This window comes from Oreochromis niloticus, linkage group LG20, assembly GCF_001858045.2.
Source record: "Oreochromis niloticus isolate F11D_XX linkage group LG20, O_niloticus_UMD_NMBU, whole genome shotgun sequence".
NCBI lineage: Eukaryota > Metazoa > Chordata > Actinopteri > Cichliformes > Cichlidae > Oreochromis > Oreochromis niloticus.
Genome location: NC_031984.2, coordinates 34,774,613 through 34,846,418, shown reverse-complemented (window position 1 = coordinate 34,846,418; position 71,806 = coordinate 34,774,613). Strand labels below are relative to the sequence as shown.

Here is a 71,806-nt window from a genome sequence, read left to right as displayed (position 1 = left end):
ACAATGGATGAAGGCAGAGTCAGGTGTAACTTATGTAACACTGGTGGTGCAATACTAGTAGTGGGCATGTAAGACCTGTTAGTGTTACTTCTTGCCTTCTTTACATGTAGTACGGGCAGGGTAGTTACCTTTAACCACAGTACGAGGACAGAAGGGAAATATGGGCCAGATCAGACAGGTTCTAGATTCGTAGGAGCCAAGGGTGTATGACAACAGAGGACTTGTACACAGTAGGTGTAGGAAACACAATTGCATTTATTAGCAATTATTAAAATTTAGCAGGTTGTGCACATTTAACAAAAGTAGAGCGCGCTTTTGAAAACAAAACAAAATAAAATAAACCCCACAAATGGTCGACCCAAGGATATATTGTCTTTTGTGTCTTTTTTTAAAGTCAATTTCAGTCTGTCAATGTTCAATAGTCACTCAGTGTGTTTGTAACCAGTCGGGTTACAATCTACCAGTTCATCCGGCTCTTTGGGCTGGGCTCGCCATCCAGTACTGGAAAAGGGATCCTCGATTCTTCTCAGGTCCTCAAAACCAATCCAATCCAAATAAGCAAAGGAAAAAACCTGACCTGGGGACCAGGCCAGAACACAGTAGTTCAACATTTAGCTATCATGTCTATAACTTATTACTACTACTAGTTGCTTGTAGTGTTTCTAAATTTCTTTCAAAATATTCTATGTTGTACAACAAATTATTCTAATTTCAAGGGCAAAAAGTGCATAGGAAACACACGTTTAAAATAATACAAAATAGCTCAGCAGTGCATTAAAACACACATTGGCTTGAGACTTATCAAGTTTCAGCCAAGTAAAGTGCAGGTGAAGGCACTTAATTTCACGTTGCTAATACTCAGTGTGCAGAACTATAATTAGCACCATGAGAAAAGTGAACATGTGCCAACATAACTTCGCACAAAACCATACATTATACATCAATACCACAGTAATATGACATGAACCTTTAAAGAACATTTCGTATAAAGTGCAGCAGACTCAGTGCTAATGGCTTTAGCCTTGGAAAAAGGCACTTTCATTGCAAAATGGCTAGCGGAAGTTAGCATCGGAGCTAGCGGCAAGTAGCATGCTATGCTAGCGCACGTGCACTGCCTGGGACTTACCATGTGAAGCAACAAATGCTACACTGGGCTTCACAGTGATCACGCTGGCTCACGGCCTCTGGAATACAGTATCACTCTTATTATTTCCACCGAAAACAGGACTTTTACTATCCAGCTAGCTTCTTCACCGCACGGGTAACCGAATCTTTCACCGTCTGTGTCTCTGGCGTTTCTGACTGGCACACGCAGGCACACACAGGTAGGGATGGGTATCGAAAACCGGTTCTTGGGATCCTCTTGAGAACCGGTTCCCACTGTTTCAATTCCTTGGAATCGTTTGCCATTTTTGCAAACGATTCCCTTATCGATTCCAGTCGCCCCGAATGACGTCACCACATTGCGGAGCGTCGGAGCGTACCTGGCAGGAAACACGGCGCCTAAGCGGCTCAAACGCTTAAAAGTTTGTTTATACTTTACGAGAACGGATTGTCATCCGTTCAGAGCAACTTGCAATACTTGCAAAGTAGATATTTCATTAAGGGAGGAAACACTACGAATATGCAAAAGCATTTGCTCACAAAACACGCGATGAACTTAAATGAATGTCTTTAATTCCGCTCCGGACTCGTGAATCTCAACCCAGCAGCAGCAGCGGTAACGTTTGCACGTCATCTCCCGTTAATGCGGCAGGTAAATAATCAACTAACAGTGCATATTATGTTAGCGCAATCTGCTTTATTACAAAATCTGCCATTACTGTGCATTTAGGTGACCATGATGAGAGAGACAGACAGAGTCTGGCTGGCGCTCGCTGGCAGTTGTCGCTGCAGTCTACCGGTAGCGTCTCTTTTCAGGCCCGCATGTCACCGAGCAGTGACTAAGTTTGTGGTAAAAACCTTGCACCCGTTTGCCATAACAGATGGTAAGTGAATGTGTTTAATTGTAGGCAGGGACATTACTGGATATTCTTGTGTAATTGCTACAGAATAATTTATGTTATACTTTGTTATTGCTACAGAAGAATATTTATTTTATTATTTTACGTTTACAATTTTCCCCGGGGACCCTGTGACACCCCATTGAAGAGCCGTAGGCTGTGGATCTCTTAAGATCTCACTGTTGGGTTTGTAAGGCCATGTTACTCCTAAATTTCTATCTTGTTGAAAGAGAAGATACAAAACAGTTCTAAGCTAATCGACCTTAGTGTTCTCCTTTTTAAAAACAAGAATCGATAAGAGAATCGATAAAGAATCGAATCGTTAAACAGAATCGAAAATGGAATCGGAATCGTTAAAATCTTATCAATACCCATCCCTACACACAGGTGTCTGAGCAGCGCACACAGACTGGGGGAAGGGTCAGTCCGGCCAATGATTGGTCGCTCAGTGGATCTAACAAACACACTCCACAGGACTAAGTCCTGCCCCCACACCATTTATATATTACATATACATACGTACATATTAATTAAACTTATGTTTACATGCTTTTTATCAGTATTTATTATATTTAAGTTCTTTTTATCAATATTTATTACCATTATGAAATTAGTATTTTAATCAAATGAGTATTAATATTTATGCTTTTAATCCCGTTTTTAACACTGGGTTACACTGGGGAAGAGGAATTCGATGCAGAGGAGGGAGAAGAGCTGGCCCTGGAAGAAGAGAAGCAGGCCAACGAGGAAGAGGAGTTCAAATCAGTTGTGACTGTATTGTAACACATGTCAATTGACAACACATGTTTCTTTCTATAGAGTTGAAAGAATGCCACATAGAGGTGGGAGGGTTGCCATATTTACAGCGGCACAAGAAACCCTCATTGTGGATATGGTTCGTGGGAACAACATCATCAGACTCCGGGAGATCAGAGACAAAGTCATTGCCGATAATGTCAACTTTGAGAGCATTGACGATGTCAGCTTGGCCACAATAGACCGAGTTCTCCGGCGCCAAAAGACGCGGATGAAACAGCTCTATAGGGTTCCCTTTGAGCGCAACTCTGCGTGACACAAAGACCTACGTTACGAGTTTGTGCAAGTAAGTATACATCCATGTTCACAGTACAGTTAGTGGACATACTGTGTTGCTCACATTACTTCTGGACAATACTGTGCTACCTGATTGACTGTTGTTCTGAACACCTGTGCACTTTCACATTTTCACAGAGGATATTACAGTTGGACGCGATGGCCAGACCTCATGAGTACCTCTTCCTGGATGAGGCTTCAACCTGCAGAAACGAAGGCAAAGAGGCCGTAACATCATTGGCCAAAGAGCCATCACTGAGGTCCCTGGCCAACGGGGGGGTAATATTACCCTTTGTGCGGCCATGGGTTCGGAGGGGCTTGTCCACCGGCATGCTGTCCTTGGGTCTTACAACACCCAACGTCTCCTCACCTTCCTAGAGGAGCTAAAAGACATCCTCCTGGACCACCAACAACACCATCCTGGGCCCGCACATCAGCTTTATGTGATCATTTGGGACAATGTCCGCTTCCACAGAACAAACCAAATCAGAGAGTGGTTCACCACCAACAGTGACCACTTTTTAAACGTGTGTCTGCCACCCTACTCCCCTTTCCTGAACCCTATAGAGGAGTTCTTCTCATCGTGGAGATGGAAGGTTTATGACAGACAACCATACACAAGAGAGAACCTCCTAAGGGCAATGGAGCTGGCCTGTGTTGACATCCCAGCGGAGGCCTTCCAAGGATGGATTCGCCATTCCAGGGCGTTTTTCCCGTGGTGCCTGGCGAGAGACAATATAGCATGCAATGTGGATGAGGTGATGTGGCCCGATGCAGCTCAGCGACATGATGCCGCACAGTGATTGTGGTGTGTGTGTGGTGTGAATAAAGTAAATGAAAAAACTTCACACCCTGATCATGTTTTCAAGAGTACTGTTGTGTGCAATAGATTCTGTTTTTGCATTGAGTTGTGTTACAGTAGTGTAACACAACTCAACACGTACATGCAGGATTTTCTATAGATTTATACTCTTCATATGAAACTCACAAATCTAAATGCCTAATCCTCTGCAGAGATCTACGACGATCTGTTACTGTATAGTTTCGAAAAATATGCATTGGCAGTTATGAAACAAAGAACCTTCTCACAAATTGAGCACTGTGTTTTCAGTTGTTTTGCTGTAGTGTGTAATGATGTGTATAGTGTTTACATTTTTGAAAGCTCCGAGCTGCTCTTTTGGTGTGAAAGTTTGAGTTTTGCAGTGGGAAGGTGTGGTTGTGTTTATGTAGCTTTAGAAAAGGGTGTTGTGTTTAGACATTGGGGAACATGGTGGGAACGTTTGTGAAATGTGTTTTAGCATTTGAGAAAAACTGTAAAACAGAGGCAGATAGCACATAAGTAGATCAGGACAAGGGTGTGTATTTATAGCAGTTACATGGATATATAATCCCTTTTAACTTTTTTGTCTGGTATATATGTATATATACATATATACACACACACACACACACACACACATATATATACAGGTTTGACTGCAGGTTTCCCCAAACCTGTTTATAAGGCTTGGGGAAACCTGCAGTCAGCTGAGACTGAAGAAGTCACTTGGATGAGTGACGAAACGTTTCTCCCACAAAACGCTACGTCCAGATGAACAGATTCAACTTTTGGAGAAAAGCTAAAATAGTTTGGGGTCAAATGTTTGGTTTTGCAAGACACGTTGAAGGTTTTGTGTGTGTGTAGCTTGAATTTTAGAGTTTGTGTTTAGTGTTTTGAGACAAAGAGATGAGATTTTAGGAAATGTGTTTTAGCAATTCAGAAAAACTGTAAAACAAACGAGGGCATCTAGCAGTAAGAGTGGTAATGTGGGTGTCATGTTTCCTGGGTCTTGGACCCAGAGTTTTGAGTTTTGCATGTTTCTTAGTGATCCCTGGTCCGTTTCTTTTTTTCTATATTCCTGGGGTTTGGTTCCATAATTTTTTCTGTTCACAGTTTTGGTTTGATTTTTTATTTTATTCCCTAGGTCGCTGTATGTGTTCCTGCCTCCTTTATGTTTCTATGTCCTGGTTGAGCCTCAGATAACGTGGTTACAAGACCATTAGTTTCCTTTTTTGTTTCTTGGTGTCCCAGGCAGGTCTGTGTCTTTCCTTTGTCTTTCAATGTTCCCCTATGTAGTCCTCCAGTTCTGAGACTTGACTAAGAAAACTAGGAAGGCTATGACAAGGTGGCTGTGACAACTACGAATAGGGCTCTGTGCTGGAACATTAAGGAACTATGAAACATATTCATGAATTAGCAACATGAACACGACCAGCACAGAGTCTGGAAACCTGACATAACATGAGGGAAGATACACAGATGACACAACATAGACTGAATGAAACACAGAGGCTAAATACCCACAGGGATGATCGGGGAAGTGGAAACACGTGAGGGAGAACAGCTGACACACATGAACCTAATGACAGGACAGGGGAAGTGAAACTAAATACAATGAACAAAGAACACCAGACTCTTTCAAAATAAAACAGGAAACATGGAGATGTAGACATGACATGAACTTGACATCAAGAACCACACAGACATGACACATGACAGGTAGACACACGAACCAGGGAGACTTAGTACAGGGGGAGATGACAACAGGAACTAAGAAACAGAGGACTAAACAGCAACCTAGAAATTAACTAGATGAGCTAAACTGAAAGTAGAACACAAATGAATACAAAAAGATACATTAAAAACTCAAACACTGGGTAACACATCCCAGTGCCTTGACAAATACGGACATTGAAGCACATATTGTCATCAGAAATATTCCTCACAGTCTTTCTGGAGAACAAGGTAATGCTACTCAGACATAGTATCTAGTTAGACACCATGTTTCCAAAATTTATAGGACTGAGGACAATGACCTCAGTTTCATCTGAATTTAGAAGCAGGAAATTAGAGGTCACACGGTCTTTAAGATGTTTCTGTAGTTTATGTATGCGTGTCATGTGGGTTCATGAATAAATAAAACTCCCAGAGATGAGCACTTTATTTACGGTGCCCTACATTATATGTGGAACTCAACAAAACTCCCCCAAATTAACTTATAACAAAAGTCAAACCACAAATGGCCTTGGTAAGCTCACCTCTCCTCCCTCATCTAAATCAATCTGAGACTGACTATATGTACAGGGCTGTCAATTTACCTTCAATTAGTCTAGCCAGTACCACTAGCTGGAGCTGAGAAATCTCAAACTTAACACAAATGGCTGAGAATCACATAAAGCTCACTACTCTCCCGATTAACACATTTACACAACTAAATGGCTCTATATATTAAAGAAATCAGCAAATCACTTCGTAAACCTGAAAGAATCAAAAGGAAAAATTGGAATAAATATAGGAAGAAAAACATCCCTCCTCTTGGTTTAATCTGGTGATGTCATATCTGACATCACCAGATTAAACCGAGAGTATAGTAAGCGCAGCAACATTACTTTGACAATAGCAAATCATAGCAAATGTTTATTCATGCGCTGGGACCAGGATTTTGGCTGTGAATCCTCTGGAGCCTGTCGATTGCAGGTAAATTGAGATAACTCAAATGGAGATCTGCGGAGTTTGAAAACTATGATGAAATTACAGACGGACACGGGGGATTACACTGCAATGGTAATCTCTCATTTTAAAATGTTTTGCTGAATCTATCCAATGTAACTTCCGTTGATTCAAGGTCATAATGCTGTGTGTCCAGGAAAAAACTGTCTAATTTATATATATATACATATATATAAATATATATATATGAAGCTGAGGAGCATGAGCCAAAGAATTTCATTACGGGTAAATGTGGCTACACTGTTTATCTGTATACGACAATAAAACTTGAAAACTTGAAATATATATATGTATATATTAAAAACATACCAGACAAGTTAAAGTCTGCACCTCCTTGAAGACCTCACACCGATGGGCCTCTTTTCTTTTCTTCTACCCTCTATTCTTCATTATCTAATTCAAGTGTCAATTTTCAGCTGGCGCCTGCATTTACCCTTTCTTCTGCTATTGTCTCTGCTCAGCGGGGTGGGATGCCTCCCACTTAATCGTTGATCCAATTAATCTGAAAAACCTTTCTCTGCTTCTTTACAAGAATGATGGCCGATGAATAAAAATGTGCAACAAAAGAAGCAAGTTAAAACAGAGCAGTGTCAGTGATTGACACCGGAGCCAAAATGCCTGTTCATTGCCATTATGCCAGATCGAGTTATGGAACCTTAGTAGAGAAAGGTGGCCTTGATGAAAGAGATGAACATATCTAATTAACTTGGGTTAAATAAAAGTTTCCAGCTCCACACAAGTGAGTCAACCACCCCACAGCTTTTCATCATTTTGCCTCCTGGTAGGGCTTTGAAAATTGTGGGAGCTTATTAAACTGATGTCATTTTATCTTCTTTCTGCAAAACACACCTGGCATCTCTATTTGCCATTTTCTCTTGGGTACACAAAGGGAACACTGGCTGCACTGCAGTACATTTCAGCAATCCAAGCAGGCCAGATGGGTTTGGGGTGCAGAAGTCTGCCATTACATACTTGTCAACATGTACAACCCCAGTCCCCAAAACACTGGGAGTCTGTGTAATGTGTTTTTAAAAAAACAAACCCAAATGCAATGCAGTGTCTTCCAAATCATATTTTATTAACAGCAGAAGAACACAGAAAATTTAAAAAAAGAAAAACCATCAAATTTTTAAACTAACAATATGTACTGTTTAAAGTGGGACATTTGGGCATTGTGATGGCAGCAATTTGTCTCAAACATTGCTGGGTACATGAATGAATACCACTGTGTATCATCCCCTCTTCTTTGCAATATGTAAACATCTGGGAATTGAACAAGTGCTGCTGGGCTTTTGAGAGCTGAATGTTGTCCAAATCTCATGTGATATAACTTTATGCATTAATGTTTATGACACCATGGAATATTTGAACCAGCCCGAATCCACCATAGCACAATGTGTACGCCCTTGGCACCTTACCGACATGCTGTACATCCCTCTCCGACCAGGAAGGTGCTGCAAGGCAAGCCACATGGATCACTTGTCCCAGTTCCAATTCAATTCAATTTAATTCCATTTTTTTTTATATACAGCCAATTCACAACAGTTGCTGTAAGCCACTTTATATTGTAAGATACATCAGAAAACAAAAACTAAAAGAGAGAAAACCTCAACAATCATGTGATCCCATTTGAACAAGTACTTTGGTGACAGTAGGAAGGAAAAACTCCCTTTTAACAGGAAGAAACCTCCGGCAGAACCAGGCTCAGGGAGGGGCGGGGCCATCTGACTCAACAGGGTGGGGGTGAGGGGAGGAAGACAGGATAAAAGATATGCTGTGGAAGAGAGCCAGAGATTATTAATAAGTAATGATTGAATGCAGAGAGGTCTACTAACACATAGTGAGTGGGAAAGGTGACTGGAGAAGAAATATTACTGCATTGCAGCAAACAGTTAGTTCCATATATTTTTTAGACGCTGACACAAGTTTTGTTTTTTTTACATGTTTACTGAAACATATTCCAGTTATAGTTATATTATGAACATGGTCATAATTTGTGGACTCTCAGCTTTCAAATGATGGCATCCACAATTAAATTGGATGAAGAGCTTAGGAGTTTCAACTCCTTAACACGTGCCACGCCCTTTTCGAAGGGACCAAGAGTAATTGGACAATTGGAAATTTGACTCAAAGGCACTTCATGGCCCTGTGTGGGCAATTCCTTTGTTATGCCATTATCAATTAACCAGATAAAAGGTGTGGTGTGCTTGCATTTGAGAGATTTTGCTGTGAACACACAACATGCGGTCCATGCAGGTGAAACAAGCCATCCTTAGGCCATGAAAACAGAAAGAAACCCATCCAAGACATTGCTACGATATTAGGAGTGGCAAAATCTACAGTTTGGTAAATCCTGAGAAAAAAACAAAGCACTGGTGAACAGGTCCAAAAACACCTGGATGTCCATGGAAGAGAACAGTGGTGGATGATTGCTGAATCATTTCCATGCAGATGAAAAACCCCTTCACAACAATCAGCTAAGTGAACGAAACTCCAGGAGATATCGATATCCAAGTGTACCTTAAAGAGAAGACTGCATCAAAGTAAATACAAAGGGTTCACTGCAAGGTGCAAGCCATTCATAAGCCTCGAGAACAGAAAGGCTAGATTGGCTGAAAAACATCTAAAAAAGCCAGCACAGTTCTGGAAAAAAATAATTTGGAAAGATGAAATCACGATGAACCTCCACCAGAATGATGGCAAGAAAAACATGGAGAAGGGGTGGAACAGCTCATGATCCGAAGCATACAGGTCATCTGCAAAACACAGCAAAGGCAGTGTGATAGCTTGGACAATGACCCAAAAGATACAGCCAAAGCAACCCAGGAGTTTATTAAAGCAAAGCAGTGGAATATTCTTGAATGGCCAAGTCAGTAACCTGATCTTAACTCATCTGAGCGTGTATTTCACTTGCTGAAGACCACACTTCGGACGAAAGGCTCACAAACAAACATCAACTGAAAAGCGCTGCAGTAAAGGCCTGGCAGAGCATTCAAAAGGAGGGAACTCAGCATCTGGTCCATGAGTCCAAGACTTCAGGCTGCCATCACCTGCAAAGGGTTTTCAACCATATATTAGAAATGAACGTTTTATTTTCAGTTATTTAATTTGTCCAATTACTTTTGAGTCGGTGAACTGAAGGGATTGTGTTAAAAATGCTTTATTTTGTCATATTTTTATATGACAAATATTGTAATATATTTATATTTATATATTTTTTATATATTTTTTATACATATTTTTTCTTTTTGTTTAATCAATCAAAGATGAACCTTTCATTCTACTTTTAAATGCAAGTAAGCCTGAAGTGTGAGAGGGGTGATACGCTACTATGAGAGCTTTAAGATCAGCCTAGTCCAACTGATTGCCGACTATGTGGACCAAGCTCCTACAATGGTTGTATAAGGATCGAATGACCCGAAGCAGCGGGCCAGACACCCCATACTCCCAAAGCACGTCCCACAGGACACCCTGAGGGACACAGTCGAATGCCTTCTCGACACAAAAATACATCTAGACTGGTAGACTCCCATGCCCCCTCAAGTATCTTCAAGAGAGCAAACAGCTGGTCCAGTATTCCATGACCGGGATGAAAACCGCATTGTTCCTCCTGCATCTGATTTTCGCCAATGGCCAGGCTCTCTTTTCCAGCACCCTGGCATAGACTTTCCCGGGGAGGCTTAGGAATGTGATTCCCTTATAGTTGGAGCACACCCTCCAGGCTGCCAATCCAGAGGTACCGCCCCTGATCTCTACATAGCATTGTAAAGGTGTGTCAACCAAGACAGCCCTACAACAGCCAGAGCCTTGAGGAACTCAAGGCAGACCTCATCCACCCCAGGGGCAATACCACTAAGAAGTTGTTTAATTGCCTGAGTGACCTCACTGCAGGAGATAGACGAGGTGCTCCCCTTTTCCCCAGACTCTTCTTCCTCTATGGAAGACGTGTCAGTGGGAGGCCCTCGAAGTATTCCTTCCACTGCCTGATAATGTTCTCAGGTGAAGTCAGTAGCGCTCCAGTCACACTATAGACAGTGAAGGTTGAGCACCGTTTTCCCTCCTGAGTCGCCTGACGGTTTGCCAGAATTCCTTTGAGGCAGTACGAAAGTTGTTTTCCATGTCTTTTTCAAGCTCTTCCCACACTCGAGTTTTTGCTTCAGCCACTGCCCGCGCCGTGTTACACTTTACCTGTCAATACCTATCGGCTGCCTCCGAAGTCCAACAGGCTATCCGAGCCCGGTAGAACTCCTCCTTCAGCCTGATGGCTCCCTTCACCTCTGTTGTCCACCATTTGGTTTGGGGGTTACAACCACGACAGCCATCACCACCTTCTGGCCACAGCTTACTGCAGCAGCTTCAGCAATTGAGTTGCTGAACATGGTCCATTCGGACTCAATCTCCCGGGTCTCCCTTGGAATGCTGTTGAAGCTCTGCCGGAGGTGGGAGTTGAAGATCTCATTGACAGGGACCTCTGCCAGGCGTTCCCAGCGCACCCTCACTATATGATTAGGCACGCCAGGTCTGTCCAGCATCCTCTCCTGCTACCTGATCCAACTCACCACCAGATGGTGATCAGTTGAAAGCTCAGCACCTCTCTTCAAGATTCAAGATTTTTATTTGCCATTTGCGCACAGGACCAACAGTCCATGCACACTGGAATTTATGTGCAGAGCTCTCCAGGTCAAGTTACATTTTTAACAAGATAAATGTCATGATCCTGGGTCTTTTGACCCAGCATTTTGAGTTTAAGTTTATTTTGATGTTTATGGTTTATGTTTAAGTTCACTGGGTTTTCTAAGTTCATTTGTTTATTTAGATTCCCTTTGTGTTTTCTACCCCTGTATTTAAGTTTCCCTCACGGATTATGTGTTTCACACTGCGTGTCTTATATTGTCAAGTTCATGTTATCATGTCTGCATCCCATTATGTTTCCTGTTTTATTTTGAAGAGGTCCTGTGTTCCTGTGTTCAATGTGTTTAGTTTTACTCTCCCCTTTGATGTCGTTATGTTCATGTGTGTCAGCTGTTTCCCCCATGTGTTTCCACTTCCCTCATTATCCTCCTGTGTGTATTTAGTTCGTGTGTATTCAGTCATTCCTTGTCAGGTTGTCTGCCATCTTCATGTATCCAGGTTTTTTCCATGTCTTCATGCCAGGTCCCACATTCAAGGTTTTTTCATGCTTTAATCTTAGTTCACCCAGTTCAGTTTATTGTTTAATTTCGCCTTTGTTTTGTACTTCTTTGTCAGCCTTAATAAACGGCTTGTTTTTTGTTATTCCATGTAATGTTTCACATTCTGTTTTGGTCTGCACTTGAGTCCTTTTTCAATATACATACAGTCTGCCTCAGCCAGACTGTGACAATAAAGACAAAGCAACTAAAAAAGGAAAATAGAAATAAAGCAAGGAATGGAGCAATCATAGTATTTACTATATACAAAAACCCTGCACAGAGAGAGTGGTAATATACTTCCTAGTATTGGATGCATAATATTGCACATTTTCACAAATCTGTTTCAGTGAGTATATTGCACATTAGTCAGTGATTTACCCCAAAGTGAGCTGAGGTAGTGCTGTGTTAGTTTAACCTGAATGTCACCTAAATGTCGAGAACATCTGGCCACATATGACCAAAAGCATGAGACACGGAGAGAAAATAAACTCAAAGCGGCAGCTACGTATATTGCTGGGAAGAAACTCCCAGCAATAAACACTAAACACAAAAACTAAACCAAAAGCAAAAGACTAGAAACAAGAAACTCAAACTAAAAAACTAGAAAACAAAGCAGGAACTAAGAATTAGGAAACACTAGGAATACAAAGGAAGAACACAGCACTGTGAGGGAGACAAAGGGCAAAGAAAAACACAGGGCTCAAAAACACAAGGGAGTAACGAGGGAACGGGAAACAGGAGGGAAACACAGCTGGGACCAATTATACATAATTAGACAAAAGGAAGCAAAACTAGATATACTGACATAGGGTCAACACAAAAAGGGTCCTAAAAGCACAGTTCAGGAGGCCAGCCGTGTGGGAAGCAGCAGCAGCACAGGTGAAGCAGGTCGAGAGGACGGCCATGTGGAAAGCTGCGACAAGGGGGAAGCTCTTGACCTCTGGACCAGATGGCAGCCTGGCAGTGGCAGGCGGTTGAGCTGGTGGTTCACCTGGTGGTTGACGGACCGGCTCACCGGAGCCTCCAGCAGACACAGCCTGCTTTGCTTTAGCCAGTCTGCTCAGGGGTGGCAGTGAAATGAGCTCCGTTAGTGGCTGAGTGAGCTCACCTAAGCACTCAGCCCATGATGGAAGAGGCTGGGTTGGCTCGTCTGAGCTCGCTGAGATAGGCTCTGCAGGTTGCATAGGCTCTATTGCGTCCAGCGGTCCAGAGCTTGCTGAGATCACAAGCTCAGCTTGAAACCCTGGAGAGATTTTCAGTCCTTTGAAAACCTCTTTTTTGTAGCCACACAAGCAGTCTTTGAATTTTCAGTTGTACTTTTAATTTCTTGCTTGGGAGGAGCAGTTTTAACACAGTTGTAACACAAAAACATTGGATCAGTGACCGGTACCGTGACAACAATAGAAATCAAATATTCTCCCATATCTGTAGCAGAAGTTCCCATAAATGTGGACCTTGTAGGTTGCTTTGCTTTCACTCTTCTGTCCAGTTCAAACCAGCTCGAAGGGGTTTATGTCACGGTTCTGGGTTGGTTCGACCCAGCATTCTGAGTTTATTATGTTTTGGTTTTTTTCTTGAATGATCGTTTTGTGACCTTTGTGATTTGTGGGTTATTATTTGAATTCTATGTTTCTGTTTATCCATATTTAAGGATTTGATCTTCGGTTGTGTCTCACATTTAGTATAGTTCAGGTTCCATGTGTTATATTCTCTGTCTCTCAGTGTCGAGTCTGCATCCTTGTGTAGTGTTTCTTGTTTCCTGTTTTATTGTGAAGATCTGCGTCTCATGTGAGTGTGTTCAGTTTTACCTCTCTTGTCTTGTCTCGTTAATTACTCCCAGCTGTGTCCCCCACCTGTGTGTAATCTCCCTGTGTTTCTCTGAGTGTATTTAAGTCGTGTCTTCTGTCCTTGTAGTCGCTGGTCCGTCTGTGTATCTACCATGTTCCATTCGTGTGTTCTCCCTGCTGTCACCATCATATACCATCGTCTATCTTCCTTCATGTTCAGGTTCGTGTTCAGTAGTTCCCAGTATAATTCAGTTCTTTTTTCTGTTTGCCATTTGTCTATTTTTATTTTGTGTTCAATAAACCACCTTCACACCTTTACAAGTGCCTGCGTTTGGATCCACCTTTATTATTTCCACACGGCTCACTCTCCTTGCCGTGACAGTTTAAGTCTGGAGACTGTGCTGGACACTCCATGTTTCCAAGCTCACCATCTTGTTCTTTGTTCCTCTGGTAGTTCTGGCACAGCTTGGACTTATGTTTTGGGTCATTATCTTGCTGTAGGATGAACCCCTGACCAACTAGGTCCATACCAGAGGGTGCTGCATGGAGCTGCAGAAAGCTGTGGTTTTGGTTCAGGGTGTCTCTCACTCTGTACAAGTCACCGACCCTGGATCCAGCAAACATCCCCAGACCATCACACTTCCTCCTCCATGTTTGACAGTCGATGCCACACACTGTGGAATCATCCTTTCACCTTCTCAAAGTCGTACAAAGATCCTGTGTGATGAACCGAGGACTTCAAATGTTGATTTATCAGTCTAGTTTTCCAGTCTTCAGAGACTGTTTCATGGCCCAGACAAACCTCTTTGTCTTATTCTGACGTCTGGCTTTCTTGCTGCAACTGCCAAACCTGCAGCTCAAAGTCTTCTCTTCACAGCTGAAACTGAGACTTTCTTACTATGACCCCTACTGAGCTGTGCTTGAAGCTGTTGTCCTGTGAGCCGCCGATCACACAAGCTGTTAACTCTCAGAAACTTGTCGTCTGATTCAGGTGTGTCTTTGGGTCTGCAGACCTCTTCCTGTCACAGTTTGTTTCTGAGCCTTTGGATGGTGAAGGAAACTGTACTCACTGACACTTTGACTTTCTTTGCAGTTTCTCTGTAGGACAGACCGACATTTATAAGTGTTATGATGGTCTGTCTCTCTTCCATTGTTAATCACCTTTTTCTCATTATTTTTGTAGCATCACACTACTTTCTGCAGTACAATACTGTTTAACTGATGCTGACGAGGGTTTGGTACCACAGTGTGTTCCAACACTGCTTTTATGCAGACAGAGGAGGTTGGACGTAATCCAGGAAAGTTGGAACAGCTGTAGGAAGTAGTAGCAGCAGCTTTCAAGGCTTGATCAATCTCCATTGTTGCAGAACAGCTTTAAATTGTTAACCCATGTTTTGTTTCCTTGAAAAAGGCCTTTTTCTATCATTCTGAAATGTACATTATTTTTCAGTTTTGGGTAACCTTACCGTTTTTTAACCTCTGGCAGTTCACCACCTATTCATTGGTCTCAAACAACTTGAACTGCAACAAATAACTGGAAAGATTGGGGTGTTCTGAAACTTTTGACCTGTAGTGTATGTGAGGGTGGGGCTGCACATATGATATCATATGTCATCTGCCTTAAATGTGTGAATTGATGTCTTCAGCCAGGACATGCAGGCGTGTGATATCTCATACTATTGCTGTATCCTTGAAGGCAGCATTTTAAGGGCGATTAGATCACAGCGACGCGACGAAGGCTGTCCCAATTCGAAGGCTTCTCAAAATGCGGCCAAAAAATGTCCTTCATTTCCCCGGATTTAAAGGATGGGTTGGTGTATCCTTCGTGGCCCAATATATCCCAGAATGCATAGCGCAGCCCAGCCAATTCAGTTTGTAACGATGGCAGCAGGTACAGACGCGGTAGAAACAGCGGTGGAGGGCACTCACATTCATAAATGTATGTTAGTTTGGAAGAAGCGACACAAATGTCAAGATGCAAAAGTTAATGGAAGTTCAATTGTACATGTCAAGGTGAATTTATTCACAGTGGTTACACGTAGGTGACTGTAAATGCACAGTCCCGCTGATTTTCAACTGAACAGTTAGTGTTAATATTACTCTGTGAAGGTCACAAAATAAACCGTTTGATATCAACAGGCAAAAATGTAGCTGTGTAAACTCCAAATATCTCAACTCAATGTAGCAACACATCCCATGTTTGCATGTGATGTGTTGCAGACCCCCGGCCGCGGTCTGTTGCCACTCAGGTTAAACATGATATACAAGTCACCCAAATAACTTAAAAATGTTATTGTTTGGCTTATGTCAGTGTTGTATTTGTTCCTGAGAACAAAACGGAAACACAGCGGAATATGCTGTTCAAACGTCAAACAGAAAAATGATGAAACAGAAGTGTAAGATGGTAGAGAATTTACTCCAATGTCCTGTCATATTCCAGGAAGTAAGGAGCAGACGGCTGAGCTCATCAAACTCCGGGGTGAAAACGAACACCTGTTTACCGGTGCCAAGAACTCAGCCGCTGTGGGTTGGAGGTACAGCCTGGCAGGCAAAATCACCCCGTTGCAGGCGGGGGAAAAAAAAGGGACAACCTAAAGAAAAAATTAAAAAGTGTGTACAGTACTATTGAAATATGTATTATTTGAACTTATTCATGTAAACCTGTACTGTTGCTGTTCTGGTGAACTGCCACTTTTGATTCCCTCTGCCTTTAAGATCACAAGTATCCCGCATCAGGTGAGGGGGTGAGTGGGAAGACCACTGCTGCTACATGGCCCTGGTTTGTCCCCATGGATGAGGTGTTAGGACAGAGGCCGTCTACCAGGCCTCTGGCTGAGCAGCAAGTCTCGGGCAGTACTGCTCAATCTGCTGGACCAGGACCTAAGACAGGAATGAGATGCCACAAGTCAGACCCTTGGTTTGCATTTCCAGCTACTAAGTGGAGCATCATACAGCTTGGTGGCCAGTAGTTGTTCAGGGATGCTTGCTTCCACTGTCCACCGCATCATCTTATCACTTGGGTTTGCAGGGCTGATGTAACTGATGGCTGCCACGTCACTGAAATGTATGCAGAAAGATACAAGGACAAAGAGGTGCACACAATCCTGTTAATACAGATATTGCAAGTAATATTCTAGCACTCTAACAATGCACTACTAAAAGAATACCTGCCTGTTAACAATAATCGGATCTCCTCCAGGGCAGACACCTCAGAGCGCACCACTGCCTGCCTCCAAACCAGTCTCCCCCTCAACTTGCACATCATCCTCGGGCTCATCCTCTATGGAAGAAATATAGTATCATCAGAATCCAACTATTTTTAGACATTGAATTTATAACACTGAATTTTTATCCTCCAAATTTCCCTGCAAAAATATTCACCTGCAAAAATTCACCTGCAAAAAATTCAACTGCAAAAATTCACCTGCAAAAAATTCACCATCAAATATTCACCTGCAAAAAATTCACCTGCAAAAAATTCACCATCAAATATTCACCTGCAAAAAATTCACCTGCAAAAAATTCACCGTCAAATATTCACCAGCAAAAAATTCACCTGCAAAAATTCGCCTGCAAAAATTCAACTGCAAAAGTGATGAACTTAAATGACCCAAGCCAGAGCAATCAGCACTAGATCGAGTCGAGCGGCTCTCAGCCAATTAAATTACGTTGTTTGATCACATGACATCGTTAGCCAGCAGTGTGTCTCCTGAAAAGAGAGCTGTTTAGAGGTGAGGGATTAAGGCTGTATCCCAATTCAGGGTCTGCAGCCTTAAAGTACGCAGCCTCAACGGTCTTCAAGGGCCGCGTACTCAAAGACCGCTAAGGCCGGAAGTGCGAGGCTCGTGAAAAGGGACGGTCTAGCCTCCGTCGCGCTTCCCAGGTTGCCTAGCAACCATAACACCAACCGCTGGAAACGTTTCATACAGCTTTGTTTGACAGAAATGAAGGAGAACATATTTTGTTCGTGTGTGTTTCTACACCAGCTTTGTGTGATTTAATAAGTATCTGAGGCTGAGACCACAGGACTGTAAAACATGATTGTTGGCCTTCATATCTGTACTGAACAGTCATTTAAGATTAGCTAGTAAACAACAATTAGCCAATGTTGTTCATGAGACTAAAGTCAGTGTAAATATGATATGGCCAATATTATAGTTATATTAATCATTATAAGTTATTACAGCAGTGAGTTTGAACTCTCAAATCAAATCACTTCTATTGTCACATCACATGTGCAGGTACACTGGTACAGCACATGTGAGTGAAATTCATGTGAGTGAACTCTGTGTCAAATACTGAGCTTCAGTAAAGATTCAAGTTCCAGTTATTTATAAGTCCTATCACCTTAAATCTTCAAAGACAAATATCTTTGACAGTGCATATATAGGTGTATTATATATAAGAGACAAATGTTGTTCGTTTAATATGTTGGCATTACTAAATTTGGCTCAATGCTTACATATATGTGTAAAAAGAAAATGTACGAGCTGTGAAAACTGTTTCTAATAAACAAAGAGTAGACTGATATATTAAATATTCCTTTATTGGGTGAGAAAATCAGACCATGTCATAACTGCTTTAAGTCATACAGAATAGATATCAGAGCCTTAAACAGGCCGACTTCTGCTAAATGGGTCAAACTGGGCAGAAAGTCTACAAACACATAACATCCTTATAGAATATGATCAGAGATGGGCAGTAACGCGTTACTTGTAACGCGTTACTGTAATCTGATTACTTTTTTCAAGTAACGAGTAATGTAAGGGATTACTATTGCAAAAACGGTAATTAGATTACCGTTACTTTCACGTAGGAACGCTGCGTTACTGCGTTACTAAAACCGTGACTTTTTTGCGAGAATGTCTCATGACAGTGACGTAAGCGAGTGCGACGTTCGTGACAACAGCTGTCTGCAGATCATAATATATCGAGTGCGGGACAGAGTGTAGCATGCAGCGTTTAAAGCGTGGAAGTACTGACCTTATTTTGAGTTTGATTCCATAAAAAGTGACAAAAACATTAGTGTCCGTTGTGCGTGGGAAGAAAACTTCTTTTTACAGCGAAAAAAACCCCTAAACTTCCAAGCAAGCACCGAGTGTACTACGACATAATGTGAAATTCACAGAGAAACTCGTGGATTCTTCCACTGACCGCTGCAGCACACCTGCACCAGGGTAAACCTCCGCCTACCCCAGTCCTGCTTTACAGGTGAAAATAGAGCAACAGGACCGCTAGTCTTTGACTTTATTTATTTTCTGCTGTGTTTTACTTGCATCTATTTGAAAGAGTGAGTGTAAACACAAAAGAATATTTTATTTTATGTGCTGGAATGTGCAGAAAATAGGTTTAAATGTTAAACAAATTTCTTCCAGTCAGAGAATGTTGCATATAATTTAATTTTTGCTTGATGCATAAAGTTAAAAGATTAAAACTAATAAAACAAGTTTTAAAAAGAGACTTTTCCATTTGATTACATTTTGTATGATGAATTATGCAGAAAAAGTAGAATTGGGCTGAAAGATCTATCGCTTTATCACCTATTCAGGTTGTAAATCGTGTTTTTAAAAAGTAACTAAGTAACTAAGTAATTAATTACTTTTGAAAATAAGTAATCAGTAAAGTAACGGGATTACTTTTGGGGGGAAGTAATCAGTAATTAGTAACTGATTACTTTTTTCAAGTAACTTGACCAACACTGAATATGATGTAACACTATAGGTCAACTTACCTCAGAATATATAAAGCATATAAACAATTACAGCAATATGATGCAACAAACACAGCAGTGCTACTAATCCAAAATACTCAAAGCTTCATAGAACTGAAACAAACATTTATTTTTAGCTCCATCCTGCTGCTGATACATACTTTAGGTTTCTGAATATTAAACTTGTTGCTGCCTTTCATAGTGTGTAACTTGAAGGCCCTGAGTACTTTCTCCCACACTGAAAACACTGGGATGATAACATTATTTGAACATTACCTAATAAGACTGATTCAGGACAGACAATTAGTTATGTTAAACTTTCCTAGCAGTCCTTCACAAACAGGGAACAGTCTGTCTATTCTCTCCATCTGTCAGCTGCTGCTGGCTCTTCCTCCTCCTCTTCCTCACACACTGCTGAGTTTGTCCTGGTGGATCATCAGGGGTGCAAAGCCTCACAGATGATGTGCAGCAGTGGGTCCCTCAGTCTGTCCTCACTCTGGACACTTGCAGTCGTCACACATGGAAATCAAATGTGTGATAAGCTGCAGGATTCAAACACAAGTGTAACTTATAAATACATGTTCATACTTTTATTCCACAATCAGAGAGAAAGAAACAGAGAGAGAGTGCAGGACAGACAGACAGGTGACAGTCTCAGGTGTACACACTGCTACAAAACAGCACAAGAGAAGAAGGATTTAGTGTTTGTGTTATTACGAGTGCTAAACAAGAAGAGTTCCAGATGGTCCAGTGGACACATGTGTGACTGCTGTGATTAAAGCATCTTTCTTTCAGCTTAACGAGTGAACCGTCAGCTCGTTCAAACACACGTTAAAGTCTGTTTGGCTCGACACCACCGAACAGAGGCAGCAATATAACATAGCTAACATTAACAGTGCAGTGAATCCTGCTTGTGCCGTCATATTCAGGACTGCAAACCGAGCAGCATCACTGACTTTCAGCTTGTTGTGTTTGTGGATTTATGACTGACTTTAATTATCCATAAAATCATCACATTCTCTGTAAGAGAATCAATGAGTACTAAAAATGTGCACCTTTACTAGGGCTGCCACAAACGATTATTTTGATAGTCGACTAGTCACCGATTAGTCGACTAATCAGATCATGCATCCATTGGATGTAAAACGTACAGCTTATTTCACCAGCATGAATCTGCTCTTAAATAACTATCATTAGCTTACAGCTTTAAGTGTTTAAGGTATGTGCTAACTAAAATTAAAGACAAGATGATAGTTTATTAAATTTTAATTTGTAGTTTGTTTGGTGGAGTTTAAAAAACTCAGCCTTCGGCTCCTTGCTATCTAAAATATAACAGGACACCGGAGTATATTCTGGAGCATCTCACACTTCTGATAATCAGTTGTCTCCTTGACGTTTATTCCGCTGTGTAAAAACTATAACTTTAATCTCAGCCAACCCAATTTACTCAGGAACAAATAAAATACCAAAAAAAACCAAACAATATCATTTTTAAGTTATCTAAGTGACTTATATATCATTTTTAACCTGAGTAGCGAAAGACGGCGGTGGGTTTGAAAACGATTTGCCGGGAGTCCGGTGTTCTCACCGGCTCTAGTGAGCCGTCAACCCCAGCTAGCTATCGAGCTGGTGGGTAACAGACGTCTCCGAAAACGTCGGAGCACTTTTGAAAATATGTGATGTCTTGATAAACTGAGCAGATATTTGAGGTTTACACAGCTACATTCTCGCCTGAAAATATGTTAAACGTTTATTTTGTGACCCAGAAAGAATAATAAGAGTGATATTAAAACTAACTAGCTGCCGCCATTGTTGAAAACTGAGCAGGGCCGCGCTATGAATTCTGGGACACAGCTTCTTCTTCGGGGTTTAACGGCAGCTGGCATCCTTGTACATGCAGTGCTGCCATCTTCTGTTTCAGTCCGTCATTACACTCTTAAATCCTACTACTTACTCCTGCGTCTTTTGGGATCAGCTTCAAACGACGCGTCGACTATTAAATTAGTCGTCGACAATTTTAATAGTCGACGTAATCGTGACTTGTCGACTAATCGTGGCAGCCCTAACCTTTACATGTGTGTTTTCTGGAACAGGAACAGGGTGATATCTGTGACACAACTCCCACAGCTGGTTGGGACTCGTGTTGTTTTCTGTTCGCAGTGGATGGTTGTCCATCCACTGCAAAATGTATTAAAATCATCCTCCAGTCGAGGAAGAAAGATGTAATGGCAGCAAAAGGTGTGTGCAGCATTTGAAATGTCAAGAAGGCCTTCTTCCTCAAGGTTGTGAAGAACATCGTAGTAAATGCATGCAACGGCCACCCAGAGGTCTCTCCACAGTCGCTCTATTCTGAAATAATATATAAAAAAAAAATATTTAAATTAGGTATGGCCTTTCTTTGGTGTGTATGAGAAATTCCCTGCTTGTTTCTAACCCTACATGAAATGTGTGCATGACAACAGTAATAATATATTATCAGGGCATGTAGGAAGGACCCAGGCATATCACTTAAAAGGTGCCAAAAGGGTTGTAATGATCAGTGGCAATACATGAGATGACAACCAGACCATTAACACAGAATGAACATTCAGGGAAGGAAGTAACAGACTGGAAAAGGTGTGTGAATAACTAAAAATAGGGCAGAGTCCTGAAGGCTCTTTGGGGTTTGTAGGACCTGTCCAATATTTTCTTCCTTGAGGGGTAAATAATGGAAATTGAAAGAAACAACAACAACAAAAACACCTGACACATATGAGACAATATATCCTGCTGGATAGGGCACTGTTCTCTAAAGACATTTTACTATAAAACTTTTTTCATAAAACTATTGTTACGTTCTTTGTCTAGGCGAGTATCGAACGCAACAAGAAGTTGGCCCACCCACACACCACCCAAATAAGTACACAAACCACAATATCTTCTAAAAGTGCTAAGCAGCCATTTATTTTGCTTCAGCTGTGAGCAGTGCCAAAAATAACAAACAAAACTCCCTACTGGTCCCTATGCTGTCCTACACAAAATAAAAACCAACCAAAAGACAATCCACTTACCTAACTTTCTAACAAAAACAGGAGAAAACTTAATCAACAAAAATGGCTTCTCACGCCTACTATGCTGCTGCAGTGAAGGATATATACACAAGGTGAACAAAATGTACGATCGCTACTTGACAAGACTATTTACAACTATTTACAAAACTAAGACACTAACACCAAACACACGAGTGGAACATGGTGGATACACAGACGGACCAGCCAGCACAAAGACAGAAGACGCGACTTAAATACACAGAGAAACACAGGGAGATTACACACAGGTGGGGAACACAGCTGGGAATAATCAACCAGACGAGACAGAGGTAAAACTGAACACACTCACATGAGACGCAGACCTTCACAATAAAACAGGAAATGAGAACACTACACCAAGACGAAGACCTGACACTGAGAGACAGAATGACACATGGACCCTGAACTAAACTAAACGTAAGATACAACCGAGAACAAAATCCTTAAACATGACATAAAACACTGACAACATTAAATCATAACATTATACCCTTTAAATGTTTATGTATTTTTAAATAATGGAAATAAAGCTGCAACACCTTCCATCTTATGTCAGAAACATTTGAGGTTGACAGTATTTTATGAGAACAAACCTTTGATTGTGCACACTCATTCCTGAAATGAAACTGCCTCTTCCTGTGCCACGAACAGTAAACATCAGCCGTGCAACCTCCACATTTTCCCATCCGTAGTTGCAACGAATCCTGAAAACAAAGAAAAGTACCTCAAAACATTCGAAGCTTTAAACAAACTTAGATCTGATAATAAAGAACAACTTATGCCTTAATCAGAGTGTTTTTAAAAAAAATGTAAAAGAATCCTTAAAATCTTTGATTGCTACTGCTCTAGAAGGCATAAAAAAAAAATTGTCTCATGAATGCACTTTCCAGCATGTGTCAGTATGAAGTTTAATTTAACACAGCTGTTAAAACATTTTTCAGGATTTACCGGGTTGGTAACAATTATTTAGATTTATTGAATTTATAGGAAATTACACAAGTGCCATCTTGTATCATTATGATCTGTGTAAAGAGACAAGTTTAAGAATATTTTTGCAAAAATACGTTAAAGTTGGAAGTAATTGGCCGATGTTCCAATCTTGAAGATCAGCTGTGCCCATTTGTTGCACATTGTGGGAATGGAAAAGTTGAGGCCCTTGCAGGCTACCCACAATTTTCCCCAAACTGAGCGACCCAGCTAATTCAACACCTTTACCAAGCAGTGCTGTTATGTAATTGGATACAAGGGGTGAGACAGTAATATTTTCCCTCCTTGGTTGTAGCTCCCTGACATTACAAGGGTAATCATTTTATGATGTCGGGTTCAGTGTTACACCAGGATTTCAAATACAATATCATCATCAATAAGAATTAGTATTATCATTTCAGAATTGTAGGTAACCACTTTTAAATGCCATAGACTACTTATTTGTTTAATTTGATGTATTCTCTCTAGGAGAAAGCAGAGGGAATATCCCGTTTAACTTATGCTATCTGTTTAAGTTTAGATTTGTAAAGATATTGACCATATCCTTTTCTGAAAGTGTGGATATAATGGATGGGGTAAGGTACTGGCATGCCACAACTTTATAGTTGTTAAATTCTGGGTACAAGTATACATGCCCATCTTGTACATGTTTTTTAATATTATTATTATCATCATCACCACCACCATCCTACCCAATTACATGTTTCTTTTACTCAGGTTATGCTGTTTTAATGACTTTACAGTATAATTTACATTGTGTTCCTTCAATTTTCCCTAATTGTATGTTATATTAATCCCATATTTCCGTTTTAATATTTCTAATGTTTGCCTTGTTTTCTTCGCTGCCTGGTCTGCTTCTGTCTCGCCTGTATGGATGCATTTACACCTAAATTTCCCCAACAAATGATGTTTTAATTCACAACTACTCCAGTGAAACACGAGTCTCCCATCTTCCTGATACCGGTCTCGAGTTTTTGGTCACCAAAGCACACACCAACTTCATACTGACGGACATATCACTGCCCTATTCCCGCCTTGTCTGACCGTGTTTTGTGGCTTTGGTTCACTTCACCTCACTCTTCCCCATTCTTGTCATTAAATCAGGCCGTTCTGCAACCATGGCAGCCATTCACTCTATGGCTTTATTCATGGTGTATTTTACCCCTTCACCAAATGCCGTTCTCGTTTCCCACATTATATTTGCAGTGTTCGTCTATCTATCAACATCTGTGGAGTATGGTTTTGTACCGAGTATCCTATTTTGTAGAGCACAGCATGTAAAGGTTAGCTCGGTTAGCAGGATGCTAGCATGTAGCGCTTAGTGAGACACGCATCAGACGAGTTGAGCAAAGACCCCGTCTGTGTACTTTTATACGTGACCAACGGATTTAAATAAAATTAACGTTTCAAAAGACAAACTTGAAGATAAAACATAATATACTTACCGGAGAACCGCCAGGGTTTGCCGCTGCCATCTTGCCGCTCCTGAATTCAAAACTGCCTCTACAGACAGGCAGGGGAGGCGCGGAAATTTTCTTTGAGTTAGTCAAACGTTTTCCTCAGTTCGAGTAGATGATAAAATAAAAGAAAAATGAATGGGATTTTAAGTAGGACTAGGCGTTCTGTAATGATCTCTATTTAGGAGAAAAACTTAATCCCTCACCTCTAAACAGCTCTCTTTTCAGGAGACGCACTGCTGGCTAACGATGTCATGTGATCAAACAGCGTAATTTAATTGGCTGAGAGCCGCTCGACTCGATCTAGTGCCGATTGCTCTGGCTTGGGTCATTTAAGTTCATCACTTTTGCAGTTGAATTTTTGCAGGCGAATTTTTGCAGGTGAATTTTTTGCTGGTGAATATTTGACGGTGAATTTTTTGCAGGTGAATTTTTTGCAGGTGAATATTTGATGGTGAATTTTTTGCAGGTGAATTTTTGCAGGTGAATTTTTGCAGTTGAATTTTTTGCAGGTGAATTTTTGCAGTTGAATATTTTTGCAGGGAAATTTGGAGGATAAAAATTCAGTGTTATAAATTCAATGTCTAAAAATAGTTGGATTCTGATGATACTATATTTCTTCCATAATCCTCTGGGTCCACAACATCACCAACACTGAGGCAGATGTTATGCAGCACAGCCCATGCTGTTATGACCTGAAACAGATGTTTTGTGTCGTAAATAACCTGTTTATACATGAACATACATTGTAGTTCCCATTATGTTATGATGATTATTCTAAAAACAATGGCTATGTATTCTACTGACTTATATGTGGTACAAAGGTGTGGTGCACCTCCAGCGCTTGGAGGAAGATGGCCCAGGAACCTCGCCTTCATCATTCCAAAAGCACGCTCTTCCTGTTCCTGTAGCACAGACCATCAGGGCCGCTGGGAGGCTTGATGCGGACATGGCAGCAGTCAATTGCACCAGCAGCTTTCAAAAAGGCTCTGTGTCTTGCCAGCTCTGCAAACCCATGAGACACGGCGTGTAGATCCTCAGGGGTCCGAGGGAGGTGGATGACCTGAGGGCAAATGGCCACCACCTCGTCCTCTGTGGACGATGTGGTGGACAGTGGAATGAGGCATTGCAAACACCCTGGAAACGACTCTGTAGGATTCTCCACTTGCAAGCCAGAAAACGAAAACAAGGACCTCAATTGTGGCACCCCAACCATGTCTTCGATCCTGGTTGAGTAGATTCAGCAGCAGTTTCAGAGACTCCCTGCTCAGGAAAATATCGGGCCTAGTGTCCTCATCATTGAAAAACCTGTCCAGGACTGGGACAGTCAGGTTAATCCTGCAGTACAGGGGTCTTGTCTGGTTTTCATTATTGTACTTGAGGGAAATGTACTAAAATGTACTGATTCACTGTAAAGGATGATGGCCCAAATACTCCTATGTAAAAATCATGTCTATGTTGCACCCTCAGAGAGACATGACTCCATTCTCCTTTTTGCAACTTTATTCTCCTCAGTTCAGGTTTGGAGTTTTTTTATTAACTACTTATAGAGCGCAACATCTACAGTGGTAAATATCGGAGTTTTAAGCTAGTGAACCGTTCGCTGTACAAAAGAAAAAGGTGGCACCTAAGGCATGAGACGGTAGGACACACCCACACAGGCAACTTCAGGAGGAGGGCCTGCTAGGGCCGTAACAAGTATCAGTATGTATTTTTCACTGTACCTGAACGTGGTTTTGTCTTAGTTGAGTGACAAGTAATTTGTTGTAGCTCTTCAAGTAGCAGACAGACGAGAGTAGCAAGTACGTTTTCCGCATCCATTTCTCTGATCGGGAGAAGTGGTAAGGGCGTGTACAGCTGGTGACGAAAATTTGACGGCTGGACTGTCCCATTTTACAAGCCTACAAGCCTCGCACTTCTCGGTCTTCGAGGACCCTGAATTGGGATACAGCCTATATGTGTTGTACCTTGTGTACTAAAGGGAAACTCAATACCATTCCAGCAGAACTGTTCAAATGTTTCAGTGTTTTACAGTGTTTTTTACGCTTAGTGAGGAGAAAATATCTAATCATAGGAACATTCGGAAAGGTATTTTTTTCCACTCTCAGTAAGATGAGGAGACAGTGTATTGATTGCCAAAAACAACATAATCTCGTCTCCTGCTTGGCTCAAGATCTTTGATCCCTGTCTGACTTTATATTCATTTATAGAAAGAACAAAAAGATAACCCAACTGCAGTGCCCTGACAGCTAATTACCATACAGTACATAAGCTTTAATCACAGTTGTATTGATTAGTCCCAGAACTTTAAACATATAGTGAATATGCCCCTTTCACCAGCATTAAAAGAATTTCACGACAAGTAGAGGCTCAGTTTTTTTTTTTTAAATATGAGAGTATACAAGGCTGATTTAAAGAGTGAGTTTCTTTGATGGGGACTTTAGTGGCTGTAACATCAATTTCACGTGCCATCTCACTCCTTAGATATCTCATTGTCACTTTGTATGTTAGAAATTAGAGGCTCGGATTTAAAGAACCTGAAACAGGTATTTATGATTCTGTAACACACACAAAAAGATTCTAGGTCTGACCAACCGACTCCGCCGTGGGCAAAAAGATGACAGGCAATAAAATTCTAAAAGGTAATTTATTAATACAATGCTCCAAAAATAAAAGATAAAACAGTCCAGTGTCCCATTTACATACAAGGTAAAAACACACAGTCCAAGGCCAGAGCCAGTTGCACGTCGATCACTTTAACAGGGATAGCAGTTGGCCTCTGAGACCCACCACCCTGTAAGTAGACAGCCAGTGATCACTCCGGCTTCTGCAACTCAACTGTCTTTAGGCTGCAGCACATAATAGGCCCTGGCCTGCACAGACAGACAAAGTAACACAGCATTATTTGTAGGCCATAGGTAGAATAGTGTATCAGTGCAATCGATTACACCTGCCTCCAATTAGTCCCCCATTACAGCCATTAGCTCACCACAAATGTATGGAGATGAATTAATACAGGCACATTAGTCTACCATGTTACAATTCCATAAGATAAATTTTAAGGTTTTCTGAGAAAGATTTAGCTTATTTATGAAAACTGCAAACCTTTTTCATGTGGCTATACTGAGCATATATGATGCTACCATTATTCAAGTTCTTTGTTATGTTAAAGAAAAATCAGTATCTAGTGTCTTAGTAAGTTGGGGCACCACATATCACCAGATTAACTTTGGTGCAGCTTGGTATTGTCATGGTCCTGACAATACCAAGCTGATGACTCAGTGTTTTGTGTTTCTTTATAATATTTTATGTTCTTGCTTATTCTGGTTCTCTCTTTCATTAGGATTTGCTATTTGCAAAGGTGGAAAGTAATGAATTACATTTACTTGCGTTACTGTAATTGAGTAGTTTTTTTGTGTATTTAATTTAATATCATGCCGTAATCAGTTGTTTTTTTATGAATTTCAATAATTATTAACTAAACTAACTATTAATTAAATAAAGTACAATAACATGCAGCTTTCTACACAAACTGTAGTTTTTGTAATTCATGCACTATAATAAACTCTTGTTGCCTCATTTATCCAAAATAAAATGTCAGAAATATTTAATGTGTTGTGTATTTGTCATTCAACAGGTCTGATCTATGTGAGACAACACCTTGACCAAATGGCAGAGGCTGGGGTGGAGCAAGTCAAGCAACATTCATCAGATGAAAACGTCGTCTTCTTTTCAATGAAGTCCAAAGGGCCACAAGGTATAGGGGAGCTGGATGGGTACCTTGCCTGTGTCTCGGACAAGATGGATCTGCTGAATTCATTTCCACACATCAAAAAACTTTCTCTCAAACTTAACACTGGCCTGCCTGCCTCAGCTGCCTGCGAGCGTCTCTTTAGCTGTGCTGGACTACTGTTCACTGCAAAGCGAGCAAGGATGAGCTCTACTAACTTTGAAAATCAACTGCTCCTCAAAATTAACAGGAAGTTCAGAGAGTAACACTCTAGGATGGACACAAAGGAACTTTAATCTAGAGGTACAGTAGGGCAGGGCCAAGTTTAAAAAATTAAAAAGCATTTTTATAGCAGCTGCCGTTCAGTTCAGTACTTGTTCTCTTATTTGACAGCTTAGAACACATTCTCATGTAAAAGAATGATATAGTTTTGTACTGAAAACACTGTGATACCTGACAGTATGGTTGGTTGGTTTGGTGACCATTATCCATTTTCATGTATAGACTTGCAGTTTATACATTTATACTATCGTCCAGTTGCTTTAACACCCATAATTGCCAAATGTTTCGAACAGCTCATCATGTCACACATTAAAGCTGCCATCCCTGCAAACCTCAATGCATACCAGTTTGCATACAGGGCAAACAGGTCGACAGAGGATGCCATAATAACAGCTCCTCACACAGCCCTCACACACCTGGACTGTAGTAACACCTATGTGAGAATGCTATTTGTGGACTTCAGCTCTGCCTTCAATACAGTTCAACCCCACAAACTGGTTAATAAACTAAGCAACTTAGGACTCAGCAGCTCACTGTGCAGCTGGATACTGGACTTCCTGAGCAACAGACCCCAGAACATAAGAATGGGAGAGCACACCTCCTCCACCCTCATTCTGAATGTGGGTGTCCCACAGGGATGTGTCCTCAGTCCCCTCTTATACTCACTTTTCACCCACGACTGTTCACCAATCCACACCAGTAACACCATTATAAAATTTGCTGATGACACCACTGTCATAGGACTGATCGACAACAACGATGATTCAGCCTACAGAGAGGAGGTTCAGCATCTGAAGCAATGGTGTGACGACAACAACCTGCATCTGATTATTATTATTCATGATCATATGCAGAGCATGTCCAACATTGTCCATAATGTCTAGCAGTTTTTTTAGTGTCCTCCTCTCTGCCACTGTCACCAGAGGAGTCCATTCAGCAACAGGTTGCTTCTCCCCGAGTCTAGGACCAGCAGATTTAAAAACTCCTTAGTCCCACACGTCGTCAAACTGTTTAACTCCTCACTGGAGGGGAGGGGGAGGGGGAGGAGAGGACAAAAGAGGGCGGGGACGACTAAGCAGTAGTGTTTGCACAAAATAAACACTAAATAAAAACTAATCACGGTGCAATAGACTGACAACAGTCGAAATACTGTGCAATAGACATTTTGGCTGCTACATTACTTTTTCATACATGTTTAGATATGCTATATTTATGCTTATATTCATATTCTTTTCTCCCCTTTATTGTTTATTTCAATTTTTATTACTATGCAAATTTCTGTTGTTCTGCTACTGGAAACTGAATTTCCCAGAGGAACCTACCCGAGGGATTAATAACGTTCTATCTAGCTATCTATAATATGAGGTGGTATAACTTGGAGGAACAGCCTGCTAATCTGAACATAAGTGTTTACCATTAGCCTCATTTCTTGGACACTCACTTAGCTCAACAACTTAAAAATGCCCATTAAGTTGCTCACTGCTCCCCTGTCTGTGTCAGCAATCAATGGTGAGATGTTAAACTCACCATTGAGGGTTAGGAGACTGTTGAACCAGTTCAGCTCATCAAAGATGGACTACAGCAGTGATCTGAAAAACTCACTACTAGTTATCACAAATGCTTGTGTGGTGTGTTGTGGTCTGTGGCTTGGCTACAGGTGGTTCAGTGGGTTCAGAGGGCAGTGCCAGGGGGAGGCACTGAGAGCAGACAGCTGTGCAACATTCATTTGTGACAGAGGAACATTTAACAATTAAACATTTAACCGCTGTGTCTGTGTCTTCCTGGGCAAATTAACACTAACACGTGTTACACTGATATTCTACTATTACATATTACATGATTGCTATCAGTGTACAAAATTTGAAAGACAGATAAGACTGGTACAGATAAGTGGATGGGTCAAAGACAAAGCCCAAGAAGTACAAACTTTCACTGTTCACACTGACTGGGTTAATCCACATAGCAGGGAAGATACAACAGGATAATACCTTGCTATTTGTGGACTGTGCTGTGCACAGTGAAGAGAAACCTCAACATTGCAGTCTACCAGAGGCCCCCACACTAGGGATGGGTACCGGTTCTGACATAAACGGTAGTAACTAAACCGAAAAGCAGCGCACATTTCGGTGCTTTATTTCTGTGCTTTTTTTGCTTTTTCCTGAGATATCATACACTTTGGATTCTAGCCAATCATTTTACCTTTCCAAGGATAGCAGGCGGGCCCAGGTACATACGTTCTTTTAGAGCAGAGCTACAGATTAAAAATGCCCAAGGCAAAGCGGTCAAAAGTCTTGCTGTACTTCACAGCAAAAGATGCAAACTTAGCAGCCTGCAACAAGTGCTTTAAGCTGATACTGTGCAAAGGAGGTAACACCTCGAATCTGATGAAACACCTGGCGACAAATAGCGTTTTTTTAAAAGCCAAGAAACACACCGTATTTGATAGCTTGCTGCGAGACCTCACACCGAGCACATCTACTGCGGGTGTGGTGCCTGTTATCGGACCCGGAGTTAGCAACATCCGCAAAGAACCCGAAGAGGAGAGTCCTGGCCCCTAGCCCTGTGAGTGTAGCAGAAATGATGAGGATGATGATGGCAGCAGCAGCCGTTCTTCTCTGAGTGAGTAGCTTAATGTTGTTCGTGTGTAATTAACGTTGAGTACGCTAACCACATTATTACATTAATGCATGTAAGGTGAACTAGCAAACACCGTCGTAGTTACATGCGGCTGTCTTCTTGTTTGATGGCAGATACTCCCTTCACCCTGGCCAAAAAGGCTAAAATGACCAAAGAAAAAGTAGAAAACAGCTAAACATGAGAGGTTTTTGGACAAAGTTTGTGTTTTTTCCATTGATTAAGCACTGCTTCCAGCCAAGAGTGATACCATAAATGCCCTATAGCTGCAGAAAAGGCTAACATTGTTATCTTTTTACAAAAAAACAGCTAAACATGAGAGGTTTTTGGACAAAGTTTGTGTTTTTTCCATTGTTTAAGCACTGCTTCCAGCCAAGAGTGATGCCATATATGCCCTATAGCTGCAGAAAAGGCTAACATTGTTATCTTTTTACAAAAAAAAGGCTAAACATGAGAGGTTTTTGGACAAAGTTTGTGTTTTTTCCATTGTTTAAGCACTGCTTCCAGCCAAGAGTGAGACCATATATGCCCTATAGCTGAAGAAAAGGCTACCATTGTTATCTTTTATACAAAAAAACAGTTAAACATGAGAGGTTTTAGGACAAAGTTTGTGTTCTCCATTCTTTGAGCACCGGTTCGAGCACCGTTTAAGCACCGGCACTGTTTCAAAAGTACCGGTTTGGCACCGGTATCGGATAAAACCTAAACGATACCCATCCCTACCCCACACACAGACCTACCTACTCTTTGACTAACACCACCCTCTGGAACACAAACCTGGAGTAATGAGGACCCTAAAACAATGGACAGAAAACATTCCCTCTAATGCAGAGGGCAAAGAAAAGGAACACACACATGTAAAGTAACGTCTTGATGCATCCTCAGTCATCCAGGTAAGTAAATTCCCAAACGTTTTCAGTGGGGGAAACGTTTCTCCCACTGAAAACGCTACATCCAGATGAACAGAATCAACTTTTGGGGACATGTAAAGGAAGCTCTTAAAGCATGGTTATTCCAACTGGACCTTCATCAAATTGGCAAAGATGCACAGTAAACAAGTTGAGACACCAAGTAGGGAGAAACAGAATTACAAAAAGAAATTGTCATCCCTTATCTTAGGTTTATCAGAAAAACATCAGGAGAATTTTCTCAAAGCATGGCATCCCAGTGCACTTCAAACAAAGCCACACCCTAAGACAAAAGATTGGATCATCCCAAGGACAAAACTCCAGAACACAATGTAACAGTCACAATGGTGTGGTGTCTCTTCAATGCAACCTAAGTCAAGGGTTTATGAGGTCATTAGTGTGTGCCACTGCCCTCTCTGTGATTTTGGGAACAACGTGCTTGCACACGAGTACACGGAGAGAGACGGACTTTATATGTTTTACCTCTCCAGAAACTTTTGCAACATTATGGGTTGTATGAACACTGTGTGTCATGTTTGATGAGCAGCAGCCGTTCAACCAGGCCTTGTATGGTTGATGAAGAGAAGGTGCATTGAAGGATACGCTATGGAATTCACAGTACCAGTGTGATCCTGTATTCTTCCTGCTATCCTGCTAACGTTTCTACCGCCTCCTCTCAACCACTCCACTGGACACAACCCAACGTTACAACAACCTACACAACCCAGGATGTGCAGTGCAGCGAGGAGTGCTCGGACCTTCACATTGGAGAAACTAAACAGCCACTCCATAAATGGATGGCACAACGTACAAGAAGCACCTCAACAAGACAAGACTCAGCTGTACATCTGTATCTGAAGGATGAAGGTCACTTTTTTGAGGATGCCGATGTTCACACTGTGGATGGTTTGAAAGATGAGTGAAAGAGGCAATCTAGGTCCACCGGTTTACAACACCAGCCTTCTGCCACCTACAGTGCAGTGTTGAGATCCCTTACCAGGCACCTCAATACCTACTCACATCTTGCATCAGGTGATCTCAATAGATCGTATGATTAAGCGAGACAAGGTCTCAGAATGGTTTCACCCAAAACTCTGCTGATAATGACCTATGCCTTTTCTCACACCTTGGCTGATGTGATGAGACACTTGATCCCTCTTAGGGGACAACTCCCACTAGGGTTTAAATACCTGTGACTCTCCACCATTTGGTTTTAGAACTGAAGTAGCTTCTTGGATGAGAGGTGAAACGTCTTTAAGAAGTCCAGTTGCATCTTTTCCAAGCTCCTTAGATGTTTAATACAAATCAGCAGCAGGAAAGTGGTAGGTTTATATCAGTGGTAGCTTTAACAGCTCTCAATAAACTCTTAGTGAATTTACTCCATCTGGACTGCAGCCACTTTCTGACCGTGCAAATTATCTGAAGACAGGATGTGCGTGCAGCTTAAGTGTTTGGAAGTCCCTTTGCACTGGAGGAATGCTGGCAGTGCCGGTGCCTTGGACATTTCTGTAAGGAGTGTCTGTTGATGGAGGAGGGACAAGTGATCCATTTGGCCAACCTTCCCAACACTTTCTTGTGGTCCAAGAGGAACATACGGCATGTTGGTAAGATGCAAAGGAAGTCCACACAAGTATGGTAGACTCAGGTTCTAGGCAGACCCTGTTCCACCAGTCCCTGATTTGGCCCGTGGTGTTGTTAGAGGCAGAGTGGGTGGAGACTAGGTGCATTCATGGTGGTATTCACATGGTACCAGTTGAAATTAAATATAAAGGCAAATTGTATAGGCCATGGTTAGGCCTGTGCCCAAAGAGGGATCAGGAGTGGTGCCACTTAAAGCCTGACTTGTTCCCTAATAATCCTTACAGTACTTGAGACCATCATAGAGGATCTCTCCAGAAGCTATACACTTTCTCTTACTGTAGCCCAACTGAAGCAGGCACTGCATGACCATGTGTCCCTCAAGATCCTGAGAAGACTGGACAGTTCCTGAAAGATGAAGGCATCAATGAGACAAACCTACTGACAGATTGTTGATCCTAGAGAAGTACTGCAGGCCACAACTCCAGCGATTCATTCTTTATAGTCTTTATTTTAAATGTATCTAAGTTTGTCCCATTGTTATGGCCCCGCAAGTCTATATGTGTATTTGTTTTTGGTTTGATCGCTCTTCTCCCTCCCTCGCTCTCCCTCTTCCTCTCTCCTTCTTCTGCATCACTCAACCGAGGCGGAACTCACCTCGGGCTCCCACCTTTGGCATACATACCTGCTGCTAATCACTCACCTGTGGTTCATCATTGTTTCCTGAATGCTACTAAAGGCAGTCACTCAGAACCTCAATCCAACACAATGGGCAGCACATTGAACACATTTTATAAGTGGTCAGAAACTTGCAAATAACTCATGACAGAATAAAGTTACGTTGAAACCAAGCACACCATTGTTTTTCTTGTGACATTAGCAATAAGTTTGATGTGTCACATGGCCCTCTTCCTATTGAAAAAACAAAAGTTGTATCCAAGATGGCCGACTTCTAAATGGCCACCATGATCACCACCCATCTTGAGGAGTTTGCCCCCTCACATATACTAATGTGCCACAAACAGGACTTTAATATCACCAACCATTCCCATGTTATTACGGTGCATCCATATAAATGGCCCACCCTGTAGTTTGTCATCTCAACAGAAAGGCCGCTCTGTTGGCTGTGGCCTGGCTGAGGTCTGGGCACCTGCCAGTATAATCTGCCCTAGACAGCTGGCCTCAGAGCCAAAAGGAGGCTGGATAAGAACTGTGCATGGAATATTGAGAGGCGGGTGTGGGGAGAGTGGTTACAAAGTATAAAAGCACACAGTTGTGAGGGAAGGGTCAACTACACCCCTTTCATATCCATTTAAGTGTCTAACAAACCTTATCTCAATCTAACAAGAAGTTTGGGTTTCCAAGCCAGTACTCCATTTCTCAATAATAACTTAGTACCTTTCAAGAACTCCTCACAGTGCAGCTAAGATTACATGCAATAAACAAAACACAAATCAAAGGGGAAAAACTACTGCTGAGTAAGGCTGTACAACAGCTTTGAGTATACTTTCTGCATTCACAAGCTCCATCTGTCTGTGGATGGAAGCCTGGAGAAGGACTAAACTGAGCGCAGATAGCTGTGCAAAATTCTTAATACAGAGAAAACCCCAGAAGAAGAATTCAATTTTATTTATATATAATTCAATTCCATTTTATTTATATAGCGCCAAATCACAACAAAAGTCGCCTCAAGGCGCTTCATAGGTACAGAGAAAAACCCAACAATCATATATGAGCAAGCACTTTGGCGACAGTGGGAAGGAAAAACTCCCTTTTAACAGGAAGAAACCTCCGGCAGAACCAGGCTCAGGGAGGGGCGGAGCCATCTGCTGCGACCGGTTGGGGTGAGAGAAGGAAGACAGGATAAAGACATGCTGTGGAAGAGAGACAGAGATTAATAACAGATATGATTCAATGCAGAGAGGTCTATTAACACATAGTGAGTGAGAAAGGTGACTGGAAAGGAAAAACTCAATGCATCATGGGAATCCCCGGCAGCCTACGTCTATTGCAGCATAACTAAGGGAGGATTCAGGGTCACCTGGTCCAGCCCTAACTATATGCTTTAGCAAAAAGGACAGTTTGAAGCCTAATCTTGAAAGTAGAGATAGTGTCTGTCTCCCGAATCCAAACTGGAAGCTGGTTCCACAGAAGAGGGGCCTGAAAACTGAAGGCTCTCCCTCCCATTCTACTTTTAAATACTCTAGGGACAGCAAGTAAGCCTGCAGAGCGAGAGCGAAGTGCTCTAATAGGGTGATATGGTACTACAAGGTCATTAAGATAAGATGGGGCCTGATTATTTAAGACCTTGTATGTGAGGAGCAGGATTTTGAATTCAATTCTGGATTTAACAGGAAGCCAATGAAGGGAAGCCAAAACAGGAGAAATCTGCTCTCTCTTTCTAGTCCCTGTCAGGACTCTTGCTGCAGCATTTTGGATCAGCTGAAGGCTTTTCAGGGAGTTTTTAGGACTTCCTGATAATAAAGAATTACAGTAGTCCAGCCTGGAAGTAATAAATGCATGAACTAGCTTTTCAGCATCACTCTGAGACAGGATATTTCTAATTTTAGAGATGTTGCACAAATGGAAGAAAGCAGTGTTACATATTTGTTTAATATGTGCATTGAAGGACATGTCCTGGTCAAAAATGACTCCAAGGTTCCTCACAGTGTTACTGGAGGCCAAGGTAATGCCATCCAGAGTAAGAATCTGCTTAGATACCATATTTCTAAGATTTTCAGGGCCGAGTACAATAACCTCAGTTTGATCTGAATTAAGAAGTAGAAAGTTAGCGGCCATCCAGGTCTTTATGTCTTTAAGACATTCCTGCAGTTTAACTAATTGGTGTGTGTTACCTGGCTTCATGGACAGATAGAGCTGCGTGTCATCTGCATAGCAGTGAAAATGTATACTATGTCTTCTAATGATGCTGCCACCATAATTGACCTTAGTGTGTGAAGAGGACTCTCCATTTACATGCACAAACTGGAGTCTATTAGATAGATATGATACAAACCACTGCAGTGCAGTACCTGTAATACCTACAGCATGTTCTTATCGCTCTAATAGGATATTATGGTCGACAGTATCGAACGCAGCACTGAGGTCTAGCAGGACAAGCACAGAGATGAGTCCACTGTCAGAGGCCATAAGAAGATCATTTGTAACCTTCACTAAAGCTGTTTCTGTGCTGTGATGAGCTCTGAAACCTGACTGAAACTCTTCAAATAAGCCATTCCTCTGCAGATGATCTGTTAGCTGTTTGACAACTACTCTTTCAAGGATGTTTGATATGAAAGAAGGTTGGAGATTGGCCTATAATTAGCTAAGACTGCTGGGTCTAGAGATGCTTTTTGAGTAAAGGTTTAACAACAGGCCTGTGGTACATAGCCGATTATTAGAGATAGGTTGATCATATTTAAGATTGAAGCATTAATTAATGGCAGGACTTCTTTGAGCAGTTTTGTAGGAATGGGGTCTAAAAGACACGTTGATGGTTTGGAGGAAGTAATTATTGAAGTTAACTCAGAAAGATCAATTGGAGAAAAAGAATCTAACTTAACATCGATGGTACTAAAAGTAGCTGTAGATAATATTACATCTGTGGGATGATTATTGGTAATTTTTTCTCTAATGATAAAAATTTTATTTGTGAAGAAGTTCATGAAGTCATTACTGGTTAACGTTAAAGGGATTGTTGGCTCAGTAGAGCTCTGACTGTTTGTCACCCTGGCTACAGTGCTGAAGAGAAACCTGGGGTTGTTCTTATTTTCTTCAATCAGTGACGAATACAGGGAGTGCAGAATTATTAGGCAAATGAGTATTTTGTCCACATCATCCTCTTCATGCATGTTGTCTTACTCCAAGCTGTATAGGCTCGAAAGCCTACTACCAATTAAGCATATTAGGTGATGTGCATCTCTGTAATGAGAAGGGGTGTGGTCTAATGACATCAACACCCTATATCAGGTGTGCATAATTATTAGGCAACTTCCTTTCCTTTGGCAAAATGGGTCAAAAGAAGGACTTGACAGGCTCAGAAAAGTCAAAAATAGTGAGATATCTTGCAGAGGGATGCAGCAGTCTTAAAATTGCAAAGCTTCTGAAGTGTGATCATCGAACAATCAAGCGTTTCATTCAAAATAGTCAACAGGGTCGCAAGAAGCGTGTGGAAAAACCAAGGCGCAAAATAACTGCCCATGAACTGAGAAAAGTCAAGCGTGCAGCTGCCAAGATGCCACTTGCCACCAGTTTGGCCATATTTCAGAGCTGCAACATCACTGGAGTGCCCAAAAGCACAAGGTGTGCAATACTCAGAGACATGGCCAAGGTAAGAAAGGCTGAAAGACGACCACCACTGAACAAGACACACAAGCTGAAACGTCAAGACTGGGCCAAGAAATATCTCAAGACTGATTTTTCTAAGGTTTTATGGACTGATGAAATGAGAGTGAGTCTTGATGGGCCAGATGGATGGGCCCGTGGCTGGATTGGTAAAGGGCAGAGAGCTCCAGTCCGACTCAGACGCCAGCAAGGTGGAGATGGAGTACTGGTTTGGGCTGGTATCATCAAAGATGAGCTTGTGGGGCCTTTTCGGGTTGAGGATGGAGTCAAGCTCAACTCCCAGTCCTACTGCCAGTTTCTGGAAGACACCTTCTTCAAGCAGTGGTACAGGAAGAAGTCTGCATCCTTCAAGAAAAACATGATTTTCATGCAGGACAATGCTCCATCACACGCGTCCAAGTACTCCACAGCGTGGCTGGCAAGAAAGGGTATAAAAGAAGAAAAACTAATGACATGGCCTCCTTGTTCACCTGATCTGAACCCCATTGAGAACCTGTGGTCCATCATCAAATGTGAGATTTACAAGGAGGGAAAACAGTACACCTCTCTGAACAGTGTCTGGGAGGCTGTGGTTGCTGTTGCACGCAATGTTGATGGTGAACAGATCAAAACACTGACAGAATCCATGGATGGCAGGCTTTTGAGTGTCCTTGCAAAGAAAGGTGGCTATATTGGTCGCTGATTTGTTTTGGTTTTGTTTTTGAATGTCAGAAATGTATATTTGTGAATGTGGAGATGTTATATTGGTTTCACTGGTAAAAATAAATAATTGAAATGGGTATATATTTGTTTTTTGTTAAGTTGCCTAATAATTATGCACAGTAATAGTCACCTGCACACACAGATATCCCCCTAAAATAGCTCAAACTAAAAACAAACTAAAAACTACTTCCAAAAACATTCAGCTTTGATATTAATGAGTTTTTTGGGTTCACTGAGAACATGGTTGTTGTTCAATAATAAAATTATTCCTCAAAAATACAACTTGCCTAATAATTCTGCACTCCCTGTAGTAAGATGTTCTGGCTTTGCGGAGGGCTTTCTTATAAAGCAGCAAACTATTTCTCCAGGCTAAATGATGATCCTCTAAGTTTGTGACACGCCATTTCCTCTCCAGCTTACGAGTTATCTGCTTTAGGCTACGTGTTTGAGAATTATACCACGGAGTCAGGTACTTCTGATTTGAGGCCTTAGTTTTCACAGGAGCTACAGTATCCAGAGTCGTACGTAGTGAGGAGGTAAAATTATTAACAAGATAATCGACCTCTGTTGGGGTAGCGTTCAGATAGCTGCTCTGCTCTATGTTGGTACAGGGCATTGAAGATGATAACAGTGGGTGGATTATATTTTTAAACTTAGTTACAGCACTTTCAGAAAGACATCTACTGTGATAAAGTCTACTCTCCACTGCTGTGTAATCAATTATTGTAAATGTAAATGTTATCAGGAAATGATCAGACAGCAGAGGGTTTTCAGGAAACACTGTTAAATGTTCAGTTTCTATGCCATATGTTAAAACAAGATCTAGAGTGTGATTAAAGTGGTGGGTGGGTTCTTTTACATTTTGAGAGAAGCCAATTGAGTCTAATAACAGATTAAATGCCATGTTGAGGCTGTCATTTTTAGCATCTACATGGATGTTAAAATCACCCACAATAATTATTTTATCTGAGCTGAGCACTAAATCAGATAAAAAGTCTGAGAAATCAGAGAGAAACTCTGTGTAAGGCCCAGGTGGACGATAGATGATAACAAGTAAGACTGGTTTCTGAGTTTTACAGCTGGGGTGGACGAGGCTAAGCATCAGGCTTTCAAATGAATTAAAAGTCTGTCTTGGTCTCTGGTTGATTAATAGGCTGGTGTGAAAAATTGCTGCCACACCGCCCCCTCGGCCTGTGCTTCGAGATTTCTGGTAGTTAGAATGACTCGGGGGTGTTGATTCATTTAAACTAACATAATCCTCCTGCTGCAACCAGGTTTCTGTAAGGCAGAGTAAATCGATTTGTTGATCAATTATTAAGTCATGTACTAACAGAGACTTGGAGGAGAGAGACCTAATATTTAATCATCCACATTTCACTGTTTTACTCTTTGGTTCAAATGTGGATACTGTATTGCTCTTTCTTTGTGATTTTTTATGTTTAAGTTGTTTATTGCTGGTTTTTAGTTTGTTTTTTGTCTGTTTGGGAGCTGACACAGTCTCAATGGAGATGGGTTTTTGGGGGGGTAGCAGGAGGAGAGAAGCTGCAGAGAGGCGTGTAAGACTGCAACTCTGCTTCCTGGTCCCAACTCTGGATAGTCATATTTTGGGGGGTTTAATAAATTTCTCCATATTTCTAGAAATGAGAGCTGCTCCATCCAAAGTGGGATGGATGCCGTCTCTCCTAACAAGACCAGGTTTCCTCCAGAAGGTTTGCCAATTATCTATGAAGCCCACATTGTTTCTGGGACACCACTCAGACAGCCAGCAATTTAAAGAGAACATGCAGCTAAACATGTCACTCCTGGTCTGATTGGGGAAACAAGAAGAAACAAGAAACAAGAAGAAACCACCCGCAGAACCGGTCTCAGGGTTGAGTGACCATCTGGTGCAACTGGTTGGGGGTGGAGGAGAACCAAAGATTAACAACACACATAGTGAGTGAAAAGGTGAGTGAAGAAACATTCATCATGGAAACTAAATGCCTGTTCAGTGGTTGTTGATCAATGGTGATGACAGTCAAAGGAGTTTGCAAAGAAAAGCGTCTGGACTTTTTAAAGTTGCTTGAAGACGTTTCACCTCTCATCCGAGAAGCTTCTTCAGTTCTAAGGTCAAATGGCCGAGAGTCCCAGATTTAAACCCAGTGGGAGTATCCCCCCCAAAGAGGGACAAAGGACCCCCTGGTGATTCTCTAATCACATGCGCCAAGGTGTGAAAGCGGGTGTGGTACCTAATCAGCCAAGGTTTCGGGTGAGCTCATTGTGAAACCTGGCCCCACCTTGTCATGTGATTTCCTGAGGTCAGATGGCCCAGGATGTGAGTGGGCGTTAAGTCGTCTGGGGAGGGAACTCAAAACTGGATTATAGATGGCAGACAGTTGGTGTCGTAAACCACCGCCTCTGTTCAAAGATGGTCGCTCACAGTGGACATAGATGGCTTCTTTCACTCCTCTTTCAAACCATCTGTCCTCTCTGTCCAATATGTGAACATTGGCATCCTCGAAAGAGTGACCTTTATCCTTAAGATGCAGATGGACTGCTGAGTCTTGTCCTGTGGAGGTGGCTCTTCTATGTTGTGCCATGCGCTTGTGAAGTGGCTGTTTGGTCTCTCCAATGTAGAGGTCTGGGCATTCCTCGCTGCACTGTACAGCATACACCACGTTGTTCAGTCTGTGTTTTGGAGTTTTGTCTTTCGGGTGAACCAGTTTCTGTCTGAGTGTGTTGCTGGGTCTGAAGTACACTGGGATGTCGTGCTTGGAGAAAACTCTCCTGAGTTTCTTTGATACACCGGCTACATAGGGGATGACAACGTTGTTGCGTCTGTCTTTCTTATCCTCCCTCGCTGGTGTCTGATCTTCTTTTCTGTGCCTCTTTGCTGACTTTATGAACGCCCAGTTAGGATAACCACATGTTTTCAGTGCTTCCTTTACGTGTGTGTGTTCCTTCTTTATCCCTTCAGGCTTAGAGGGAACATGTTCTGCCCGGTGGTGTAGGGTCCTGATTACTCCAAGTTTGTGTTCCAGAGGGTGATGGGAGTCAAAGAGGAGGTACTGGTCCGTGTGTGGGGGCTTCCGGTCTAAGCCTGCAGGGATAAAGAAGGAACACACACACGTAAAGGAAGCACTGAAAACATGTGGTTATCCTAACTGAGCGTTCATAAAGTCAGCAAAGAGGCACAGAAAAGAAGATCAGACACCAGCAAGGGAGGATAAGAAAGACAGACGCAACAACGTTGTCATCCCCTATGTAGCCGGTGTATCAGAGAAACTCAGGAGAGTTTTCTCCAAGCACGACATCCCAGTGTACTTCAGACCCAGCAACACACTCAGACAGAAACTGGTTCACCCGAAAGACAAAACTCCAAAACACAGACTGAACAACGTGGTGTATGCTGTACAGTGCAGCGAGGAATGCCCAGACCTCTACATTGGAGAGACCAAACAGCCACTTCACAAGCGCATGGCACAACATAGAAGAGCCGCCTCCACAGGACAAGACTCAGCAGTCCATCTGCATCTTAAGGATAAAGGTCACTCTTTCGAGGATGCCAATGTTCACATATTGGACAGAGAGGACAGATGGTTTGAAAGAGGAGTGAAAGAGGCCATCTATGTCCACTGTGAGTGACCATCTTTGAACAGAGGCGGTGGTTTACGACACCAACTGTCTGCCATCTATAATCCAGTTTTGAGTTCCCTCCCCAGACGACTTAACGCCCACTCACATCCTGGGCCATCTGACCTCAGGAATTCACATGACAAGGTGGGGCCAGGTTTCACAATGAGCTCACCCGAAACCTTGGCTGATTAGGTACCACACCCGCTTTCACACCTTGGAGCATGTGATTAGAGGATCACCAGGGGGTCCTTTGTCCCTCTTTGGGGGGGATACTCCCACTGGGTTTAAATCTGGGACTCTCGGCCATTTGACCTTAGAACTGAAGAAGCTTCTCGGATGAGAGGTGAAACGTCTTCAAGCAACTTAAAAAAGTCCAGACGCTTTTCTTTGCAAACTCCTTTGACTACGATGACCTGGATGAATGAGAACCTTCACAGACACAATGGTGATGACAATTTGGATATTAAAGGTAAAGGAACTGAGCTCACAGCCCATTGTTCATTCAGTGGGCTGGTTTCAGTAAATGTGCTGTTTATAAGGTTTAAAACCTGCTGTGAAGAAGGTCAGCGACAGTCAGGTTTCTGTTTTGACGTGCCGTTGCCCCATCAGTTAATTTTGGTATGTAAACACCAGTTAATACAGCAGAGGAGAATTCCTTTGTAAATAATATGGGCATACACTGACAGCAAAACCTTCCAGTTCCAAATAGTAATGATGTGCAATACCACTGATTTCCATTCTGCTCTGATACTAAGTAAAATATGTTCATTAACAGGAACACAGTGGAAAGTAACTATATTATAGTAAGTATAGGAATTATATACTAACTATAATATAAACTAAATATATTATTGCGTTATTATTCATTAATTTATTAATATTCATTTGAACAATTGGGATCCTGTAGTTTTAAACATGTGGGAAATTCCCATTGGTTTAACATCAACACAAAAACCTAAACCTAGACAGCGGTCACTTTCCAAGAGACACTCGCTAGACTAGTTTCACTAGCCATGGCTAGTGCTCCCGCACCCCTACCCACTCCGTTCATCCAGCAGACTCCAGGTTCTGTCCGCAAACCCCTCCTCTGCCGCCGTTCATGGGGGAGTAGGACTTCTGTGGGGATTTTCTGGCAGGTCTCAAATGCAGGACTCAGAGCTGTGCAAGCAGAACAGGTTTTTTTTGTTTTTTTTTACAGCACCAGGTGAGATATGTTCATATATACAGTCAATGAGCCTTGAGGGTTCCAGGGGTCCCGAGGGAAGGTCCAGGGCTGGGCCGGAAAACACTCACTCACACTCCTCTTCCACAAATCCGTGATAACCACTACACTCAGTCCAGAAATCCATGCTGTGCCTCACTCACACTGTCGCTCATCCAGGCAGGGTCCAGGGAAACAGGCGGGAGAACAACAACTAGTAAACCATCGAGGACATTAACGGAAAGAAGCACCAGAAAAGAGCCGGGCTACACTAACTGAAGTGAGTACAACAATCCAGCGAGGACCAAAACTCCACTGAGGCCTTAAATACTGCCAGGAGTAATCAGCTGGGATGAACAGCAGATGAGAATGGCGTGGGCGTTGAATCCAGGATGGCACAGAATCCCAGGTGTCGCCCTGCCGGAGAAGGTGAGCACAACCACCAGGCCTGTTGCCCAGTCAGTCGTCAGTTACTTGGTCTCTGGCGGGGTATCCAGTCAGTCACGGAGTTTTCCATCAACTTTCACATCAAAGCTGCAGAGACAGGATGGGAGGATAGTGCATTGCACAGCGCCTTTGTGAACGGTCTTTGCCAAAGTATGAAAGAGGAGCTCAACACATGCAACGAACCAGATGGTTTCAAGGATTTGGCCATAAGAATAGATAACCCCCTTCGTTAGAGAGAGAGAGAGAAAGGAAGCAGTCCTGTGTTGGAGTGGGTGAGATATTAATGCATCAATAATAAGCTGCATCGTTGCCCAGTCAGTCGTCCAGCATACAGCAGACCGTGACAGCTACGTGCTATTCCAACATTTTACCCAGGCTTTTTCTGACAATGCTGTTAAGATTTCTAAAGTAACTGGCTCCCTTTGTGACTGTGCCCTGTGGCTCCTCTTTGGCTCTTGACGAAGGCGGTCGCACTTTTCTCCTCTCCCTTTCCCTTATCTTCCCTGCTTAGCTTCTTGTGTCCTTGTCTAGTCTCGTCTATTTTCTACTCTTGCCCTGGAACACTATCTCACAGTCTGTTCTCTAAAACCTAAAAGAGGAATTATGGATTTGATCAGCTGGCTTAGCCCTGGCTTATTGAAGATTAAAGAAAGCGGAATCGGCTGTGATTGAAGCGATGGGACGGGACGTGACTTCTCAAAATGGGCTCATTGAACACAGCACTGATAAGATCTTGGAGAAGCTTGAGGCTGCCGTGAACACTCAGACTAAGACCTCTGAGTGAAAATTGGATAACATCTTGGAGAAGCTCACGGCGGTCATGAGTTCTCAGAATTTGCTCTTTGAGCGCAGGATTGATAACATCTCGGGGAAGTTCACGGCTCTCCAACGGGAGATTGAGAGACCAGTGTCGGACTGCTAGAACGGCTTTGAAATTCACATGAGTTGTTCGCAGTAAAGGAAAAACCACCATCATTTCATGCGGCTATCATATCGGCGCCAGCTGTGGTCTCAAGGCTGGAGCTGAACATCACCCTGATAACAGATGGTGTTTAGACTGTTCCTCCCCTATGCAAGGCCACCTGGGTCGGCTGGATGACTGTTTACTTAGCCTGGTAGGGTGAAGGACACTGTCTCAGCTAACTCAGGACAAACATACACACACACACACACACACACACACACATACACTGATACACACTCATCCCCCCTCCCTTTCCAAACGCCTTCGATGCTTGTTCCCTCCCGGGGCAGATGGCGGGTCGACTGGACCATCGTAGACATGCTGCAGGATCAGATGCACTGTCTACACCGGCTCGCTCTTACCCTTACCCACCCCTGTTGCCTGTCTTGTGTTTCTATGGTGTATTGACAGTCATGTGCTTTTTGTGCCGGGGTGTTTTATCTGTTCTCAAACTGTTCTCTCAGCAGGAGCTCAGTCTGAGTGGAGTTTTTTTCTCCTCCTCTCACCTCATGTTATGTATTTTTGTTGTTTTTTCCTATCAGCCTACCTCTCTGACATGTCTTCCCAATGTGATGGGAATTTGCATAATTATGATTAAGGAACTGACCTCATAGCCCATTGTTCCCTCAGTGGGCTGGTTTCAGTCATTATGCAAATGTACTGTTTATAAGGTTTGGGGAAACCTGCAGTCAGCTGAGACTGAAGAAGTCACTTGGATGAGTGACGAAACGTTTCTCCCACAAAACGCTACGTCCAGATGAACAGAATCACTTTTGGAGATTCCCAATGTGATGTTTGTGTAAAGTTTGGTCAGAAGGTTCCTTTGCAAGTGCGCATGCGCCATTAGCGTGCTGCCTGCTCTAACCTATAATTTCCTTCGGGATTAATAAAGTATACTGATTCTGATTCTGATTCATGTCTCACCTTGCATCCTCTCAAGACCCTCTCCTATATGCAGTTCATCCGCAACTTTAAGGCAGATGAACTGTGTAACACACCCAATAAAAAAGATTCTAGGTCTGACCAACCGTCTCAGCCGTGGGCAAAAAGATGACAGTCAATAAAATTCTAAAAGATAATTTATTGACAAATAATCAAGAGATAAAAGATAAAACAGTCCAGTGTCCCATTTATGAATCAAATAAAACACACAGTCCCAAGGCCAGAGCCAGCTATGCCACACTGCCAGTTGCACTACACGTGTTGACTTCAACAGGGTTAGAAGTTGTCCTCGGAGACCCACCACCCTGCAAGTAGATAGCCAGTGGTCACTCCAGCCTCTGCAACTCTGCTGCCGTTAGGCTGTGGCATATAATAGGCCCTGGCCTGCACAGAGAGACAAAATGACACATTCACTATAGAATTCATAGCACAAAACCCATCCATCCCAAACATACCAGATTTCATCACATTACATACCTGCACAGAGAGACAAAATGACACAGCAGTGTTTGTAGTGTGGGCTATAAGTAGACCAGTGTATCAGCGCAATCAAGTACACCTGCCTCTAATTAGTCCAACCCCATTCCAGCCATTGGCTCACCAAAAATGTGACACACACACACAACCACTCCCAATCCAGTGCAACTTCACACAATAATATGGAGCTGAATTAACACAGGCACATTAGTCTACCATGTTACAAACTGCATAGTTTTCACTGTACTTTTCACCACCCTCAGCACACTGATGAAGCGGCTCGGCAGTTACTTGGTCTCTGGCGGGGTATCCAGTCAGTCACGGAGTTTTCCATCAACTTTCACATCAAAGCTGCAGAGACAGGATGGGAGGATAGTGCATTGCACAGCGCCTTTGTGAATGGTCTTTGCCAAAGTATCAAAGAGGAGCTCAACACATGCAACGAACCAGATGGTTTCAAGGATTTGGCCATAAGAATAGATAACTGCCTTCGTTAGAGAGAGAGAGAAAAAGGAAGCAGTCCTGTGTTGGAGTGGGTGAGATATTAATGCATCGATAATAAGCTGCATCGTACGAGGCTCACACCAGAAGAGTGCTGGAGGAGGTTTGAGGAGTGGGTATGTTTGCACTGAGGGTTGCCGGCTCATTTCGTTTTGCTTTCTCCTCCCCTGGGGCCCCCGTCCTGTTAGGTTACCCCTGGTTTGAACGCCATAATCCTCGTATCATATGGTCCATCCGCCATATTGAGAGTTGAAGCAGCCATTGCTTGTCACACTGTTTACGGTCCTCTTTCCCACTTACACTTGTTACTACCCCTAGACCGGCACCTCTGGAGCTAGATCTCGCTTCAGTGCTGGAGGTTTATCATGACCTAGGACCTGTTTTCAATAAACACCAGGCACTTTCACTCCCTCCTCACCGCCACTATGACTGTGGAACTGAGCTATTAAATAATATCCTCTGCCTCTAATCTCATCTCCTTTTGAGCCATTGCAGGAAGCTGTCATTTTCACAAAACTGGACCTCTGAAACACTTATCTCTTGGTGCCATTATCAGAATCAGAATCAGAAAATCAGAATCAGAATCGTGTTTATTGGCCAAGTATATGTGCAGACACATACAAGGAATTTGGTTCCGGTAGATGGAGGCTCTCAAGCACAGCAATGTAAATCACACACACACACACACGTGTCTATATATACATTACACATGCATACATATACATAGACAAAGCTGTGTAAACCAACTATAAATAACTAATCTAAACTTATATACATAAAATACAGAAATGAAATGAGGTGGAATGAATACTACAGAATGTACATCAGGTGCAGTTGCAGTCTGGCAGTGGGAGCAGTGTGACAGGTCAACTGTTTAGGAGGGAGATGGCGAGGGGAAAGAAACTGTTCCTGTGTCGGGTGGTCCTGGTCTGCAGGCTTCTGTACCGTGTGCCAGAGGGCAGCAGGTCAAAAAGTCTGTGTCCAGGGTGTGAGGGGTCTGTGATGATTTCCCCTGCCCGTTTCCTGGTTCTTGAGAGGTACAGATCCTGGATGGAGGGCAGGGGGGCGCCGATGATCCTTTCTGCTGCCCGTACAGTCCGCTGCAGTCTGCACCTGTCCTGTTTAGTGGCTGCACCATACCAGACTGTGATGGAGGAGCACAGGACAGACTCAATGACTGCAGTGTAGAACTGGATCAGCAGCTTCTGTGGAAGACTGTACTTCCCCAGTTGTCTCAGGAAGTACATCCTCTGCTGGGTCTTTCTGAGGATGGAGTTGATGTTGGTCTCCCACTTCAGGTCCTGGGAGATGGTGGTACCCAGGAACTTGAAGATCTTCACAGTCGACACCGGGCTGTCTGATATGGTGAGGGGGGGCAGAGTTGAGGGATGTCTCCTGAAGTCCACTGTCATCTCTACAGTTTTAAGAGTGTTCAGCTCCAGATTGTGCTGACTGCACCAGAGTACCAGTGGCTCAACTTCCTGCCGGTATGCAGACTCATCACCATCCTGAATGAGGCCAATGACGGTGGTGTCATCTACAAACTTTAGGAGTTTAACAGCCGAGTTCTTGGAGGTGCAGTCATTAGTGTAGAGGGAGAACAGTAGTGGTGAGAGGACACATCCTTGAGGGGCACCAATACTGAGGGACCGAGTTTCAGAGGTGATCTCCCCCAGCCTCACTAGTTGCTTTCTGTCTGTCAGGAAGCTGGTGATCCACTGACAGGTAGCTGGTGAAATGCAAGTTACCAGGCGGTCGAGGTGTTGCAGGATGCAATGCAGCCCCATGTTCACTGCATCATCCACCGACCTGTTTGCCCAGTAGGCAAACTGCAGAGGGTCCAGCTGGTGGCCTGTAATGTCCTTCAGATGGGCTAACACCAGTCGTTCGAAGGATTTCATGACCACAGACGTCAAGGCGACAGGTCTGTAGTCATTCAGTCCTGTGATGGTGGGTTTCTTGGGAACAGGGATGATGGTGGAGCATTTGAAGCAGGAGGGAACTTCACACAGCTCCAGGGATCTGTTGAACGTGCGAGTAAAGATGGGAGCCAGCTGTTCAGCACAGGTTTTGAGGCAGGAGGGTGAGACACCGTCTGGTCCGGGGGCTTTCACGGGCTTCTGTTTCTGAAATAGTCGGCTCACATCCTCAGTGTGTATTTTGAGTTTCAGGGAGGAGGAAAGGAGGGTGAGAGGTGTGATGGAGGTCGTTGAGTCTGGATTGGAGAGGGTGGTGGTGGTCGTTGAGTCTGGAATGGGGAAGGTGGTGGTGATCGTTGAGTCTGGATTGGGGAGGGTGGTGGTGGTCGTTGGGTCTAGATTGGGGAGGGTGGGGGTGGTCGTTGAGACTGGATTGGGGAGGGTGAGGGTGAAGGGGGGAGAGGTGGAAGGTGTGTTGGGGTCAGTGTCTGAAGCAATGTCTCTGGGGAGGGGAGGGTGTGGCGTGGGAGCCTGTCCGTCTCAAACCTGCAGTAGAAAGTGTTTAACTCGTTGGTCAGGTCTTTGTTTGCTTCAACAGTGGGTGGGGGGCGTCTATAACTGGTGATTTCCTGCAGGCCCCTCCACACTGACGCAGGGTCGTTGGCTGAGAGCCGTTCTTCCAGCTTCTGGGAGTAGATCCTTTTAGCTGCTTTGATCTCCTTGGTCAGTGTGTTCCTGGCCTGCTTGTACAGGGCCCTGTCACCACTTCTGTAGGCGTCCTCCTTGGCCTTACGAAGATGTTGGAGTTTAGGAGTGAACCATCATCATCATCATCATCATCGTTTATTTATATAGCACTTTAAAAACACACAAGGCTGACCAAAGTGCTGAACAATAAAACATAATAGATACCATAAGAATAATAAATACAATAAAATAATGAACATAGCAAAAACAATAAAATATAAGTAAATAGAAGTCAGTCAACCACTGAGTCAAAAGCCAGTAAATAAAAATGCGTTTTCAATCTGGATTTAAAAACCATCACTGATGTCGATTGCCTAATGTGAAGAGGAAGATTATTCCAAAGCTTAGGAGCCACAATAGAGAACGCTCGGTCTCCTCTCAGTTTCAACCGTGATTTGGGGACTGAGAGCAACAACTGCTCAGCTGACCGGAGCGAGCGAGTGGGGACATAGGGCTTCAGCAAATCAGACAAATAAGCAGGTGCCAGACCATTTAAAGATTTAAAAACCAATAAAAGAACTTTAAAATGAATCCTAAATTCAATTGGAAGCCAGTGCAGGGAGGCCAGGACCGGAGTAATGTGCTCAAATTTCCTTTTACCAGATAAAAACCATGCTGCAGCATTCTGTACTAGTTGCAGGTGTGTCAGAGTGCCCAGTCCAACCCCTATTAAAAGGGAGTTACAATAATCCAAGCGTGAGGTTATAAAAGCATGGATAACAGTCTCCAAGTCACGTCTTGAAAGAAAAGGTTTAACCTTCGACAGACGCCTGAGGTGATAGAATGACGATTTCACCACCCCATTCACGTGGCCATCAAAGGTAAGTGCAGAGTCGATTTTTAACCCAAGATTAGTAATCGAGCTCTTCAGGTGAGGGGTCAGAGCAGCAAGGTCAACATCAGGCATATCAGAGGAGCGATTCGGGCCAAACAGAATTGCTTCCGTTTTACGTTCATTAAAATTTAAAAAGTTTTGAGCCATCCATGACTTAACATCACTAAGGCAATCAAGCAGGAGTCTAATTTGGGAGCTATCAGAATGACTGAAAGGAAAATAGAGCTGGCAATCATCAGCATATAGATGAAATGAAACATTGTGTTTACGAAAGATCGCACCCAGTGGCAGGAGATACAATGAAAACAGTAATGGCCCAAGAATAGATCCCTGTGGTACACCCCATGACAGAGGGGCCACAGAGGACGATAACGAGCCCAACTTAACACAGAAGCTCCTGTTTGAGAGATATGATTTTATCCACAGGAGTGCCAAGCCAGAAATGCCCACACAATGCTGTAATCGAGAGATCAGCAGGTCGTGATCTACTGTGTCAAATGCAGCAGTCATATCTAGTAGTATAAGCACTACATGTTTACCACAGTCTGTCGCTACAAGAATATCGTTCATAACCTTTATGAGAGCTGTCTCTGTGCTATGAAATGGCCTAAAGCCGGACTGAAAAACTTCAAACATTTGAGAGTTGTTTAGATAATCCATCAGCTGAGTGTGAACAACCTTTTCCAAGATCTTACTCAGAAAAGGAAGTTTAGAGATGGGTCTAAAATTTGACATTACTGAAATATCTGAGCCTGGCTTCTTAAGTAAGGGATGAATAACTGCATGCTTAAACTCACTTGGTACTTGACCTGACAAGAGGCTGGTATTGATTATGTTCAGAATATGTGGTCCAACAGTAGGAAACACCTCTTTCAGAAAACGGGGATGAACAACATCATTCGGAGAACCACACGGTTTAGCAGTTAACACAAGCTTCTCTAGTTCAGGTAAAACAATTGGTTGGAAAGCAATAAGCAAATTTAAACAGGGAACATGCACAGCTGGGTCAACAGAAGATACAGTGGAGGGTCTCAAACTAGCAACCTTATCCACAAAGAAATTAAGAAACCTATTACACATAACCTCAGAAGATTGCAAAAGAACATGGTCCTCTGCATTCAGTACAGAATTAATGGTATTATACAAAACACGAGGGTTATGTGAATTAACAGCAATAAGTTGTGAAAAATAGGAGTTTTTGGCGGTCTTTACTGCCCTCTGATAAGCTTTCCAGCTCGTCTTAAGAGCTTCCAGAGAGACGTACAGCCTGTCCTTTTTCCATCGTCTTTCACATCTCCTACATTCTCTTCTAATGGCTCGAGTAAAATCGGTTAGCCAAGGGCTGGCCTTGGGTTTACACTGCCCGAGTCTTAGAGGTGCAACAACATCAAGGGCAGATTTACAAACAGAGTCCAGATGAGATAGTAATCCATCTACGGACGACGACTCACACGAACCATGATTTATTGTTGTTGTATGTGCAAAAGTGTCCGTGAGCTCATCCAGGTTATCAGATGCAGCTTCAAAAACAGTCCAATCAGTGCAGTCAAAACAGTCCTGCAGTTCCTGCTTTGCTGTGTTAGTCCACTTCTTCACAGTTTTGACTACAGGCTTGGCACGTTTGAGTTTTTGCCTATAAACTGGAATAAGATGGACCATGCAGTGATCAGAATGTCCCAAAGCTGCCCGATAGGCATCTTTTAGAGTGGTGTAACAGTGACCCAGTATGATGTTGTCCCTGGTGGGGCAGTCTATATGCTGTCTGTATTTAGGGAGTTCGTGGTTTAGGTTTGCTCTGTTAAAATCCCCAAGGATAATTGTAAAGGAATCCGGGAATTTCCTTTCCAGGGTGGTGATCTGCTCAGCCAGCTCGCACAATGCGTTGTTCGTGTTGGCCTGAGGAGGGATGTAAACCCCGACCAGCATGAAGGAAGAAAACTCCCGCGGTGAATAAAATGGTTTACAATTGATGAAAAAAACTTTCCAAGTGTGGGCTGCAGTGTTTCTGTAACACTGTGACATCAGTACACCAACCTTCATTAATGTAGAAGCAGACTCCACCACCTTTTGTTTTCCCTGAGAGCTCCGTTTCGCGGTCCACCCGGTGAAGTTGGAAGCCCGGCAGATTTAAGACAGCGTCTGGGACTCGCTCACTGAGCCAGGTTTCAGTGAAGCAGAGGGCAGCAGAGCATGCAAAGTCCTTGTTAGTCCGGTTTAAGAGCAGTAATTCGTCGACTTTGTTTGGAAGAGACAGGGAGATGAGTGGAAGACTGCTTTTAATGATCCTCCTGAACATTATGAGTAGATGGTAACATCATTCGGTTTGACCAATGCACTGGCAATTTTCCAGGCATTAATTAATGATGTGTTATGGGACTCTCTGAATCATTTTCTATTTGTTTATTTGGATGATATTTTTATTTTTTCCCAGTCATTAGAAGAACATGTTCAGCAGGTTCGCAGTGTGCTGCATTGGTTGTTGGACGACAAGCTCTTTGTAAATGCTGAAAAGTGTAAGATCCATGTTGAGTCAATTCTTTTTCTTTCTTATATACTGAGAAATATGGCAAGTGAGGATAGATCCCTGCAAAATTAAGGCAATGATAGAATGGCCGGCTCCATCTACATGTAAACAACTTAAAAGATTTCTAGGATTCGCTAATTTCTATTGCGGTTTATTAAATATTACATTCCCTCCTTCTCACTTCTCCCACTCGAGTCTTCCAGTGGTCATCTGAGGCCAATCAGGTGTTTTCTAGATTAAAAGAGCTATTTAGCACCCCATCCTTACCCATCCCGACACCTCCAAGCAGTGTACTGTGGAGGTGGACGCTTCCGACACCAGTGCAGGAGCAGTACTATCCCAGTGCTCTGAATGTGACATTTTTTACACTCCTTACCAGTTCCGAGTCATCCCTGGTCAGACATAGCGTTAGAGTTTGTCACTGGTTTGCCATGCTCCGCAAATTATTCATTCTAACCATAGTCAATAGGTTTTCTAAAGCGCCCACTTCATACCTCTGACTACGCTTCCTTCAGCCCCAAAAATTGTGACTCTACTTGTCAATCATGTTTTCAGACTGCATGGGATCCCTACTGATCCCTACTGATTTTTCCCTTTTGAAATCTGTCTCAGTGACCAGCCACCACTGCTCCCTTCTTAGGAAACAGAGATCGCAGTGAGGATTGGTGTACACTCCTCACTACACCATTTGCCAACAGGTTTGGTTATCATCAATGAACATTCCTCTCAAATGCATGTGTAAAAAGCTGGCCCGGCACTTTCTAGTAGAGATGGACCGATCCGATATTACTATCGGTATCGGTCCGATACTGGCCCAAATTACTGGATCGGATATCGGCGAGAAATAAAAAATGTAATCTGATCCATTAAATATATAAAAAAAAACATCTCACAAAACTTGCGACACGGCGTAACTCGGCTCATAACCGTAGCAGTCGGAGCAGTATGCCTCACGTGATAGAGCGGCTGTGTGTATTTGTAGCCTCCCTACCAAACCAGCATTTCATCTCCGAGGAAGTTATCCCAGAGAGAAGTAAAGCAAGTGTGTAAGTTCATCTCTGAATGTTTGTAAAGCGTTCCCATGTTAAGCTTAACAACCGATATATGGAGCGACTGCCTCTCTCTCTCTCTCTCTCTCCCTCTGCTGCTGCTATTTCAATTGTGAAACTGCTTAATGATCAGCTGATCGGCTTTTCTGTCGCGAGTCCGTCTCTCTTCTTTGTTTTTGGCCCACTTTGCACCAGAAAGAGGAAACCAGCGGCTGAACAACAGCAGCACGTTTAAGCTTGATAAGCTGTTGTTAGAATGTATTTAATATTACTTTCTAGACCAGGATCCTTTTCTACATAGCTGACGGCTGGTAACTGTGCAGGGGCGGATCTAGCAAAGTTTAGCCAGGGGGGCCGATAGGGCATGAACAGGGAAAAGGGGGCACAAAGACATACTTTTCTTTCTTATTCTCATTTAAAATGTCTAGCTTTTAATAAATAATTATCTGAATCTTACACCCAAAGTTTCAGTCTGATGTAAAATGTATAGAAGTCCATTACTGTATATAGTAACTGTTAAGTCTAATATACCCTAGTAAGCTATAGTACTTTTTCCTTTGGGAAGGTACCATCTGTGCAGTCTGCAATTCTGTTGAAGAAAGATGTTGAATCTATTTAATTATTCTTGAATTTTTTTTATTTCTGTGCATTTTTTTTCCACCCTGCATCAAATTAAAGTTGATTACATCGATTAAGCATCATGAGGTGGAGGGTGGGGGGTGGTTCCCTATTTTTTTTTTTTGCTGGGAGTTTGCAACCCTATTAGTTAGGTTGCTTAATATTTCTGCTAAGTACTCTTTAAAATACCAGAATAGGGAGGATGGAGCAGGTTTAAGTTTATTAGATTGATCAGTGTTGCTGAACTATGAAATATTTTGGGCGCAGTGTATTTTTTACATACAGGTATAACAGAATAGCTTTAGTGTTGTTGTTTATTTAAACTTGAGTATGAACTTATACAAAATGCAGCAAGATATTAAAAAAACAGTTTTATTGATTAAAAAACACACTATATCGGATTCATATCGGTATCGGCAGATATGCAAATTTATGATATCGGTATCGGACATAAAAAAGTGGTATCGTGCCATCTCTACTTTCTAGGTCCATTTGTTATCCAGTGCATCATAAACCCGGTAAGGACCAGCGCGGCTGATGTCTGGAGTCAGAGTATTCTCTCACACACAAGTGGTAATGTGTTAGTTGTGCTTAGTGTCTGATTCTATGATTGTCAAAGTATTTACAGGATCCCTTCTTACCTGTCTTCCTTGCTCCAGCCGAGGACCCCTTCCACGCTCATCAATTTGCCTTTCTGAGTTCATCTCCCCCTGGATATGCATCACCCCGTCTGCCTGCACCACCATCAACCCACACTCACCTCACCTCAGCCACCAGTGTGTGTCAAGTAAGCTTGCCAACTTTCTTCTTCACATAACTCTTGTCTTCCTCTCACTGTGCCCGTGCACTAACCACTTCTCTCTTTCATTCCTCCGTAAAATGCTCGAGTATCTCGGCCAGCTGTACTTCCCAGTATTGAATTGTTACAATATTCTTTTACTGTAAATAAATCTATTTCACTACTGCTAAACGTGTCTGTGTGATCTGCTACCTGGGTCCACCCGAGTTACTCCTCACAGCAGTTCTAAAATCAGTAACACGCTTCCCCACCCACATGAGATATTCTTAGTGTTTCTATCTTTACTACTAAAGATATTTGCTGATATATATTTTCTCATTTCAGACCAGTCCTTTTAAACCCTAGATGTGGTTGTGCTGGCCCATCAGACATCAACAACCATGCCACGTTCAATCATACTTCTCCCTAATGCTTGGCTTGAACTTCAGCAGACTCTCTTAACCATAAATGCTTTGTGTTTCTGCTGAAGCAAAAGGCTGATTAAATATTTTGTTTTCTCTCACAAGCAGTGAAGCTGGCATACCTAATAAAGTGGTTGGTGACTGTATGTAGTGTGACTTTACTGGACTTTAACGGGTGGTGAAAGGTTTGTATTCACTCATCACAGAGTTGAAGTAATTGACTATAAATAACAGTTTTGAATATTATAGTGTCTTTTGCACAGGTGAAAACTGTTCTGAGAACAGCATTAAGAGTGGTGAGAATGACTTTTCTGCTATGAGAAAAGTGCCAAAGTACTTAAGAAAAACTATAAACCTTGATGAAGGACCTTTAAAATAATTAGGGAGGTTTCATTTTAATGCAGTGCATTCACACAGTGAGTGTGAATTTTAAATAGAAGCACTTACATAGAAAGAGAAAAAAAGTGCTTGTGTGAATTGGCCAATGGGAGAGTGTGAAGCGTTTTGAGTGCTCAGTTAGAGTAGAAAAGTGCTATATAAGAACCTGTCAGGGTGAGCTGTGTGGCAGGCAGGGGTTGGACCCAAACGCAGGACTCTGAGACAGAGAACCTAACTTAGAGTGGCAGCTTTTTTTTGCTGACAAAAATGAACTGAGAAACAAAATACATAAACACTAAAAATAAAATAAAAACTCAAATTAGGACTAATGATCTAAACGTGGAGTACATGACATAACCTGACATAACCTGACCTGACAAGACATGACAAGAGAAGGACCTGTCACACAGTGGAAATCTGTATTTATTTTATATATTGGTTTTATTCTGATTTTTAGTGTTTATTTATGAGTGTAGTTTTATTTGCATGGTTTTATTCTGTTTCTATTGCATTTTTGTATGTTGATATTTATATTGCATTGTTTCAATCTGGGCTGGCTGCACATGGGACAAATTAGCTGATATGGATCAGCTGCTGAGGCATGGGTGTGTCCAGAGGTGGCCTATCAGCTGTGTAAAGACCTTTCAAAAGCAGGCTAGCTGAGCAATGGGAGCAGAGAGGCCCCAGATATGAGGAGGAATGTGCGGAGGCCACGTGAAAAGAGGGACCCGCTGCCTGATTGTTGGGGTGCGACGCCTAACCTGGAGACAGATCGGCCAATGTGACGTGGCGACCCAGTCCTGACAGCGAGGAACGGCAACAGTAGGAGACAACGCATGTGATTGGCAGCAGGGCAGAGGTATACCTCTACCTGCATTTGCCAGTAGGGTCTCCACTGTCGTTTACTGAGTGCAGCCGGGTTGGGAGAGGGATGCCATGGCTATAAGCCAGGGCCCCTTCTGGGACCCTATTTGTTATTTTACAGGGCACCGACGCAAGGGGAGCTGTGGTGGCATCACATGACGGACTCGGGTGCAGAATGCAAGCTGGGCTGGGATGTGATGGGTCCAGTGGAAGGACAAGAGGATAGGAGGCTCCTCCTCGTCTGCCGGAGACGAGGCTGGCGTGGACTCCGCTCTAAAGAAGGAATTCCTGGCCTGCTGGTGGACCCATAATGAACATGTGGCATACTTGCATTAGGGGGATTTTAGTGAAGGTAGAAAATGGTAGTTTTACGGGTTTTAGAATTGTTTTATTTAGTTTTAATAGATTGATAACATTTTATTGGGTACGTTCTTAAGAGGTGTTTCTTTATTTATGGTCCCTGGGCTGGAAATAAACTGTTTCCGATCAGGCCTGTTTCATCTCTGCACCTTTGGTATCTGATTCTTTTAAAGAATCATCCTTTTTTTAGCATGCCATTCTGGCGCGACCGCTTTAGTGTCTGCGTCTTACAGACCCACAGCTAACATGGATAAAGTGACAACAAACAGAGAGAGACTGAAAACTTAAATACACAGGCAGGATAACAAGAGGGTGGAGAACAGGTGAGAACACAGCTGGGAACTGTGGCTTGGAAGGACGTGGATGTGCAAGCCCTGACGGTGCGCAGCCTTCCAGCTCGGGCAGTTTAGTTAAGTTATTTTAGTTTATTTATTTATGTAGCACATTTAATTACAACAGTGGTGTTGACCAAAGTGCTGTACAAACATACAAATTACACAATAAAATAACGAAAATCCATTAACATCAATGCCAAATAACAAATAGATAAGATAACTCTTTATTGTCATTGCACAGTCATACATAGTACAATAGTACAATGAAACTGGAAAACTGTCCCACGTTGGCACTACGTACAACACAACACGACACGATACGACACATCACAACGCAACACAAACAACACAACACAGTAACTTAACTTAGTAATAAAAAAATGAAGAATAAGTGTGTGTGTATTGCACACTGTTATTATTGCACATTAAATATTATTGGACCTTGTTATAAATATAAATATTATTATTGGTATTGTTGTTACCCCCCCCAAAAAAGGCCAGGGAGGTAACCAATCAGGTCAGCTGTTTGCACTGATTAGGGCTGTTGCCCTGTTGTAAAAGCTGTCCTTGAGTATGTTTGTCTGGGACCTCAGCAGCCCGAACCTCCTGCCAGACGGCAGCAGCTTAAACACCCGATGTCCTGGGTGTGTACCGTCCCGTAGGATGCTGCGTGCCCTCTTGAGACAGCGAGTGCTGTACAGGTCCTTCAGGGAGGGAAGAGGAAGTCCAGTGATTTTTGGGGCCATATTGATGACCCTCTGGAGTGCCTTTCTGTGTGCCGTGGTGCACCTGGAGAACCAAACACCGATGCAATATGTCAGCACACTTTCAATGGAACAGCGGTAGAAGACGATCAGCAGCTCCTTCTTCAGGTCCATTTTTCTGAGGATTCTCAGAAAGTGGAGACGCTGTTGGGCCTTCTTCAAAACAGCCGAGGTGTTTGAGCTCCATTGGAGGTCTGTGTCTATGTGCACACCCAGAAACTTGAAACTGGAGACCCTTTCCACGCACTCCCCGTTGATGCTGACAGGCTGCAGCTCAGACTTCCTCCTTCTGAAGTCGACTACCAGCTCTTTTGTCTTGGTAGTATTGAGGTCCAGGTTGTTATCTACACACCACTCTGACAGCCTCTGAACCTCAGCTCTGTACGCTGTCTCATCTCCCCCTGAGATGAGCCCCACCACGGTGGTATCATCTGCAAACTTGATGACTGCGTTGTCTGGGTGGGTACTGACACAGTCATGTGTGTACAGAGTGTACAGTAGGGGACTCAGTACACAGCCTTGTGGAGAGCCGGTGTTAAGGCTGAGGGCTGAGGAAAGATGAGGCCCCACTCTAACTCTCTGTACACGGTCTGAGAGGAAGTCTCTGATCCAGCGGCAGGTGGTAGAAGGAAGTCCGATTTCCAGCAGTTTAACTATTAGTCTGTCCGGGAGTATCGTATTGAAAGCAGAGCTAAAGTCAACAAAGAGCAGCCTGGAATAACGGCCCTGTTCTTCCGGGGGAGAGATGGTGGTGTGGAGCGTTGTAGCAACGGCATCTTCAGTTGATCTGTTAGCTCTGTATGCGAACTGGAGCGGGTCGAGTGTGGGTGGCAGGCAGGACATGATGTGACGTTGGACCAGTTTCTCGAAGCACTTCATTATAACAGGTGTTAGAGCAACTGGTCGGTATCAACGTGGTATTGCAAGGTTTGTAGTTGGTTAAGTGCTGAACTCCCTGCCATACCTGTCGTGAGTTGTACTGCATACCATCACCAGATCTAAAAGCCGCGTCACGTTGCTTCAGCGGGACCTGGACCTCTTTAGTCATCCAGGGTTTCTGGTTGGAATACAACCGGAGACGTTTGTCCACAGTGACACTGTTGGCACACAAGTTAATATATGAGAGCACTGATGTTGTGTGCTCTTCAAGGTCCTGATGTTCGAACACGCTCCAGTCCGTGTTTTCAAAACCGTCCTGCAGCTGATGTGATGCACCTTCTGGCCAGGTTTTCACAGTTTTTGTGACTGGGGGGGCTCTGCTCCTAACGGGAGTGTATACAGGGATCAGCAGCATGGACATGTGGTCTGACAAACCTAGATGTGGTAGAGGGGTTGCTCTGTAGCCTTTTTGGATGTTGCTGTAGGCTTTATCCAATGTGTTTTTCCCCCTCGTTGCACATTTAATATGCTGTTCAAATCTGGGGAATACTGACCTTAAATCAGCGTGGTTGAAGTCCCCAGCTATAATGTGCACTGTGTTTGGATGGGAGTTCTGCTGGTTGCTTATTGTCTTGTGCAGCTCCTCCATGGCCGAGTTAGCATTAGCATCAGGTGGTACATACACAGCCGTTACAATGACAACAGTAAACTCGCGAGGTATGTAGACGGGTCTGCACTTCACAGTCAAATATTCCAAATCCGGGGAACAATGGCTGTCTACAATCTTTGTGTTTTTGCACCAGCTGTCATTGGTGTAGATGCATAAACCCCCTCCTTTGTTCTTACTGGAGTGGCCGTTCCTGTCGTGACGGTGGACCATGCGGCCTTCTAGCTCAATAGCCGAGTCCGGAATTGATGGCTGCAGCCAAGTCTCTGTGAGTAGTATTACGCTGCTGTCCCGTACACACTTGTTTACTGCAATCTGTAATCTCAGTTTGTCGATTTTGTTGGTTATGGACCTGACGTTGGAGAGGAAGATACTCGGAAGCGGTGGCTTAAATGGTTGTTTCTTTAGTCGTGCTAGTGGGCCCGCCCTGCAGCCATGCTTTTGCCTCCTTTGTTTACGTTTCCTCTTTGGCTTGCCGCTGGGAAGAACCAACCACGGAGACCCTGGAGCTCTAATTATGTCCTCCGGAATGCCGTGAAAGTGGTGGTAGTCCGACGTAATGCTCCTTGCACAGCGTAATCCCAAACTCAGAAGGTCCTGACGACTGTAAGTGGATTCTACTCCATGTATAATAATAAAAAACACACACATCCACACATATGCACGTAGAAAAAGTAAAAAACAAAACACCGAACGTGAGGAGGAGTGAGCCGCTGCGTCTGTGCGCGCCGTCATATTGATCCCGAATAAGTAAATAACTCTCATGCAGTATTAAAAGCCAGTGAGTAAAGATGTGTTTTAAGATAGGATTTAAAAATATTGACAGTAGGAGCCTGTCTGATGTGGAGAGGCAAATCACAGTTTTGGTGCCGCAAACGCATGATCACCTCTAAGAACCAGCCTCGTCCTTGGTCTGGCCAAGAGCAAAAGATCAACCGATCTAAGAGCTCTAGGGGGCATATAAGGCTGCAGTAGGTCTGACAGATACCCTGGGGCCTGTCCATTCAGGGCAGGACCAGGACGAGCAGGACCAGATGTGGCTGCGCCAGACAGTGCAACAATCTCTGGCTGGCTGGGTCTGCGCAGGTCAGGCAGCAGGCTCTGCTGGCTCTGGCCAAAACCAAGTCTCACACCTGGTTTCGGTGCTTGGTTCCACTTGGGCTCAGGTTAAGTGGGACCCACCAGCTTGGTATCTATAGCAGGTGGCGGTGTGGAGGCTGCAGGAGGCAGAGCTTGTCTGAGTCCCCAGCTGGCGAAGCAGGATACTGGATGGGCTCACCAGCTTCGAGGTGATGTGGAAGGATTCAATTCAAATCAATCCAATTCAATTTTATTTATATAGCACCAAATCACAACAAAAGTCGCCTCAAGGCGCTTTATATTGTACAGTAGATAGCACAATAATAAATACAGAGAAAAACCCAACAATCATATGACCCCCTATGAGCAAGCACTTTGGCGACAGTGGGAAGGAAAAACTCCCTTTTAACAGGAAGAAACCTCCGGCAGAACCAGGCTCAGGGAGGGGCGGGGCCATCTGCTGCGACCGGTTGGGGTGAAAGAAGGAAAACAGGATAAAGACATGCTGTGGAAGAGAGACAGAGATTAATAACAGATATCATTCGATGCAGAGAGGTCTATTAACACATAGTGAGTGAGAAAGGTGACTGGAAAGGAAAAACTCAATGCATCATGGGAATCCCCGGCAGCCTACGTCTATTGCAGCATAACTAAGGGAGGATTCAGGGTCACCTGGTCCAGCCCTAACTATATGCTTTAGCAAAAAGGAAAGTTTGAAGCCTAATCTTGAAAGTAGAGATAGTGTCTGTCTCCTGAATCCAAACTGGAAGCTGGTTCCACAGAAGAGGGGCCTGAAAACTGAAGGCTCTGCCTCCCATTCTACTTTTAAATACTCTAGGAACAACAAGTAAGCCTGCAGTGTGAGAGCGAAGTGCTCTAATAGGGTGATATGGTACTACAAGGTCATTAAGATAAGATGGGGCCTGATTATTTAAGACCTTGTATGTGAGGAGCAGGATTTTGAATTCAATTCTGGATTTAACAGGAAGCCAATGAAGGGAAGCCAAAACAGGAGAAATCTGCTCTCTCTTTCTAGTCCCTGTCAGGACTCTTGCTGCAGCATTTTGGATCAGCTGAAGACTTTTCAGAGAGTTTTTAGGACATCCTGATAATAATGAATTACAGTAGTCCAGCCTAGAAGTAATAAATGCATGAACTAGTTTTTCAGCATCACTCTGAGACTGGATATTTCTAACTTTAGAGATGTTGCACAAATGGAAGAAAGCAGTCTTACATATTTGTTTAATATGTGCGTTGAAGGACATGTCCTGGTCAAAAATGACTCCAAGGTTCCTCACAGTGTTACTGGAGGCCAAGGTAATGCCATCCAGAGTAAGAATCTGCTTAGATACCATATTTCTAAGATTTTCAGGGCCGAGTACAATAACCTCAGTTTGATCTGAATTAAGAAGCAGAAAGTTAGCGGCCATCCAGGTCTTTATGTCTTTAAGACATTCCTGCAGTTTAACTAATTGGTGTGTGTTATCTGGCTTCATGGACAGATAGAGCTGCGTGTCATCTGCATAGCAGTGAAAATTTATGCTTTGTCTTCTAATGATGCTGCCTAAGGGAAGCATGTATAATGTAAACAGAATTGGTCCTAGCACTGAACCCTGTGGAACACCATAATTGACCTTAGTGTGTGAAGAGGACTCTCCATTTACATGTATAAATTGGAGTCTATTAGATAGATATGATACAAACCACTGCAGCGCAGTACCTGTAATACCTACAGCATGCTCTAATCACTCTAATAGGATATTATGGTCAACAGTATCGAACGCTGCACTGAGGTCTAGCAGGACAAGCACAGAGATGAGTCCACTGTCAGAGGCCATAAGAAGATCATTTGTAACCTTCACTAAAGCTGTTTCTGTGCTGTGATGAGCTCTGAAACCTGACTGAAACTCTTCAAATAAGCCATTCCTCTGCAGATGATCTGTTAGCTGTTTGACAACTACTCTTTCAAGGATGTTTGATATGAAAGGAAGGTTGGAGATTGGCCTATAATTAGCTAAGACAAGGATGCTGTATGGGGTCTCCTGAGCCTCCAGGTGATGTGGCCAGATGCTGGACAGACTCACCTCAGCTTCCAACTGACATAGGAGTATGCCCCAGTTTAATTACTCCCAAGGGTCCAGAGTTTACAGAGGCCTCCAGCTGGGCCTCTGAGAAGGCCCTGGGCAGAGTTTTTATCTGTGGAGGAGCCTGTTTGGCACCACAAAACACATTTCCCACACATGCATTAAAGAAAACATTATTTATGTGCCCACAATAAGAGATAGGCAGTAATGTGTTAAAATAATGCGTTACTGTAATCCGATTACTTTTTTCAAGTAAAGTAAGGGATTACTATTGCAAAAAAGTGATTAGATTACTGTTACTTTCCCGTAAGCATGCTGCGTTACTGCATTACTAAACCGTGATTTTGTCTGTGAGAATGTCTCATGACAATTACGTAAGCATGTGCGACACCCGTGGCAGCAACAGACGTGTGCAGATCAACAATGGATAATATGGAGTGATGGAGAGAGTACGACTATGCAGTGTTTAAAGCGTAGAAGTACTCACATTACTTTGAGTATGAATCTTTAAAAAGTGACAAAAACATTAGCGTTTGCTGTACACTCTGTTTGGGAAGAAAACTTCTCTCTACAGCGAAAAATTAAACTTCAAATCTGAGCAAGCACCGAGCACGCTGCCACGGGAATGTGACATTCACAGAGAATTGTGTTTTACTTCTATATGAAAGAGTGAGTGTAAACACAAAACATTACTTTATTTTATATGCTGGAATATGCAGGAAATAGGTTTAAATGTTAAACACATTTCTTCAAATCAAAGACTGTTGCATATAATTAAATTTTTGCTTGATGCAATGTTCATAAAGTTAAAAGATTAAAACTAATAAAACAATTTTTAGAGACTTTTTTATTTGATTCAATTTTATATGATGGATTATGCAGAAAAAATAGAACTGGGCTGAAAGGTCTGTTGCTTTCTAACATATTCAGGTTGTGTATTTTCAAAAGTAACTAAGTAATAAGAAACTAAATACTTGTTACTTTACAGTAATCTGTAAATTAACGAGATTACTTTCTCGGAAAAGTAATCATTAGTTATTAACTAATTAGTATTTTCAAGTTGACCAACACTGACAATACGTTCCAGTCTCCAGGGCGGCTGGTTTGGCTAAACAAAAAACTGTTTTGGCAGGATTGTCAACGGAAACAATATCTATTTGTCCATTACTTAAATACATTGAATATTTTACAGCAGGCTCAACATTTTCAGTCCTTAAAGAGGGCCCAGACAGAACCTCAGTGTCTGGGAGAGCCAGTTTATCCACACAAAAAACATTTACAACATGACTATCCTTGGCAGCATTGTAATTAAGGCCAGTAAACAAAAAACTAATGCACCACCTCGTCACTAACATGAAAACAGTATTTATATGCGAAGGTCCCGTTGGTTCAGGGATGCTCTGTGTAGATATCACTTTATCTTTAGCTGTTTTTGAACAGCCAGGCAAAACCTTACTGTCAGTTCCAGAAATATATCAATCCATTTTACCATTGGTCAACTTGGAAAAAACAGACTCATGACCTCTTTCTGGATTTTTCCCCCTCAGCCTTAGAACTTAAAACATGGTTAAACACAAAACATGCGCCTGTCTTTATTTCTTTTGACTTGGGAGAAGGATGAGGATGAAAGTCTCTGTCACTGACCCCAGCAGCTAGCTCCGGATTCTGATGGCTGTGAGGAGTGCCGGTGGCGTGTAAGCCAATTCCGCTGGGAGGTGGATGCAGTGTTGACAGAGGTGGCCGAGGGACTGTGGAGGCCGGCTCCTCATCCTCGGACCATATTCCAGACAGGAAAGGGGAAGGTTGGCCAGCTCGAGGCAACATGGGCGACGTGGATTTGCTTGCCTGCTCTTCAAGTGACAGCATGGATGGCACAGGGAGTGCTAGTTCCCGGGCCTGCAATGCCTCCTTTATCTCCCTAAAGACACTGGTGATTGCAGGTGAGTCTGGGGACTGGAGGAGGCGGCAATTCCTTCTCAGAAGTACCTCAGGCATGTTTTGATTATTATTCCCATGCTACATAGATCAGGAGCCTTGAGAGGACAGCTAAAGATCTTGCGGACCCAAGTCATTTCCCCACAACACTCGAGCAGGCTTGAGTCCGCTGGATCCAAAGTGTGGTCACATTCTTCTGTCATGGTAAGCTGTGTGGCAGGCAGGGGTTGGACCCAAACACAGGACTCTGAAATGGAGAACTTGACTTATAGCGGCAGCTTTTATTTGCTGGCAAAAATGAACTGAGACTGACAATCCGCAGCTAGCATAGGCTATGACCCGGAGTTTCCCCTCTTGCTCCTGATACAACACAGCTCCAAGTCCGGTCACACTCGCATCGGTGTGCAGGATGTATGGGCGAGACGGGTCTGCAAACCCAAGGACCGGGGCAGTTGTAAGCTTCTCAATCAATGTTTCAAATGCAACTTGACAGTTGGTATTCCACCTCTCACCGAAGAGTTGATTTGGCCTGTAGGTGGACGTCTTGCGAGCTTTCAGGGTCTTTGATCTTTGAACCGGAGAATATCCACGAGTCAGGTCATTGAGTGGCTTGGCAATGATGGAATAGTCTTTTATAAACCGGCGGTAATAGCCAGCGAAACCCAGAAAAGATCTCAATTGTTTCAGAGTTTGTGGAACCGGCCATGCCTTGACGGTCTCTATCTTCTCTGGATCTGTTTGAACTCCTTCCTCAGAGACAATATGACCCAAGTATTTAACAGATTTTTGGAAGAATCGACATTTCTCCGGTGCCAGTTTCAGCCCATATTCCTTCAACCGGTTCAGGACTCTCAGCAGCCTTCGTTCGTGTTCCTCAAGAGTGTCGGAATAGATGATTAAGTCATCAAGGAAAACGAGCACTTCCTTTAGATGGAGATCCCCCATGCATCGCTCCATCAAGTGCTGAAATGTGCTTGGGGCGTTGGTGACACCTTGAGGCATTTGGTTAAACTCCCAGAACCCAAGAGGAGTCACAAAAGCAGTCTTTGCCTTGTCTTCCTCCTCCATCTGGATCTGGTAGTAACCGGACTTCAGATCAAGTACTGAAAACCACTTAGAAACAGTGAGTGCTGAAAATGACTCTTCCAAATTAGGTAAGGGGTATGCATCCTTGATGGTTTGGAGATTTAGTTTCCGGTAGTCTATGCACAGTCGAACCTCACCATTCTTCTTCCTGACCACCACGATAGGCGAAGCAAAGGGAGACGATGATTCCCTTATAATGCCGGCTTCCAGAAGCTCACGCAGGTGACGGCGGACAGCTTCAAAATCTTGTGGATGGATTGGCCGGGCACGTTGCTTGAACGGTGTATTATCATGGAGTGGGATATGATGTTTGACAGCTGATGTACATCCAAAATCCAAGTCATGATGGGAAAAGACCTCCGAGATGTTATTCAGCTTTCCTATGACTCGCGTCTTCCATTCAGTTGACAGTGGAGAATCACCAAAATCAAAATTCAGGCTGGTGATAGTGTTCTTGACTGGAGGATGAGTCACGCGGTGTTCAGACAAGATACAATGGTAGGTTTCCAAATCCGCAATGACACTGTGAGGTGGAATGAAGGTATCTTGCTCCGACTCATTTGTAATAACCACGGGAACCTTGTATGGAGAAAGAGCTGGAAAGTTGATGAGACAACTGCTGACACACAAACCACCAGGTAAGGTGGAAGCAGGATGCTGTAGGAGAACACTCTGGCTAAACAATGTGGTGGAAACTTTGGCAGAGCCCTGGATGACAATAGTGCGGCCGGCCGGAACACGCACGGGAGCCTTGCTTAGTAGCCTCACAATTCCAATGTTGCCATTCTCCTTCTGCTCGTGTGACAGCTGTAGTGTTTTCAACACCGCTCTATACCCGTGAGTGCTAGGCTGATAGCTCGGATGCTGGTTAAGATACTGTTCATACAGTGGTTCCAGGGTATTCATCCCAATTAGCACAATAGCGGGGACGTCAGGATGTGCGTCTGGGACAACTAGAGCCAATGTTGTTACTTCATATTCTTCACCAACAAAATCTCTGGGGAACTTAACGGAAATCTCAATGTATCCAAGATATGGAATGGTTTGACCCGCAGCACCTTCCACTTGAAGGAGATCATGGAGTGGTTGAATTTGTTGTAAAAGGATACAGGTATTGTAGTTACCTGTGATCCTGTATCAAGCAGGCATTGCTGTGGGTGGCCTGCTAGGTTCACCTCTGTTGTGCACCTTGACCCAACTAATCCATGAGGTAACATTGTAGTTGCCTTCGGACGAGTGTGTAGGTCTACACAGTGAACAATTTCCTCCTTGTTCCTTTCCTTCTTTGTGGGACAATGTGGGTCCTGCGCAGTTCCTGTACGTCCCATTACAGAAACTGTATCTAGTTTAAATGTCCAGTTGATGAATTCCCCTTCTGCCATTTTGGTTTCCTTTCACTGAACTGTTTGCGTTTTGTATTGACCAATGCAGGATTGGGTCTGTTCTCACACTGTGGTCTAATATGTCCATCTTCCCCACACCTGAAACAGAAACCAGGCTTGGGGTTAGATGATATATTCCCCTGTGTATCCGTTCTTTGCTTCTGGTGCTGCTTTGGAACAGGAGTACAGGACTGGTGAGACTGGGAGGCAGTTAAGGCGGCAAGTTGCTTTTGTATCTCCGCCATCTGCTGGGTAAGAGTGGACAACGCAGCACAAACCCCCCTTCCTTCTTCTACTGCGAACTGAGCTTGAGCTGCAACTCTGTGTCTTGGTGTTCCCAGATGTTGCTTCATCCTCAGAGTTTTGCTAGCTTCTCTGTCTTCTTCAGTTCTTAATAGGAGTAACAGTTCTGCAAAAGAAGGTGGGTTGGATTTTCTCTGCTTCAGCTGGAGCTCGGAGATAAGGCTGCTATCCCAACATCCCCTACAGAATTGGCTGAGCAGGTGCCTGTTCACTTCACTCTGCTTGACTCCTCCCCGCTTGACAGCTAAACTCAGGGCCACCTGAAGTCGCTGTAGGTAGCCGGATGGTTTCTCACCCGAGTCTTGCAGTGTGTCCATGAACTTCACATAAAGTTCTTCCCCGTCCTGTACAATTCCATAAGCAGAATCAAGATGTTGAATGTAAGTCTCTGCTGGTAGGTCGGGGTTAAGGTGCTTAATTATGTCCGCTGCAGGTGGTAAAACACTATCGAGGATGTGTCTGGATCTTCGTAGTTCTGAAATGGCTGGGTCCTTTAAGATGAGATCCACTCCAGAGCGCCATGTATCATAGTCCACCTCATGCTGTGGGTGTGGCAGTCTCCCAGAAAACATGCGCAGCCTATGGGATGAACGTATGTTTACATCTTCGCTCTTTACTATATGCTCCACAACATACCTCTGTACTTCAGGTGGATTCAACTCAGCTGCAGACATACTGATAGAATGTCCTTCTGTTGCTGTAGAATGTAAAGCAGCTGAAGAAGTGACAGGAATAGCCATGTTGTGGGTTTGTTGATCCGGAATGGCAGCCGGTTTGCACTCAGATACGGCAGCACATTCCTGCTTGAACCCTTCTGATTTTCCTGGGCGCAGTTCTGAAACAGCTCCATTTATTTGGGTCATTAGTTCTTGGAGAACTTCAGCAAAATCCCGACCAGACAGTTTTGCTACTTGTTTTAAGTCAGCTAAATAAGTCTTAGTCTTTGTGCACCCAACAGTAGCCGCATAGATTTTAGACAAGCTTCTTATATGATATTCATTATCTAAGGGCTTAAATGTATACAGCAGAATCGGACCCAATAAATCAAAAGCAGACCCCGTTTTAAACTCAACGACGAGCATATTATTAAACTCAGAACCGGGTGAGTTTATTGGCACGGAGCGTTCAATAGCACCATACTGGAGAAGAAAATCTTCAACCTCCTCAACCTCATATGCGGGGACGCCACTGACCAACACCACGTTTGGTATTTTAACACTTAATGACTCCAACAAATCCATGTTCATAGTAATACGATGATGATGGTGAGACTGAATGTACACAACAATATTATACTTGACACAACCTCCTGGCTGGCTCGCCACTTATTTGTCTTATGTAGCAAGTACATAAGCTAAACTAAATTGAGTTAGTTATGAGCAGTTGACCTAATTCAGAAGATATCAGATTCGGCTCTGGGAGGTGAGTGAAGTATAATAAACATACAACCACAACAGGTATTGTGATTACGGTTGTTATTTACAGTGAAAATAAAGTGCAATTACCAAATACCAATATTTAGAAAGTCTGCAGACAGGAAAAGATAAAACATAATTCAAGCTTGTAAAATATCAGCTGCACAATGGTGCAGCAACCTCCTCCAACCCCCGGCAGACAATGTCCATAAAATTGCTATTTCATGATTGATATAAATCCAATGCGCATGACAGTCTATAACAGGTTGAACTTGGAAGTGTGATGATCAGAACTGAGATTCCAAGACTGAGATCCCAGAAGTGAGATTCAGAGGACTGAAAACCGGGGGGGAGAGTGTAGGCCACAGCAGCCTCCTACCAGACCGCAGGAAGTTGTAGCTGGGGTTCTGGCTCGTTGGGCCTAGCTCGCCATCCAAAGTAGTGGTGTCGCTGTGGTCTCCCCAAGGCACCACTAGCCTGCACTATAATCACAGGACCACTATTAGCAAAATTCATCTAAATTTCCCAAGCTAACTTTAATTCCAGTGTACACAATAAGGTTCATGAGAAAATACCACTATACAACAAATACATATCCAACCATTATAATAAATAAAAATAAATGACAATCTCTAATAACAAAACTACAGCCACATAGAGTGAGAGTAGTAGTACTGTAGTAGGCCTCAGCCTTAGCTATCCCATCAGCTAATAGCACTGGCATACTGATACAGGTTACAAATACAACCAGACATTCAGACTCAACTCACCATTCACTACGTGCGATGTCACATACGAGCCCCCACGCATCTACCCGCGGCGGTATCAAAGTACTGTTGAACGCAATCCACAATTAATTCAAAGACAAGCCAAGATAGTAAACAGCGAAGAGCGCTCGCCCCACGTACCTGTTGCTTCCATCCGCTAACGCCTCTCCCCCGCATCTGTTCGAGGCGACAACCCGGAAGGCATATATTCGTGCCTCGCGAATGTGATTGGTCACGACAGGCACGTGCAGACTCGCGGCGTGGCGTGCGTCATGACGCATCGCGATGCCTTCACGGACACGCTCCGATTAGAATTTAAGATTTCGGTTTAGTTATAGATGCAGCTCTTTTTTTTTTTTTTTATGTGGGTTACACTAAGGACCCCAAAGCGCTTTACACATTCAGTCATTCACCCATTCACACACACATTCACACACTGGTGATGGCAAGCTACATTGTAGCCACAGCCACCCTGGGGCGCACTGACAGAGGCGAAATGGGCAGAATGTGACTCTACACGCAAAGACCCTGGTCTGATAGTGGAATTGAAATTAGGACATTTTTTGCTGTGCTACTGTGCCACCCAGTACCAATATCTTTTACCAAAATCCTCATGAGGAGGTAACTGTCAGCCATATTTTGTTATTGCACTAACATAACGTAATGACTGCCATACTTGCTAGGGGGAGTATTCAGTTTTATGAGCTAATTGTCACGGGTTGCTTAGAGGATCCACTCGCAGGACTCCTGGGTAGCGTTCACACAGAGATAGTTTATTACAAATCTTCACCGAGTGTATGTATAGACAGTGCGGGGTTAGTGCTATATACAAGACGTGAGGGGCAGGGGTCCAGGGCTCCAGGGAAAACGGGGAAACCACACTCGTGCTCCAAACAGCCTCTCTCCTCTCCACTAGCGACCTGTCACTCCTTCCACACACCACACGGGGAAACACGGGAATGGGTCCGGGGAATCTAGGAACAAAGGAACACGTTAAGTCTCAGAGACAGAGGCACGGGAAACTTGAGCTGGGTGTGTACTGACAGAAGCCTTCACAACAATCCAGCGTTGAACAGCTGATCTCCTCCTTCTGATATACCAGCTGGTCTGATGAGGCCCAGGTGTGCACAATCCGAGAAGGCGTGGACCAAGGGCGTGAACCCGCCATGAGTTCCGCCCCGGCAAAACAGGGGAGAGAGGGGGAGAGAGAGGAAAAAGAGGAGAGAAGGGGGGCTAGGAGTGGAGTGATGCTGTTCAGCGCCTTGCCGATCCCGCAGGCCGTGACACTAATTCTGTGATTTATTTAATGTGATTTTGTGTCAAAACAAACAAATGACTTTCCTGTTTCTCTGTAGAGATGCAGATGTAGGAAACATTAATAGGCTGATTGATGAAGAACCTGTTGAGGAAAAAAAAGTATTCAGAATTCAGAAGCACCTTATAAATGAATATATACATTAAACCC

General features: G+C 43.1%; 1 protein-coding gene and 6 long non-coding RNA genes across 9 annotated transcripts; 2 read left to right on the top strand and 5 right to left on the bottom strand.

The window, feature by feature from the left end:
• Positions 1 to 390: 390 nt before the first annotated feature.
• Positions 391 to 1,273, bottom strand: LOC112843238 (uncharacterized). Its single transcript, XR_003215438.1, has 2 exons — positions 1,127 to 1,273; positions 391 to 577 (listed from the first exon to the last, which is right to left on the bottom strand). It is a non-coding gene; the product is annotated as an uncharacterized LOC112843238 (long non-coding RNA).
• A 1,412-nt stretch (positions 1,274 to 2,685) lies between these two features.
• On the top strand, positions 2,686 to 4,401 carry LOC112843237 (uncharacterized). 2 transcript variants are annotated; one of them, XM_025901427.1, is made up of 3 exons: positions 2,686 to 3,105; positions 3,234 to 3,374; positions 3,413 to 4,401. In XM_025901427.1, the coding sequence occupies exons 2-3, from the start codon at positions 3,255 to 3,257 to the stop codon at positions 3,896 to 3,898; spliced, it is 606 nt and encodes a 201-aa protein (XP_025757212.1). In that variant the 5' UTR covers positions 2,686 to 3,105; positions 3,234 to 3,254; the 3' UTR covers positions 3,899 to 4,401. The 2 variants fall into 2 exon arrangements, with proteins under 2 accessions (XP_025757212.1, XP_025757211.1); XM_025901426.1 differs by lacking the exon at positions 2,686 to 3,105 and having other exon boundaries at positions 3,123 to 3,374.
• A 9,238-nt stretch (positions 4,402 to 13,639) lies between these two features.
• Positions 13,640 to 17,034, top strand: LOC112843332 (uncharacterized). Its single transcript, XR_003215629.1, has 3 exons — positions 13,640 to 13,823; positions 16,044 to 16,213; positions 16,319 to 17,034. It is a non-coding gene; the product is annotated as an uncharacterized LOC112843332 (long non-coding RNA).
• Positions 17,035 to 21,550: 4,516 nt separating this feature from the next.
• Positions 21,551 to 25,081, bottom strand: LOC109196078 (uncharacterized). Of its 2 annotated transcripts, XR_002057543.2 has the most exons (4): positions 25,032 to 25,081; positions 24,814 to 24,871; positions 22,975 to 23,085; positions 21,551 to 21,662 (listed from the first exon to the last, which is right to left on the bottom strand). It is a non-coding gene; the product is annotated as an uncharacterized LOC109196078 (long non-coding RNA). The 2 variants fall into 2 exon arrangements; XR_002057542.2 differs by having other exon boundaries at positions 24,814 to 25,062.
• Positions 25,082 to 46,291: 21,210 nt separating this feature from the next.
• On the bottom strand, positions 46,292 to 46,812 carry LOC112843290 (uncharacterized). Its single transcript, XR_003215535.1, has 2 exons — positions 46,650 to 46,812; positions 46,292 to 46,556 (listed from the first exon to the last, which is right to left on the bottom strand). It is a non-coding gene; the product is annotated as an uncharacterized LOC112843290 (long non-coding RNA).
• A 23,138-nt stretch (positions 46,813 to 69,950) lies between these two features.
• On the bottom strand, positions 69,951 to 70,614 carry LOC102076317 (uncharacterized). Its single transcript, XR_002057546.2, has 3 exons — positions 70,483 to 70,614; positions 70,345 to 70,407; positions 69,951 to 70,056 (listed from the first exon to the last, which is right to left on the bottom strand). It is a non-coding gene; the product is annotated as an uncharacterized LOC102076317 (long non-coding RNA).
• A 446-nt stretch (positions 70,615 to 71,060) lies between these two features.
• LOC109196176 (uncharacterized) lies at positions 71,061 to 71,621 on the bottom strand. Its single transcript, XR_002057648.2, has 2 exons — positions 71,386 to 71,621; positions 71,061 to 71,315 (listed from the first exon to the last, which is right to left on the bottom strand). It is a non-coding gene; the product is annotated as an uncharacterized LOC109196176 (long non-coding RNA).
• Positions 71,622 to 71,806: the final 185 nt, after the last annotated feature.

Bases quoted from the DNA above. Each gene is read 5' to 3' on its own strand.
- LOC112843237 (XM_025901427.1), top strand. From the start codon at position 3,255: ATGGCCAGACCTCATGAGTACCTCTTCCTGGATGAGGCTTCAACCTGC. The intron at 3,375-3,412 runs GTAATATTACCC...GGTTCGGAGGGG, and splicing joins GGTCCCTGGCCAACGGGGGG to CTTGTCCACCGGCATGCTGT.